This window comes from Gordionus sp. m RMFG-2023, chromosome 5 (assembly GCF_954871325.1).
Source record: "Gordionus sp. m RMFG-2023 chromosome 5, tfGorSpeb1-WG-v2, whole genome shotgun sequence".
NCBI lineage: Eukaryota > Metazoa > Nematomorpha > Gordioida > Chordodea > Parachordodidae > Gordionus > Gordionus sp. m RMFG-2023.
Genome location: NC_088779.1, coordinates 13,547,614 through 13,599,748, shown reverse-complemented (window position 1 = coordinate 13,599,748; position 52,135 = coordinate 13,547,614). Strand labels below are relative to the sequence as shown.

Sequence of the window (52,135 nt, the reverse complement as noted above, 5' to 3'; positions counted from 1 at the left end):
GGCTATTCTTCCAAGAAGATATATATTTAGCAGACCAAATTCAAATAATTTAAAATTATATGACTAAATTATTAAAATTTATATTTTAAACATTTTTTTATACATAGAATATAAAGTATCTAATAAAGTTCCCTTACTTATCATTTGTTTTTCTTAAGACACAATATAATTGTTTTTAATCTAATAAGGTAGATATATTTAAATCATTGCTTAAATTTATGTTTATCTTAATATGAGACTTTACTTGCCCTTTTAATATTTCGAATCATACAAGGTGATAAACTAAATCATCAGGATTTTTATTATAAATATTCATATTGTTAGTGACAATTGTCATAATCGTTATTTTTTAACTTTTTGGAATTTTTTTAAATTAAATAGATAAAAATATATATTGTAAAGATGTTAAAATAAAATTTCAGTGAAGATGTACCATAGAAAAGTGGCAATTGTCATAATCGTTATTTTTTAACTTTTTAATTTTTTTTAAAGTAAATAGGTAAAAATATATATTGTAAAGATGTTAAAACAAAATTTAAGTGAAGATGTACCATAGAAAAATGACAACTGTCATAATCGTTATTTTTAACTTTTTTGAATTTTTTTAAAGTAAATAGTTAAAAATATATATTTTAAAGATGTTAAAATAAAATTTCAGTGAAGATGTACCATATAAAAGTGACAATTGCCATAATCGTTATTTTTTAACTTTTTTAAATTTTTTTAAAGTAAATAGGTAAAAAAATATATTGTAAAAAGATGTTAAAATAAAATTTCAGTGAAGATGTACCATAGAAAAGTGACAATTGTCATAATCGTTATATTTTTAACTTTTTTGAAATTTTTTAAAGTAAATAAGAAAAAATATATATTGTAAAAATGTTAAATTAAAATTCAGTGAAGATGTACCATAGAAGAGTGACAATTGTCATAATCGTTATTTTTTAACCTTTTTGATTATTAAAACAAATAGGTAAAAATATGTATTGTATAAAATAAATCCTCAGAAAAGATGTATCATAGAAAAATGACAATTGTCATAATATTTATTTTTCAACTTTTTTGCTGAAACGAGCTGACTTTAGCCTCCGCCCGTTATCATTAACTGCCATAATTGACGTGTATGGTTTCGCAAACCTCGCTAGCTCTAGATTGACAAATCAAGATTGAAATAATATCTAGATATCATAAATACTCATAAAACTTATTCAATTTATAGAAGAGTTTATAAACTTTTCAATAAAATTTAAAATATATAAATTATTATATATTTAAATAAAAATTAAAATTCTGTCATGTAAAAATCTTTTAAAAATTTCACAAAATTTTATTTCTAAATAAAAATTTTAGCAATCATTTATTAATGAAAACTATATTAGGATAAAATTTTAACCTTCTGGTTTATTTAATTTTAAAATGAGATTAAATGGTTTTATAAGCCCCGGGGTTTACCTAACCCTAGTCACCCCTATACTATTATATAATTATGTAATTTAACTTCTAATATTTTGCAATTATATTGACTTCAATATAATTGCTATAAGAAGGTTATAATATTGTATAACAAAATATTCAAATAATAGCTTTGAATTAGTGATCTGCATCGGGCCTAATTTTTCAGGCCTGGCCCGACCCGAAATATTAAAAAGTTTACCCCGTGGAACGAAATTTTTTTTAAAAAAATTTACCGGCCCGGCTCGAATTAATTTAAATACAGAAATTGATTTATATAATTTCTCTAATTAAACGATATTTATTATATGGTATCTAGTTTCTATAAATAAAATAAAATATTTATATTTTACATAAAAAAATTAATCATAAAATTGATAAATTTATATAAAAAAATTTCTAAGGCCCACCCCACCCGGCCCGAATTTTCTTAAAAAATATTCGGCCCCACCCAGCACAAATCCAATTTTTTTTTTAAAAAAACCCGGCAGAACCTTGCAAATGGTACCTCAAAGGTCTCTGATTTAAATCATGATTTAAAATTTTACAATTACAATACTATTCTTAAAATTAATCTTTTTATTATATTAGTATATTCTAAAAATTAATATCTTTTCTTAAATTAAAATAAAAATACCCCCCCCCCCCCCCCCGCTTATAAAAATTATTTAAAAAACAATGAATTTTATATCCAAAAAATAAAATTATTACCCCCCCCCCCCCCTTTGGTGCTAGCTAGACGATAATTATAAGAATAAAAATATTTTAAGTTATTTATTTTTTTTATCTTAAGAAAGATTATTATTAAAAATATAAACAATTAAATTATTATTAAAAAAATAAAAATTATAAAAAAAGAACAAAATAAATAAAATATAAAATTATCCCGCCGAAACTATTTTTTTTATAAACACTTTTCCTTATGATCATTTTTAACTTATTTCTTCATTGTTTATTTTATTTTCTATCAAATTTACCTTTCTTATATTAAAGTTTCGAAAATGACTTGTGAAATCTTTATTTAATGTATATTTTATTTACATAATAAAAGATCAAAAAATATTTATTTTTCTATTTGTATTGCACATAATATAACGAAAAAATATATCTATATTATATAATAATCTAGTGAAATAATTTATTAAATTAATTGTTCAAAGGAATAGATCGGATTCCCTTTTCGATATATCGTATCGTATGTGAATAGAAGGCTGTGAAATTGAAATTAGTGAAATTAAGTAATAGGCTAGTAATTGCCTCAATTATATAAATTCTGTTATTGGGTTTGGGATATATAGAACGATACTGATTTTTCAAAACACCAAAAAAATTCTCAAGGGGTTTAATTGAGGGGAATAGGGTGGAAGATATATTATATTTTGATAGTTTTCTCTTATTATATGAGCTCGGTCAGTGGCGTAGCTACGGGGGGGGTTTTCGGGTTTGGACCCCCCCAGAGCAATTAATTTTTTTTTTTTTAGAATATTCTATTAAAAGACTCAAAAGTGACTTTATATCAAATAAATACCATGAATATTTATATTTTTCTGGTTTTGATGTTTGTGGAAGGATATTATTACTTTTAATTTTAAATATATATATAAATTATTCTGTATATTATTTTAAAGTCATTGATAATAATCTATTAATTTTAATAATATATTATTGATGCATTTTTAAAAAAATATTTATTATAAATTATCCAAGATATGGTTCGATAATAATAATATGAAATAAAAAAGTGCATAATCTACCCCCCCCCCCCCTCAGAGCAATTTTTTTTAGATTATTCGTTCAAAAGACTCAAAAGTGACTTTATATCAAATAAATACCATGAATATTTATATTTTTCTGGTTTTGATGTTTGTGGAAGGATATTATTACTTTTATATATATATAAATTATTCTGTATATTATTTTAAAGTCATTGATAATAATCTAATAAATTATAATAATTTTATGCATATTTAAAAAAATATTTATTATAAATTATCCAAGATATGGTTCGAAAATAATAATATGAAATAAAAAAGTGCATAATCTACCCCCCCCCCCCCCCCCTCAGAGCAATTTTTTTAGATTATTCGTTCAAAAGACTCAAAAGTGACTTTATATCAAATAAATACCATGAATATTTATATTTTTCTGGTTTTGATGTTTGTGGAAGGATATTATTACTTATATATATATATAAATTATTCTGTATATTATTTTAAAGTCATTGATAATAATCTAATAAAATATAATAATATATTATTTATGCATATTTAAAAAAATATTTATTATAATTTATCGAAGATATGGTTCGAAAATAATAATATGAAAATAGTGCATAATCTACTTTCTCTGCTTTTATTTCTAATAATATATATTTGGTTTATATTTTGTAGCATTTTTATAAATGAAATTATTAAAGAGATTAAATTTATGACTAAAAAGTAAAGATTGTTATTTCCTATTTACGAACTTTAAGATTGAAGGAAATGGACATTAGAAAATATTTACTAAGTAACAAAAAAAATTTACCAGCTAATATCTCATGCAATTTATGCCCTGTTGAAAATGATAAGCATGATATAAATACACGAGGTTAAAAAATATTTAATCCAGTGTACTAATTAATATCTTATGCATTATAGGCTCTATTGAAAATAATAAGGATGATGTAAATACACCAGGTCAAAATAACATTTAATATAAAAGATATTTAAAATTAATAGCTAACTATTTTTATTTTAGAATTTAAAATTAAACACCTAGTCATAGTTTTAACTAAATTAAAATTGCCAGTACAAACCACTTTGGGTAATTTATTATTTTAAATAATTTTGGCTAACCAAAATATTTTGACATTTATAAGATATACCCAAACGTAGGAGGGAAGAAAATGATCTTGATACACTCATTTATATACCCAAAGACCATATAAAATCACTACCTAGTACAAGTAATATAATCTATTAAGATTTAAATATTTTTTATTATAGATTTAGATATATCAAGTATTACATTTAATAAAAATGATGATAGTCAACAAAATGAACATACCAAATCACTAATTAATATAGAAAATCAAAATTTTAATGATGAACTTGATATCATAAGCAACAATTTACCACCCACATCAGGTATTTTATAATGACCTTATTTAAATGAATCACTAATTAATATAGAAAATCAAAATTTTAATGATGAACTTGATATAACAATTTACCACCCACATCAGGTATTTTATAATGACCTTATTTAAATGAATCACCAATTAATATAGAAAATCAGAATTTTAATGATGAACTTGATACCATAAGCAACAATTTACCACTCACCTCAGGTATTTTATGAACTTATATGACCTTATTTAAATATATTCATTTAAATTTTAGAAATACCTAGATACTCTATAAAAAATTATGATAAAAATAAGCTAAATACACTTGATCACTTCAAATCTCTACCTAGTAAAAGTAATGTTAACTATTACCTTTAAATATTTATATCATAATTTTAGGTATATCAAGTATCACATTGAAGAAGAATGATAGTAGTCAACAAAATATTATAGGCTGTATCAATTTAGAATTTAAAGGTTATCTAATATGTTGTTTTATTTTAATTTATTTTTATAGGAATATCTCAATTAATATTCACACCAAGGGGTAAAAAAAATAGTGATAACAAACAAAAAAATACACTAAGTCACAACAAATCACTATCTAATAAATGTAATGTAATCAATTACTTATTAATATTTACATTAAAATTTTAGATATATCTAAAAAATCTAGGGAGAATTTAAATTGAAATGATGTTCCACTCATGTCAGGTATTAGTCTATCACCTACTACAAGTGATATAGTCTATTACTTTATACTTATAATAATCAAAAGTTGGTTCCAAAGCTAACATGTCATCTATGATTATTAGCCTAGGTTTCTCAATATTAATTTTAAACATCTATCATATATTGGTAAAAAAATATTGCCAACACAATTTTGATTTTTTCACTTTGAAGGATATCGACTTAAATTTACAGTTTAAAAAAAACATTTATTTTTTAATCTATAGTTTTAATGTGTTTACTAATTATAAAATATATCATTTATAATTAAGGCAATATAATATTTATAATTAAAGCAATTTATATGTGTAATACTAATATTTATAATTAAGGCAATATAATATTTATAATTAAAGCAATATAATATTTATAATTAAAGCAATATAATATTTATAATTAAAGCAATATAATATTTATAATTAAATCAATATAATATTTATATTTTAAATAATCGCTTTTTATTTGTAAATAACTTCTAAAAGTATAATAAAATGAAACGTATATCAATAAAATTGTGTCAATGTGTTATTTTAATTAAAATTAGTGGCTCAATTTTAGCCGATATGGCTAACTCAATATATTAGCCAGAAAATTTTGCTCATGGAGATACAAGTTTTATATTATTCGAGAAATCTCTAGGCTTGAACAATATTTTTTGGCAAAAATATTGAGTTAGCTGTTTATAAAAATCAGCTCAAGTCGAGCCGTTTAACAACACTAATTAAAATAATTAATAATTCTAGGACTTTTATATTATAAGAAAAACCAATATGATTTTTAAGATAAACCCGGCCGAAGGCCGGGCAAAAGGGCCGAAGGCCCGTAAAAGAGGGGTCTGAGGGGCGAAGCCCCCAGGCTTTTATATATGGACCCCCTCTAAGGAAAATTCCTAGCTACGCCACTGAGCTCGGTAAATGGGCGCATTATCCATTATTATTAGCGTTCAACGGTAAAATGTATAATAATTCATCCAGGTAAGTTTTGAATTTTATTGATGTAAATGCCCTGTCTATAATCATGTATTTTTTGAAACCATTAATTCCTATGGAGCATAAAACCGATACGTTTTTCCCCTTTGAAGGAGGGAGTTTTACGGATGGCTTCTTACCCAGAGGTGCCCATCTATAGTATGAAATGACGTGGGAATTAAGCCTGTTTCATCTAAATAGAATATATTTTGAAATGGCACGTTCATCATATTTAGGCAATATTCATAGCGAATATTTATACCTGGGGAATTCCGTCTATTGGGTTCTTTTTCAACCCTTTTCCTGCTCCATCCCATTGATTTAAGGCAACTAGATATTCCCGAATAACTCATTTTAAGATGAGGTGGCAAATTTTCCACTATATTTGTTTTCGTCAATGCATTATTATATTCTAGTAGCTGTATAATTTTAGATTTTAATTCTGAATCATCCTTTTTTTTCCTACTTCTTTGATGGATTATGTAATCTGCCAAGGGGGCACCGTAGTATTCGGGGAATGGTACATCTTCACTGAAATTTTGTTTTAATATCTTTACAATATATATTTTTGCCTATTTACTTTAAAAAAATTCAAAAAAGTTAAAAAATAACGATTATGACAATTGTCACTTTTCTATGGTACATCTTCACTAAATTCTTTTTTTAACAACTTTACAATATATATTTTTACCTATTTACTTTAAAAAGATTCAAAAGTTAAAAAATAACGATTATGATAATTGTCACTTTTCTATGGTACATCTTCACTGAAATTTTATTTTAACATCTTTACAATATATATTTTTACCTATTTACTTTAAAAAATTTTAAAAAGTTAAAAAATAACGATTATGACAATTGTCACTTTTCTATGGTACATCTTAACTGAAATTTTATTTTAACATCTTTGCAATATATATTTTTACCTATTTACCAGGGATGTGAACCCTTCGACAAAAAAAAGGGTCCGGGTTCGGTAATAAATTTAAAAAGGACCCGGGTCCAGGGTTCAGAGGAAACATAAAAATAATGACTCAAAATAAGACTTTTTTTCATTCATTTTTTATTATACTTCAATATATAACATTTATAATTCGAAATGAGATAATTTATATTTTAAATATTTTATTCAATCGCACAATCATGATACCTTCTAAAATATCATTCTTCAGATTTCCACGTAAATTAGTCAACGATGAAAATCCACGTTCAACGCTTACCTAAAATAGATAGTCATTTTTATAATACATAAATTATTGTACTTGTGTCGCCGGTACAGTCATGACAATTCTAGAAAAGGTATATAATTCTGAATATATTGAAGAATTTTCCTCCCAGAATTTTAAAATGTTTGCATCTCTATTTATTCTCATAACTTCCGAGAACTTTTCTATTAAAGATACAATAGATATTTTTTGCTCCTTTTTATCAGATGATAATTTAATTTTTTTTCTCTATCTAATAGTAAAATTTCCAGATCATCAATATCGTTATCATTATCATTGTTATCGCTACAACCAGTAGATATTGTTGTAACCACTAATGTATTGTAAATAATAGTTTTGGGTATGACATAAATCTTCAAGATGGTCTATAGCCATTTGTTTTTGCTCACTACTTAATAAAACCTGATATCGCGGGTCTAAATATATCGAAGCATATACAACACTATTTTGTAAATATTGTTGCTCTCTTATTTTCTAATACTTCATTAGAAAAAGAACTTGTTAATCTTCCTAACTCTAATCGACATTTTAACCATATGCCATAAATATCCGATAAACATAATTGTTCAGCTTGCACTCTTAATGTTGTTATTTTTAAAGGAATCAGCACACTAGTAAGCTCTTTTACTTGATTCCAATCATCTTCTGACAAAATGATTTCACATGCTCCTATGATAAAATCATTACAGAAATCTTTCAAACTTAATAATCGCTCTAGCATCATACACATAGAGGACCAACGTGTTGTGCAATCTAAAATTGTCATTTACCTTTTCATGGATTTTAATATTCTAACAATTGTGGGAGTTCTTAAATATTTTACAACATCCCTTGCTTTATCAATTATAGTTTTAAAGTGACTATTTTTTAGGGAGATTCCACGAAAAAAATTAATAAAATTATAAAAATTTTATATTATTTTTTAAATTATATTTTTACATTAATTTTTAAAAAAAAATTTTAAGTTAAAAATTTTTAACACCCTGAACCCTTGGACCCTCCATTTTTTAAAAGGGTCCGGGTTCAGCCAAAATACGTAGGTCCAGGGTCCGGGTTCACATCCCTGCTATTTACTTTAAAAAAAGTTAAAAAATAACGATTATGACAACTGTCACTCTTCTATGGTACATCTTCACTGAAATTTTATTTTAACACATTTACAATATATATATTTTTACCTATTTACTTTTCAAAAATAACGATTTTGATAATTAATATTTTTCTATGATGGTACATCTTCACTCAAATTTTATTTTTACATCTTTACAACATATTTTTACCTAAAAAATTTAAAAAAAGTTCAAAAATAACGATTATGACTTAATTTAGTCGATTTAATTAGTTCTTTTAGTCGACTAAATTAGTCGTTTAGTTGCTAAAGTTTTTAGTCGAATTTTTCGACTAAAACAATTAGTTAGTCGACTAAATTAAGAATTAACAACACTAGTCTATAGTATTAATGTCACTGTATAAATTTAAATCAGGTATCACCTTTAAAATTATTTAGCATATTTATTGTTTCAAAATAGTGTATATTCATTTTGTTAATATCAAAGATAATTATCGATATCGCTTAATTTATACTAGATTTCTAGTGGAGACTTTTAAAACATATGTTGTCTCAATAAGCCAACAGATCAAAATGGATTTTTTAACATATAAACATATTGAACCAGTTATTGATAAATTTACTCGATTTGCAATCCCATTGTATATCGAAATGCTAGAAAAACACAAATATAATTTGCATAAATACATACAATATCACGAATACTTTAAAATTAATAAGGAATTAATTAATTCCAGAACTACTGTATTGCAATTAAAGTTTGAATTAAATGAATTAGAAAATTTGAGAAGAAATATTTTAATGGACGATATAGTAAGTTTTGATAATAGAGTCAAAATAACAAAAGAAAATGCCATTCTTTCTTTACAATCATTTGAAGAATTTATAAAAATAGTAAGTTTAAAAAATAAAATATCTGACTTAACAAAGAATGAAATATTAGATGATAATAAAGTTATATCTTCAATTCCAAATGATACAATGTTCTTACTCTCTCAATCAATGACTCAGGAAGTTCATAATTACAAAGACATCCTTGAAGAAAATAATAAAAACTTACAAACACTTCAAAAAGATTTAAAAGAAGTTAATCAAATTTTTATTGTATTGTCCTCTATTGTTGATCAAAGTAAAGAAAAATTAAATTCGACAGAAACCAAAATACTCGAATCAAACTTTTCAACTGAAAAAGGCATTAAAAATTTAACACAAGCACTTAAATATAAAGGAACGATATACCCAATAATGGGTGCTGCATTAGGAAGTTGTATAGGTGGACCTGTAGGTTTCTTTTGTGGAATAAAAATTGGAGGTATAGCTGCATTAAGTGGAGCAATAATTGGTATTCAAGGTGGGCAATTGATTAAGAAAATAAAGAAAAATAATATGGAGATCAATGATAATGTTTTAAGCAATAATATTGTGACCTCTAAAAATAATGAAGAAACTACTCAGATTCTCAAAGATAATGATTATAACTGGCGCAAATATATAAGATTAACACCTAAAAAGTCAAAAGAACATCATCTTTAAAAAAAATATAATTTTTAAATATATTAAATTTTTAACACTTTTTATAATTTTTAAATATATTAAATTTTTAACACTTTTTAAAACTGACATATTTTTAGATATTATAATATTTATATCTTGAAGATAAATAAAATTGCATAGACCCTTGAAATATAAAAATAAGCCTGAAAAGGAAGTAATTTTAATAAATTAATCAATTGTATTTACAATATTATATTCAAGTATTCTTAATCAATGTCAAAAGTTATAATCATAATCATACATCATTTAAAATTTTTGAATTATTCAAATTTGTATAAAATTTTTCGTAAAATGTTAGAGTTTCATATTGAGTAGGTGTAATATAACTGTTCTTATCAAGGCTGTCATTTTTTATTCCAAATAATCCTATAGCTGAAGAAGCCTTATTTTTTTCAATCATAGAACCTAGCACTCCTATGGTACAGGTTGCATCCATGGCCACATCTATATCAGCTTCAATGATGGATAAAATCTCCTCTAAAAATTGCTCTTTACCCTTTTCCTCATCATTGTTTACAAGGGAGTCCTCACTACAGAGTTTTATATCTTCGTTCAAACATGTAACACATATTGTTGCAACATCTAATAAAACACTATTAAATCTTGGGTCCTGTAGAAACTTAAGAAGGAAGGCCTTAAAATTTTTCATTATTCTTTGACTTTCTAAAGCTCCCACTTCGCCTTTGTCCTTTTGGTTGTTGTTATCATAAGTCCATTTTCTTCCTGCCAAAACTGTCTTGAGTTTATTTTGTCTGATTAGTTCGCGCAAAAAACTAATCGTCACCTGATTTTGTTTCATCGAAGAAAAATTTATATATATAAAATTTAAATATGGTTTAACTTATTGTATTATATAATTTTGGTATAATCAGAGTTGGGAAGGTCCTCTTGATTTTTTATAATAATATAATTTTTAAATACAAGTACCTTACTAGAAATATCAAAAATAATATAAGATTTTCTGATGAATAAGAGTATCCTCAATACAATCTGATCTTTATTTATTAAATTAGAATTGTCAAAGATATCAATATTATATATTTATTTCCAAAACATACATTTATAATTAGAAAGAATATTAATAGTCTTGGTATTGAACACAAATATATATTTATTGATAATGCTTATTTTAGTCATGATTAGTGTGTTAACCAAAACATGAATAGATACTTTTATTTCAAAAGAATCTTGTATTTTTTTCATTTTCTTGGCAAAGATACATCCAATACTTTTTTATTTTTGTCAGAGTTGTTAAACGCTATTTTTAAAAGTAGCGCGCTACCGCTATAGCTATTTGTCAAAAAAAATTTTAGAAACAAATTTTTTTTTATTTATTTTTTGCTTGTAATGTAAATGTATAATAAATAATATATAAAAATCAACATTTATAAATATAAAAATATAGTTAGTTTAGATTATAAAAAAATAAGCAATATAAATAAATATTTATTTTAATTTGTTGCATTTTAATAATAATATCATTTCAATATTATCATCCCCAAGTCTAGAGCGACGATCAGAAAGTATAAGCTTTGCTTTGCTAAATAATCTCTCGACACTAGCACTTGAGGGCAAGGAAGCTCTAAAAATATTTAATCAGATCAATTTATAAATATAAATAAGTTTTTACCTTCTGTTATGTGTCCAACTATCTGCCGGTGTACATACATAAGATATATCTGATAACTCTACTATTAGAGCATCTTTCATCACTTTGAAGTTGTCGGCTATTTTATTCATAAGTGTCTGGAGACATAAAACTGTTGTGCCCGGGGATAAAGTTTTAATCATCATAGTAAATGATGGATTATCAACCAAGGACAATCTGAACTGTGTCAATAATAAAATTAACAATTACTTTATCAGCCAATTTTTGTGAAATATTGGCATGTTTATTATCAGTTAATTTGGTTTGGATAGTATTTGTCTTTTTGAATGAAGATTCTCTTATACCAAAATTTTTTATATGTTTCTCTATTTCCTAATAGCAATTGGCGTGAACAGTCTAATAAAATAAATAATATTATAATGTAAAAATAACAATTTACCTTTAGGTGTTTCTTTGGATTATAGCTACTCGATTGATTTGATGATATATTTTTTTTATATTTTAAGCACAGGAATTTGAATCCAGATTTTGTTTTAATATTTATTTTAAAAATTCAAATCTAGGGATTTGGAAATCGTTATTAGAGCTATTAAGTACATTTTCTTCCATTGAATCTTCCATGTCTGAATCACTTTCAAGGATTTGGATATCCATGGGCGATGCCATTTTAGATTATTAACACAGATTGAAAATATAAATTAAAAATATATTTAAATTTCAAAATTAAATAATAAATTATAATTAATTATGATATTATATTTAAATTTTCATGTTTATACTTACATTCATTATATTTTTTAAAAAAAGTAGCGGCTATTAGCTATAGCTACTAAAAACGCGCTACTTTAACAACTCTGATTTTTGTTTAAAAAATTCAATATTCCTTTTTAACTTTTTTTCTCGTAAATTTTTGCATTAATTCTGTTGTTTTTTCTACTATCCTTGAATTAATATTTTATTATTTTGTAGTAAATTAGAAATTTTTTTATTATTTATTGTCCATATTTATTTTAATAATTTTATGTAATAAAATAATCATCTTATTTTTATTGTGGAAAAAATAATTATTTATATATCACAGTGCGAAATTTTGGATTGCCTGCCTTTTGGACACAGTATACTTGCTAATAGCGTCACTAAGAGGAATCGCAGGGGCTCAAGTCCCCTGAAAAATTTGAAAAGTCCTTTCAAAATTTTTAAATTTTTTATACCACTAAAAAAAAGGTAAGTTAGCTTAAAAAAAAGAAGGTAATCTTGAACATAATTTAATCTTTTATGCCCCCTGAGTTGTAAAAGCTAGTGATGCCCTTGGTAAAAATAGTAATATATTATGTTTTTGATTTGTTTATTATAGTTGCATAAAAAAGATTTTTTTATAATGATGCTTCTTTTGGTTTTTATATTTTAAATGATATTGTAAAAATATTTTATTATAATCGTCGAAATAATATAAAAAAAATTCTAAACAATTAGAAAAATTTTAAGCAGTTCGTTTCGAAAAATAAACCATATAATTTGATGTCCTTTCTTTGAAATCTATATTTCAGCTCTAGCAGCTGGGTTGAAAAGCAATTCTGATTTTTTGCAAACAACGCAATTCTCGCTTATAGCTTAAAAAATCGTGAAAGAATAACTGCAATGTATGCGGCAGACAGAATAGATAAAAATTTTCATAAAAAGTACTAAGATATCTTATTTAGAAAAATATAAAAGTATCTTTTATATATTTAATAAGATACTTGTATCAGTAATTATTTGATAAAGAATATGTATAGGTTCTTTTTTTAATGACCAGCCCAACTCTGAATATAAGCTATATAGTCGATAAGATTTGTAGAGATGTATAAATCAACAAACAGATAATATGTTAATGTTTTAACAATTAAACTATCCAAAATAAATTTCTAATAATATATTACGATATCAATTATACAGGGTTTGCCGTTGTTTTAAACAACATTCCTTATATTTAGTTTTCATTCAATTCGAACATATTTTTACCATTCTTTCAAACAAATTCTCATTGAAACGAGCATTGTTTAAAAATAATAATTTTTTATATTTAACATAATTTATACATTAAAACTCAGGAGAATATCTATAAAATTATTTTAAAAAATTCTAAATAAATTAATTTCGTTAAAATAATTTTGTGCATCAAAAAGCATATTATAAAATAACCGAGGAAAAATATTTATAGGTAAATATATAATATTTAATACATAAGAAATTTTTTAACATATTGTTTTAATAAATCAAGTATTTATATATTCCTTTACATAGAAAAATTATCCTTCACTTCTTGTACTTATATCTATAGATTTAAAAGGGAAAAAAGAATGAAATCTAATAAATAAATTCATCCATTCAATTGCGTTACTTGGATTAATAAAATATGTTTTTTCCAAGTTCTAACTAATTATGCACATGAGATTTACATTTTTTTAATTTATACTTTTTATAACAATGAATATATTTGGTTTTAGTGTTTTAAAGATGACACAATGATGATCTTTTTAGAAAATTCTTTCAAACTTCCTCCCTTAAAAAAATTTTAAAATATATCACTTTCAAAATTTATATGGCAAATTATCCTCGTAAAAAAAGATATCTTTAGTATTTTTTTCTATAAAAAATAATAACTTTCTTTTTATTCAAAAATAAGATAGATATTCTTTTTGTATTTTTTAAAATAAATATATTTAAAATTTTAAAAATAATTTTATAGATATCCTGCTGATTTTTAATGTATAACTTATAAGTTTGGCGTAAAAAATTATTTTATTTAAATAAATGCCCGTTTTAAAAGAGAATTTGTTGAAAAGAACGGTAAAAATAAGGGTAATGATATTTGTTTTAATATGATGTTCGAATTTAAGAACAAAATATGTATTTTGCCAAAATAGATATAATTAATTATTATATTTACATAATGTTTTTACACAAAAAAATCAACAAATATAAATAATATTATTATTTAAATAGATAACTGAGTAGCGACTAGTATGTATGCTGTGCCCAAAGAAAATAGTCCAAAAGGTAGGATAGTGAAATATAAATACTCCCCCCCCCCCCATATGATTATTTTATTTTCATATATACAATGATAATTAGTAAAATATTTCAAATTATAAAAGTTGTAGTATAGGTTCCTTGAAGTTAGAGCTGTGCCGATAGTAAATATCGGATTAAATCGGCACCGATATTAAGCGTTTTCAAAAAAAATAGGATCAGGCCGATACCTGTAAAAACCCGAGTCGATTTTTAAACTTTTTTTGTTATTTTATTTTATATATGTATATTTATATAGTTTATTTTACATTTTTGTAATATTTCAAAAGTTTTTTTATTTAATTTTAAAAAAATTTAAAGATTCTTAATCTTTTTTTAAAAAAATAATTTTTTATTATTAAATTGAAAATAAAAGAGAAACTAGTAATAAATATTATATTTGAAATTGATAATGTAGATGACCTGTCATACTTGAAAGAAATCAAGGAATATTTAAAAGAATCTAGACGATATAATAACATATTTTATCTAATAGTGCTTGGTTGGGTTATGATTGACCCATTTGTTATGGTGGTATCTGATTATTTAGATAACTCTAATAACATTGATATTATCATCTGGATCCACTTAATTATTGGAGAATTAATGCTGAAAAGGTATCCTCTGTAAAAACGCATGTAAATTTTTGGCGCCTCCTGAAACATGTGTCACATCTGAGTCTATCAAGACAGGAAATATAGATAGTCCACATCGTAGAAGCTTATTGCCAGAAAGTCTAGAGGCTCTCATATTTATTTTAAAAAATCTAATATATTATATATTACAATTTTTATAATTCATACTAACATAATAAATTATTCAAAATAAAATGGATATATTAATAAATATATAAATTTTTTTTTATCTATTATAATATAAATATTTTTAAATTATAGTCTTAATTATAGAAATACAAATATTAAAATAAAATTCATAATTCGATATTTTGCATAGAAAATATGCATTTACATTTGGTTCAAAGGGGGGTGGTAAAAAATCAATATAAATATTGATCGGTTTTGAATCAATATCGGATCGGTGAAAAATATGTGGATCGGCACAGCTCTACTTGAGGCAAAATACTTTATCAAATCAACTTAAACATTTTAATATTAATAACAGCCTATATTCATTATAAGAAATACAGGTAGTTTACTACTTTTTCTTAGATATATATATAAGTATCCTTTTAAAAATGTCAAAAATTTGTTACAAGAATTCGCAGTACTACTCAACTCTGATCATAACATATCTGCAAAAATAAGATCAATTATTTTGGCAGATAAGGTAAATTAGTTTATAGTCCAAAATAATATTACATGAGGATATTTTATATTTCTTTCATATTTTTCAAAGGTTTTGTCAAAAGCCAAATTATAATCGTAATTCTTGAGACATTTGTCAAAGGAACGCAGCTGATTTTTTGTAGGTTTGGGCAATATAACATTTTCCTTAATTTTTTTTAACATCAAAGGTAAAAAATAATATATCATAAATTTTAAATATTTTTATAAAGATACTTTAATATAACAAAAAACTTAATTAAATAACTGAAACTTCAAAATTTTTGTGTTTTTAAAAGCAAATTCTATCTTTAAAAATATGTAAAGAAAATGAGTTAATTTACATCCAGAGCTAAGATGTTAGTTTCTTCCTTAAACATTGGATCTTCCTCAAAATCAACCATTAAGTGATCATTTTCATCAACTATATTTTCGTCCGAAAAATATCTGGCTGAAGATAACTTAGGTATCATGTGAGTTTTGAAAGCCCTAACCCTTTTAACGATTTCTTCATTACTGCGCCTGTGTCTTATGGACAAAAGACCGTTTGTCATTCCTACACAAAGGATGTCATCTTTAGGCTAAGATTTATTAATATTTTTATTATAAATCACAAAGAATCGAGAATTATATCCAAATTTATAAAATCTTTACTGTATTTATATTTTAAAAAAATCTATCATAATTTTGACCTTATAATTCTGCCCTGCTGATAAATTTGAAATGTTAACAGCGAAATGATAAAAATTACCGTTAGCGAGAGGCTTAGAATTTCCTCGGGGTAGGCTAAAGAATGTATGTTTTCGTAGTTTGATATATCGTGGATCCTTAATTGTCTTTTTTAAGATAAAAAAACAAATAAATAATTTTTTCTAAATGGGAGTCACTATTAGATACCGGATATTGGATATAGTATCGGATCTTAAATATTGGTGCCTGACCAATTATATGAAAATAACCAGTTCCTACACTTCATATCATTTAAACATCCATCAAATTTTATAAAAAAATATTCTGTGTAAAATTGAAATTAAAAAACATCATGACTTTTTAGAGTAAACACAAAAAAGTGTATTTTAAAAAAGGGCCAAAGATAAAAAGTAAGCTCGAATATATAAATAATTTTAATGATAAAGAACTTATTTTTTACTTTGATTATTGTAATTCATTATTTTATAAAAATAGTTTATTCAACCAAATACCATTATTTAAATTTTTTAGATCGAATTTGATTAGCACTGATAAAAATACGGATAAATCTTAGTACCAATGAAAATTCTGGATCTGATAATCTCTTACAATTTATAAAATGAGGCCTTTACTAATATACATAAATTGAATGTATACTATTATAATCAATTTATAATTAATCCACTTAAACATCATGAAAAAGGCCTCAGTTGTGTCACTAGGTGGGGGACGCACAAGAGCTCAAACCTCCTGAAAACTTTTTTTATACCTAAAAAAGATTATTTTAAAAATGTTAGCTAAAAAAATGCCATTTTGTTGAAAATCATTTTGAAAATTTAAAAAAATATTTTTTGAGCTCCCTGTAATTGTAAAGGCTAGCCATGCTATTGTCTCAAATATTTATAATATTTGTGCTTTATGCAGTCATCTCTAACATTGCACGGATTTTTTTTAATAGAAACAAACATGTTATTATAATTTTATAAAGATTCCTGCAAAAAAGATAAATCATAAATTTTAATGTAATTATTAGGCAAAATATGGGATACTGAAAATTAGTCAAATTATGGAAATGAAACTTTATGCTTTTTATTGATATCGCTAATTTATGTTTATTTGGACAATCGTTTAATATATTGAAAGATTATTATTGCTAATTATAAATTAGATTAATATGAAACCTGGCGATTTTTTATGGACAATAAACGTTTAATATTGGAATTACCGAATTGGCTATATTCATAACCATTTCGCAATCATGGTATAACTATAAAATTTCCGTATAATTATCAAATATGATATTAATCTCAATATTACCAATATATACTAAAATCCGTATTTATTAAGATTTGTTACACAAAAAAAATACTGACTTACAGTTTGGTCATGGTAACACTGTTATATTGTCCAAAAAGCGAGAATACATTTCATAATATTAAGTTTCACTTCCATAATTCAAATAATTTTTACTATCCCAACATTATGAAAATTTATCATAAATCTTTTCTACATCCATAACCTAAATTTAATTCCTTTGTTTACGATATTTATTATCACTAACAAATATATTATAAAGCAAACCTGTTAACTAAACACCTGCTTTAATAAAATGTGACCTCAAAAATTTAATCTCAATAAATACTAACCTACTTCGCGACTGACATTTATAATTCCCTATTAATCACGTGCATGATTATTGATATTTACCATTAACTAATTAGTTAATATTTAAGAATTTATTTGTCATTATTAATTAAACATGGTCTTAGATACATTACATGCAATTAATAATGTGAAATATGGAAACGAACAGCATCCTACAAATAATTTTAACGCTTACCAATTACGGTGTTAATAAATAAAGTTAAAAAATATTAATAAAATTTTTTAATTATTATGAAACCATTTTTTTAAAAAAAATATATATAACAGAGATCTGCAGTGATACCATTTACACACTGCCAGGCCCTAATTTTTTTTAAAATTTTTTGGCCCGGCCTGGGTTTTATGTTTTCAGGTTTGTCCCGTATTTTTTAAAAAAAATTTTTATTATTAATAATGGTGATTTAAAATATTTGGTTTTAAAATATACTATCTGAAAAAAAAAAATTAGGCATAGGTATATTTTAAAAAAAATACGGCCCGGCCCGTGCAGGTCTCTGATATATATCTCAAAATATGTAAGTTTTAAAAAATTGATAATAAAATAACTTGTCGAGAGAAACAGATATCAATCTATCATTGAGTGGGCCACCAAGAGCCAACGATGTTATCGATTTTGAATGCGGAGCAAATGTATGTAATTGCCTACCATTTTGAGATATATCCCACGCTTTTATGATATTATCACCTTATTCGTTTTTATATATAAAATATGCTTAATTAACAAAAAATTCGTTTTGCTAAAATAAATCAATTTCAAGATGCAAGCGATGAGTCTAATCAAAATAAAGTAGTAAAATAATATCACGACTCTAAATTAGACAAACATCAAAATATTCCTTACATATTGAAGTATAAAAATCTTTAAAGAACTGATTTAAGGACCCCCAAAACAAAACAAAAACAGAAAAAAATAAAAATCCCACCATAAAAAATATTATATCGGAATTACGAAAATATAATTCAGGGCCCATGCTTAGTCAATTTGAAATATTATATTTTAAAGATTTAATGGTTGGGTCATGTTGAACCAAAAAATTGATGATGACTGAAGAGTCGCATAAATATCGAATTATACCGAAAATAAAACTAGAGGGAGACCGAAAAATAAATAGTAAGGTGGCTTTGATGTGAAGTTACTTAACCTTAAATTGGGAGAAACTCAAGAGCAAAATAATAGGACACAGTGTCTAAAGAGAGGGGAAAAAATTATTGAAGGCAAAACGCCAAGATTTACCACAATGTTCTCTAAAATATTTTTTTTACTCCCTACTGTAAAAATTCATGAAAAAGAAAACGATTGTAAACTCCATCGAAAAAACGGAATGAGATGATATCCCTTATACAAAATCATTTAAATTTTATTTATTTTTAATATATAAAAATATCAAACATTTTTTTATTTTAAATTTAAAATATCGACGTTGATGGCGATACCCTATAATTAATTTTCAATGATGTTCTTTTCCGCTTCTTTCAATTCTTTACAAAAAGTTAAACAAAAAAATCCATGAATCGGATAATAATGATCATTACAATTTCAAATGCATTATTGCCTGTTAAAAAATATTTTATCAAAATATAAGTAAATAAAACAAATATGTAAAAAAGATTGTAAATACAACACCTAATCCGAATGTGTAACTCAGAGAACTTTAAAAATTCGCATCGGCCAACAATAAAAAATGTGATATATAAAAAATTTAATTATCTAACAATCAAAAACGCACCAGCAGTAAATAAAATTCGATCGTTCGGAAGCAGAAGGAGGCTTTGTATGGGAGAACCGTGATCAAAACTCATGCCATTATTCGAAACGCAATTTTGTTCTGTTCTGAAATCAAATATTCTCGCGGTGTGATCATAAGAGCCGGAAACAAATAAATTGGAAGATTCTGAGTGGAATACTGACCCACACCTAATATAATCCTAAATGGGGAAAAAGAAGCTTTAATTGCTAGGCATAAAATAAGTGATTAGTAATATCTTTCGACAGTATAATAGAAAAATAAGGTAGAAAAGAAAAAATTATCAACTTTCAGCAAACAAATTAGATTTTTTAAATTGTAGAATTTGCCATTTATACTTTTCTAGCTATTTATTAAACCACTTGACTTTTTTAGTTTCACTATGCTTGAATTTTTTTAAAAAAGAGTTGAAAGTTTTTTAGTATGTAATAACATGAATAATTAATATCTTTTACAAAATAAATATTGAAATTAATTTATGGAAATAATGGTACTTCGTGTATATGACGACTAGATAACATGTTGCCTGTAGCTATGTCCCAATGTTTTACTGATTTATCGTCAGAACAAGATATCACGTGATAATTATCATTTGTAAATTTAGTTACATGAACTTGGCTTTAAAATAAAAAATAGATTATAATCGAATGAAACCTAGAAATAGGTGCATCGTGCATTATATGCAAAATCCACCAATTATTTGGGGAAATGCCTAAGATATTTTTTAAAATTTTCATATATAAAAATAACTAGTTTCAACCTATTTTTTTTAAAGTAACTTGTAACCAGGGGAATTGTCAATACCAAGGCTGATTCTTTATAAAGTTAAAGGTCTCAAAACCAGAAATCAAAATAATTTATTAATAAAAAATTTATATAAAATCATTTTTTTGATTCTTATAACTTATATTATAAATCTTTTTATTGTTTAAATAATTTATTTTTATTAACTCTTTATATATAAAATTGGCCAGTTGGCGGATTTAAACTATAAAGCTATAAGTAGACCTGTCCGCCGACAGCTCGGGGGCGGCGTCAAATACTTTTCTAAATTAAATTTTTTAATTAAAATTAATTCATTGGAAACCCTTTTAAAATAAAATTTATGTTTATAACTATAATTTAACGATTTTATCAAGTTATAATTATCATGTATAAATATTATTTTATTAAGATTTATAGAACATAATGATGATCATTTAGAGTTCAGAGTGAGCCCAGCTATGAAAAATACACGCTCGCTGGGTGTGCTCGTAGCTGGAACGCACAGGACCTTTCTAGCTAATATTAAAAGTTTAGGAAGATCCAATACTCTTATCTTCAAAAAAATCTAAGACATCTTTTATCTCTAAATTCTGAGGCGAAAAACACTCCTTTTCTAGACTAGTTAAATAGCCTTGTTGTTCCAGGTTATATATGAATATTTGGTAGTCTCTTTATGATAAAAAAATAAATTTTAAGTGATGAGTTTTAGATTGTATAGAAAATATTCTATTACTCCTTATAGAATAATTGATGGTCTTATACAAAAGATTTGAAATATCAAAAATTAAAAGAATAAAATATATAATATTTCAATACCTTTTCTGTAAATTACTAGCCTAATAATAACACATCATCTTATTACAAATCAAATGTTTTTATTTTTTATAGCAAATAATATTTAATAATTTTAAAAATAAAATCGCATTTTTAATATTATTTTTCTTCTAATTACAATTCATAAATAATAAAAAATAAATACGCCGCCACGCCGCCGAATTTTTGCATCGATGGCGACGTGTTGAGCACCGACACATTTTGGCGGTGGCGTCGGCGTAATCAAATATCTCCGGAGGCGCACAGGTCTAGTTATAAGTCATTAAATAATAATAATTGAAAAAATATATTTAATATAATTTTGAATTTGTTGTAAACAAAATTTCTTAACAATCATAAATTGTTTTTACTAGCCAATGAATAGTAAGGGCAAAAAGGTTGAGAGTAGCTTAGTTATTTTTTCTAAAAAAAGTAAGTAGTCGATTATTGGATCAAACCTTTAAAACCCGGTTCAAACTTTTTCGCATATAAGCATATAAAATCATATAAAGAAAAACACATTTATTATAAAACAACTAATTTTTACAAATTATCAAGATAAATAATAATAAGTAAGTCTATCAAACGACCAAATAATATTTCTTCATGATATTAATGCTGGAAAATCTTATTATTTATGCTTAAAAATGGAAAAAAGTTTAAAAAAATAATAATCTTAACAAAACGCGTTATTTTATAAAGGAGCGCCTTCTATTTTTGAAAAATATAAATTTTTTGATTTTTTTAATTCGCAATAACTAAAAAACCCATGGCTGTCCCAAGTTTAAATTTTTTTATAAATAGAGATGTTAGTAAATAAGAAAATATTAAATTCAAAAAAATTTGGAAAGCGAAACACCTGGAATTTTCATAAACCGCAACAATATTTTTTTTTAAAAATCCTTAATATTTAATAAAAGGCCTTTAATAGAGTTACAAAATGATATATAACTTACATTTTTAAAATCTTTATTTTTTAACTTATCTCAATTTTAAAAAATCGTAATTTACGAAAAAATGTTTTTGGCATTTTGACCATTGATATCTCAGGAACTATGAGTACTAGGAGGCTAAAATTTAGGATTCAATGCTTTCTAATAATATCCTCTCAGTATGCAAAATTTTATCATGTATTATTTTAAATCTAGTTTTCAATTGCTTTATGATTTCACATTCATTATTAATATTAAAATTATCATCTAGAGAAATTTTCAAAACATCTTTCTTAATTTTTTTTATTGGATTTTCATTTTTCCTCAATATGAAATCTTTTTTGGCTTAAGCGTTTTTTCCTTAATTGATGTCTTGCTCATTAATGATGGTAAGAAATTATTTGATGACGAGGGGCAGCATCATAAATATATTCCTCATAAAATATAAATGTGGAAGGAAATGTGATACTGGTTCAAGCTTAATTTTTTATGGCAGATACTGCAAATTTTATTGTTAGTTGTTAAAGATTGATTAATCATGTTTACCCAAATTGAAAAGATTGCCATATACTTAAAAATAAGAAATTTTTTTTAGGAATGTAGTAAATATATTATATAAAATAACAAGAGCCTCCCCCCCCCCTTCACTTCCAATCTTTTATTTAAATACTTAACATATTTAAAAGCTTTTAACTTAAATATATTACAATGAATGATTTATCAAATATTTATTATAAAAAAATTTACAATCGGCTAATGATTAAAATGTCATATGCCATAAACCTGTTAAAAATTTTGCATTATTAATTAATCCTATAGCCATAAATGAAAAATAATTCTGATTTGATATTATGATTATTTTGGGTTTTTTACATTTAAATTTTTAAACAATATTTAACATCATATAAATTTAAAAAGGCCTAACGTTAGGCTATATAAAGTTAAAGAGAGTGCATTAAAAAATCCCGATTTTTTCGATTTTCAGAGGCCCATATCTCAGCTGCTGTTAGGAGTTGGAGGCTACAATTTTATTTTTTCTTAATTATAATATATTTAATAGTGACAATGTGTTATTTTTTCATTAAATCATTTTTTGATGTTTCTTAAAATTTAAAAATCTGATTTTAGGGGAAAAGTATTCCTGCATATTTAGAATACCTATCTTATAAATTGTAGACAATTTTGACATGAACATTTGAGTCATTTATAATCTATGGAAAAAAATCTATGGAAAAACTTAAATTATATTAAGTTCAAAAGTTCATCGCAAAATTGTTTGAAATTCATAGTGTAGGTATTCCAAACATGGTGAAATATATTTCCAGTAAAATCAGATTAATTTTAAAAAAACGTACTCAAAAAATGATTTAAAGTTGAGAAAAAAGACATTGCTGGAAAAAATTATCACTAACATATGCAAATATAGTAAAAATTTCAAAAAAATCTGAGGGGGTAAGGTTGACTTGTCATGAACTTCACCATATATAACAGAACTTGCAGAAGGTACCATTTGCATGGCCGATGCAGATTTTTTTTGTAAAATTTTTAATTCAGCACTTTTATAGCTAATAATAGTGATTTTTAATATTTGGTTTTTGTTAAAGATGAAAAAAAAAGTTTTTTTATCCCCCTCTTATATTATGGTTAAGATGAAAAAGTTTTTTTAATCCACCTCTTTTGTTCATGTTAAAGTTAAATAAAGTTTTTTAATACCCCTCCTTTGTTTACAATAAAATGAAAGTTAAAAAAAAGTTTCTCTTTTTGGTCCCTCCCTTGTTTTAAGTTAAACACAGTGAAAGTAAAATATATGGCTTTTGTGTTTTCTCTCACTTTACTGGATTTCTTACTTTAGGATACTCAGTAAGGTGATCCGAAAATATGAGTTAGACCGTTGGGTCCGGGAGACCACCCTGCATCCCAAGGTATATTTTGAGTTTCGGGAAGTATAGGGGGGTAGGTTTTATACGCAATTATGCACGATAAAACTAACACAACTCGTTTCCACAAAAACGCTCTTTTTTTCACTTTGCTCCAATAATTTATAATTTGCGCCTTTTATTTTCCCTATAAAAGGGACGAATTTTTTATAGTTTGAATATACTTTATTTTTTCTGTAAAATAATTTTGAAAATCTTTATTAATACACATTTTTTATGTTTTTATTAATATTTTTTAGTTTTGTAAAATTTTGATAAAAATTATTTTAGTTATTTTGTTAAACAATAAATTTTGATAATAAATTATTATGACTACGACCCGATCTCAAAATCATTTAAACGAAGTGTCTCAAAATTCTTCACTAGCGCTCTGGTTGGGGCTCGAACCCAAGACCGTTAGGCTGTTTTTGTGGAAACGAGTTGTGTTAGTTTTAGCGTACATAATTGGGGATAAAACCTACCCCCCTATACTTCCCGAAACTCAAAATATACCTTGGGATGCAAGGTGGTCTCCCAGACCCAACGGTCTAAATCATATTTTCGGATCACCTTACTGAGGACTCCTAAAGTAAGAAATCCAGTAAAGTGAGAGAAAACACAAAAGCCATATGTTTTACTTTCACTGTGTTTAACTTAAAACAAGAGAGGGACCAAAAAGAGAAACCTTTTTTTAACTTTCATTTTATTGTAAACAAAGGAGGGGTATTAAAAAACTTTATTTAACTTTAACATAAACAAAAGAGGGGGATTAAAAAAACTTTTTCATCTTAACCATAATAAAAGAGGGGGATAAAAAAAACTTTTTTTTTCATCTTTAACACTCCTCCCCCCTAAACAGGCCACGGGGAGGGAGGGGGATGATCCTAGTCTCGACTAAGCTTCAAAATCCTAGGTTTATTACGAGTTCCCGAAAACGTCTCCCCCCCCCCCAAACACAATCAATTCCCTAGAAAAGTATAACTAAATTATCATTGCAAAACTAATTCACACCCCCCCCCCCCCCACCTTTAATAGGCAACGGGGAAGGGGGAATGGTATATATTGATTGGGAAAAAAAAATTTAAAAAAAAAATATTTATAGTTAATAAATTGAATATTCGGGAAAAACGTTTATATTTATAAAAAGAGGAGGGGGGGGGAATATTGGTAATTAATTGTTCGATTTATCGGGGGATCGTCGTTTTCTAATTTGCTTATCATGATAAATCTGCATTCCTTGTTTTGTTCTGACTTGATACATGCGATTTCCTAATGTTTTCTTCGTAAGTCCCAGTTTCCATCGGGGGGATTTCTTATAGGTGGGTACCCACACCCTTGATCCTTTTTGTATTCGACTTGTCTTGGGGGTGGTTGTGGCTGTTTTCGACGTATGTTGTTCGTGCAGTCGATCTAAGGGATTTCGAAGTCGGCGGCCTAAGAATATTATTGCCGGGACCATTTTCGTTGTCGTGTGTTGGGTGTTGTTGTAGTTATGTAGGAAGTTGGTTATTTGTTCCTGTATGGTTAGAGAGTTTATGCCTTGTATTGCATTTTTGAAGGTTCAAACGAATCTTTCGGCCATTCCATTGCTTTGGGGCATGTAAGGCGCGGTAGTCAGGTGTTTTATGTGATTTTTATCGCAGAATTCTTGGAAACTTTCGCTGGTAAATTGAGTTCCGTTGTCAGATACTAGGGTAGCTGGGAACCCCGTATATTTAAAGGCATTTGTTAAGGCTTTAATTACATTGGTGGACGAGATTGATGGAAGGTTGATGACGTCGGCCCATCTAGAATAGGTGTCAATTATGATTAGCTATGATTTATCGAATACGGGTCCTGCAATGTCTATGTGTATTTTTTCCGTGACTTTGTTTGTACTGGGCCAAGGGGAGTCTTTTATACGAGGTGTGTTTTCTTTGTACATATTGCAGTGTCTGCATAATTCATACACGGAATGAATATCTTTATTAATCGAGGGCCACCATACGTAGGTACGAGCTGATTCTTTCATTTGAATTATGCTAGCGTGTCCCAGGTGCAATTCTGTGAGAGTCTGACTTTGTAATGCTTGAGGTATTATAATGCGGGTATTCTTTAACAAAATGGAATTCTCTATCGTAATTTCATGCTTTAGACGTTGATAAGGTAGCAAATTAATATTGGTTATTTTATTAGGCCATTCCGTGGTTAAATATTTTAAGATTTGGGATAGGATCGGTTTGAGTTTCCTGTGACAAGTTTTTGGAATTAAAGGGTAATTGGTGTATTTGTTTGATTATTAAGAGTTTTAAAATGTTGTCGTCTTTATTGATGGGATTAGTTTCAGGTAAGGGTAAACGAGAGAGCGCATCTGCATTTTTATTTTTTAGTCCTTCTATGTATTGGATTTTATAATGATAACTGGATAGGATTATTCCCCATCTTTGTAAACGGAATGAGGCTATAGTGGGAATACCTTTTTGGGGGCTAAATAATGAGATTAAAGCTTTATGATCTGTTTTCAATGTGAATTGTCTTCCTAATAAAAATTGACGAAATCGTTTTACTGCAAAAAATATGGCTAAGGCTTCTTTGTCTATTTGGGAATAATTTTTTCGGCGGTATTTAGGGTGCGTGAAGCATAGGCTAGTGGATGTTCGCTATTGTCTGAAAATATATGGGATAAGACTGCTCCAACTCCTTAAGGTGATGCATCGCAGGCTAAGGTCAGAGGAAGACTGGGATTATAATGGCATAGGGTTAAGGGTGATGTTAGAATAGTTTTTATTTGTTTACTACTTATTTCACAATTATTATCCCAAGAAAATTCAATGCCGTGTTTCAATAAATTGTAAATAGGTTGAGCGATGGTGGATAAATTGGGGATGAATTTGGCATAATTAGTAATTTATCCGATATAGGATTGTACTTCTTTAACCGTTTTGGGAGTAGGACAGTTTAAAATGGCTTCGGTGTTTTTGTTGTTTGATGATAGACCGTTACTATTTATTACATGTCCTAGATATTCAACGGACGGTTGCGCGAATTTGCATTTTGGTAGGTTTATTTTCAGGTTGTATTTGTGCAGTCGTTGAAATAGTTTATGGAGGTTGTCCCAATGCTCATCTTCTGTTTTCCCAGTAACTATTATGTCGTCCAAGTAGGTGGTAGTTTTGTCTAAGCCTTGAAATATCATGGGAGCGGCGGAGACCCCAAACGGTAGTCTATTTACACGGTAGGGACCAAGATGTATACTTATGGTTAGGATTTCACTTGTTTCCTGGGTAACTGGAATTTGCATATAGGCATCCTTAAGATCGATTGTTGTAAATAAAGTACCTCCTTCTAATTGGCCAAAGATATCCTCTATTCTGGGAAGTGGATAACAGTCGTTTTTGACCCATGGATTGATGGTTACTTTATAATCTATACATAGTCGGAGGGTCTCTGTTTTGGTTACTGGGACAATTGGGGATCCCCATAGACTATATCCACACTTTTCAATTATTTTGGCTTGCTCCCATCGGTTTAATTCCACTTCGACTTGGGTTTTATAGGCGTAGGGTACTTGTCTTGGTTTGATAAATCTGGGCTGAGCTTCTGGTTTTAGATGTACGTCTATGGGAGTTGGAAATTCCCCTAGAATATCGTCGGCAATATTGGGAAATTTGGCTATTAGTTTGGTAGCGTTTGTTCCGGCCGATATATTGGACATAATTGAGGGGAAAATTCCTATAGTGTCTCGGCCTATAATGAGTTTATTATCATTGTCGGTGATTAATACTGACATGAAAGCAGATTGTTGATCATATTTTAACCAGGTTTTAATTTCGCCCAATATAGGAATGGAGTGACCGGAATATGAAGTTAATTGTATTATAGATTTAGTTATTGGAAGGTTTTTAAAATGGGTGTTGTGTATATTTTTTCCTATGATAGTTATTGGCGATCCCGTATCAATTTCCATTTTTATTGGAATCTCATTGATTGTTAGGGAGATGTGGTAAGCCTTGGGTATGGGGTTTAGAATAACATGGTTGATGTTTAGGGATGAGAGGTTGGGAAGGGGGTCCTTTGGAGGATTATCGTCTATAATTAACGAATTTAGTGATTGAGCTTTCCAGCTGTTCTATTGCATTTACTACATTGTTTGTTATAGCTTTTTTTGTTTCGGGTTGTATGGTGGGTCTTAGACAATTTCGCTCTAGGTGACCTATTCGTCCACAATTAAGGCATTTGGGGATTTGATATTGTTGTCGGTTATATGGGGGCCATTGAGATGAATTGTTTGTGGGATATTGGTATTGTGGGGTTTGGTGATACGGGGGCACATAAGATGAATTGTTGGAGTGATTTGCGTATTGTTGTTGTTGGTTATATTGCGTCCAATGCGATGAATTTTTGGGTTGGAAAATTGTCTCTATTGGTAGGTTGAGCGTTTGACTTGAATGTTAGGTGTGTATGAGTATCCTGACGTGGCGCAATATTATAATTTCCTCCATCTGATGTTGACCAGGATTCGATAAGCTCCTCGGTTTTTGTTATTTCCACATACTCTTGGAACTGAGTAAAGGGTAGCGATAGTAACTTGCGTTTTATTACTGTTGAATAAACGCCAGACATAAATTGGGTAGCCATAAATAAATCGTGGCTCTCCTTTAAATCGCAATTGTGGGCGATTTCGACTAGGGCTTCCCTGCACTGGGTTATCGATTCGTGAAGATGTTGAATTCGATTCCTTAGTCGGTAGCGGGCTTGATTGGGCGGTTCAGCGAATTTGTCGATTGATTGATTAATCTTTAGAAACCCTTGGGTCTCTATTGCCTCTGGATAGAACGTATTTTTTAATTTAGCAAATAATGTTGGTCCACAGTAAGTTAGAAATAGTATACCTTTCTCTCCCCATCCCAACCTCTCATTCCTAAACATCAACCATGTTATTCTAAACCCCATACCCAAGGCTTACCACATCTCCCTAACAATTAATGAGATTCCAATAAAAATGGAAATTGATACGGGATCGCCAATAACTATCATAGGAAAAAATATATACAACACCCATTTTAAAAATCTTCCAATAACTAAATCTATAATACAATTAACTTCATATTCCGGTCACTCCATTCCTATATTGGGCGAAATTAAAACCTGGTTAAAATATGATCAACAATCTGCTTTCATGTCAGTATTAATCACCGACAATGATAATAAACTCATTATAGGCCGAGACACTATAGGAATTTTCCCCTCAATTATGTCCAATATATCGGCCGGAACAAACGCTACCAAACTAATAGCCAAATTTCCCAATATTGCCGACGATATTCTAGGGGAATTTCCAACTCCCATAGACGTACATCTAAAACCAGAAGCTCAGCCCAGATTTATCAAACCAAGACAAGTACCCTACGCCTATAAAACCCAAGTCGAAGTGGAATTAAACCGATGGGAGCAAGCCAAAATAATTGAAAAGTGTGGATATAGTCTATGGGGATCCCCAATTGTCCCAGTAACCAAAACAGAGACCCTCCGACTATGTATAGATTATAAAGTAACCATCAATCCATGGGTCAAAAACAACTGTTATCCACTTCCCAGAATAGAGGATATCTTTGGCCAATTAGAAGGAGGTACTTTATTTACAACAATCGATCTTAAGGATGCCTATATGCAAATTCCAGTTACCCAGGAAACAAGTGAAATCCTAACCATAAGTATACATCTTGGTCCCTACCGTGTAAATAGACTACCGTTTGGGGTCTCCGCCGCTCCCATGATATTTCAAGGCTTAGACAAAACTACCACCTACTTGGACGACATAATAGTTACTGGGAAAACAGAAGATGAGCATTGGGACAACCTCCATAAACTATTTCAACGACTGCACAAATACAACCTGAAAATAAACCTACCAAAATGCAAATTCGCGCAACCGTCCGTTGAATATCTAGGACATGTAATAAATAGTAACGGTCTATCATCAAACAACAAAAACACCGAAGCCATTTTAAACTGTCCTACTCCCAAAACGGTTAAAGAAGTACAATCCTATATCGGATAAATTACTAATTATGCCAAATTCATCCCCAATTTATCCACCATCGCTCAACCTATTTACAATTTATTGAAACACGGCATTGAATTTTCTTGGGATAATAATTGTGAAATAAGTAGTAAACAAATAAAAACTATTCTAACATCACCCTTAACCCTATGCCATTATAATCCCAGTCTTCCTCTGACCTTAGCCTGCGATGCATCACCTTAAGGAGTTGGAGCAGTCTTATCCCATATATTTTCAGACAATAGCGAACATCCACTAGCCTATGCTTCACGCACCCTAAATACCGCCGAAAAAATTATTCCCAAATAGACAAAGAAGCCTTAGCCATATTTTTTGCAGTAAAACGATTTCGTCAATTTTTATTAGGAAGACAATTCACATTGAAAACAGATCATAAAGCTTTAATCTCATTATTTAGCCCCCAAAAAGGTATTCCCACTATAGCCTCATTCCGTTTACAAAGATGGGGAATAATCCTATCCAGTTATCATTATAAAATCCAATACATAGAAGGACTAAAAAATAAAAATGCAGATGCGCTCTCTCGTTTACCCTTACCTGAAACTAATCCCATCAATAAAGACGACAACATTTTAAAACTCTTAATAATCAAACAAATACACCAATTACCCTTTAATTCCAAAAACTTGTCACAGGAAACTCAAACCGATCCTATCCTAAATCTTAAAATATTTAACCACGGAATGGCCTAATAAAATAACCAATATTAATTTGCTACCTTATCAACGTCTAAAGCATGAAATTACGATAGAGAATTCCATTTTGTTAAAGAATACCCGCATTATAATACCTCAAGCATTACAAAGTCAGACTCTCACAGAATTGCACCTGGGACACGCTAGCATAATTCAAATGAAAGAATCAGCTCGTACCTACGTATGGTGGCCCTCGATTAATAAAGATATTCATTCCGTGTATGAATTATGCAGACACTGCAATATGTACAAAGAAAACACACCTCGTATAAAAGACTCCCCTTGGCCAAGTACAAACAAAGTCGCGGAAAAAATACAAATAGACATTGCAGGACCCGTATTCGATAAATCATGGCTAATCATAATTGACACCTATTCTAGATGGGCCGACGTCATCAACCTTCCATCAATCTCGTCCACCAATGTAATTAAAGCCTTAACAAATGCTTTTAAATATACGGGGTTCCCAGCTACCCTAGTATCTGACAACGGAACTCAATTTACCAGAGAAAGTTTCCAAGAATTCTGCGATAAAAATCACATAAAACACCTGACTACCGCGCCTTACATGCCCCAAAGCAATGGAATGGCCGAAAGATTCGTTTGAACCTTCAAAAATGCAATACAAGGCATAAACTCTCTAACCATACAGGAACAAATAACCAACTTCCTACATAACTACAACAACACCCAACACACGACAACGAAAATGGTCCCGGCAATAATATTCTTAGGCCGCCGACTTCGAAATCCCTTAGATCGACTGCACGAACAACATACGTCGAAAACAGCCACAACCACCCCCAAGACAAGTCGAATACAAAAAGGATCAAGGGTGTGGGTACCCACCTATAAGAAATCCCCCCGATGGAAACTGGGACTTACGAAGAAAACATTAGGAAATCGCATGTATCAAGTCAGAACAAAACAAGGAATGCAGATTTATCATGATAAGCAAATTAGAAAACGACGATCCCCCGATAAATCGAACAATTAATTACCAATATTCCCCCCCCCTCCTCTTTTTATAAATATAAACGTTTTTCCCGAATATTCAATTTATTAACTATAAATATTTTTTTTTTAAATTTTTTTTTCCCAATCAATATATACCATTCCCCCTTCCCCGTTGCCTATTAAAGGTGGGGGGGGGGGGGGTGTGAATTAGTTTTGCAATGATAATTTAGTTATACTTTTCTAGGGAATTGATTGTGTTTGGGGGGGGGGGAGACGTTTTCAGGAACTCGTAATAAACCTAGGATTTTGAAGCTTAGTCGAGACTAGGATCATCCCCCTCCCTCCCCGTGGCCTGTTTAGGGGGGAGGAGTGTTATAGATGAAAAAAAAAGTTTTTTTTATCCCCCTCTTTTATTATGGTTAAGATGAAAAAGTTTTTTTAATCCACCTCTTTTGTTTATGTTAAAGTTAAATAAAGTTTTTTAATACCTCTCCTTTGTTTACAATAAAATGAAAATTAAAAAAAGGTTTCTCTTTTTGGTCCCTCTCTTGTTTTAGGTAAAACATATGGCTTTTGTGTTTTCTCTCACTTTACTGGATTTCTTACTTTAGGAGTCCTATCAGAAAATATGAATTAGACCGTTGGGTCCGGGAGACCACCCTGCATCCCAAGGTATATTTTGAGTTTCGGGAAATATAGGGGGGTAGGTTTTATCCACAATTATGTACGATAAAACTAACACAACTCGTTTCCACAAAAACGTCCTTTTTTTCACTTTGCGCCATAATTTTAATTTATAATTGCGCCTTTTATTTTCCCTATAAAAGGGACGAATTTTTTATAGTTTGGATATACTTTATTTTTTCTGTAAAATAATTTTGAAAATCTTTATTAATACACACTTTTTTATGTTTTTATTAATATAAACTTTTTTAGTTTTGTAAAATTTTGATAATAATTATTTTAGTTATTTTGTTAAACAATAAATTTTGATAATAAATTATTATGACTACGACCCAATCTCAAAATCATTTAAACGAAGTGTCTCAAAATTCTTCAGTTTTAAAATATACAGCCCGCCCTGGGTATATTTAAAGAATTAAAATATGACCAGGCCCATGTATCGACCAGACTTAGGGCCAGGTCTGCAATCTCTGATGTCTAATATTGACAATGATTTTTCTGTAATTTAAATATAAAGACAGTTATTAAAATATAATATTTTCGACACCCATATCTAAGGAAAGAATATAATATGCATTAAATAAATATCAATTTTAATATAGATGAATGAAACCAAATATAAATCCAAGAAATAGGCTTTTTTAATAAAATATATCAGGTTGAAGAAAGTTATAAGCAAGTATAATCACCTTTTAAGGATTTTAATCCACTAGACTGGTGGGAATTACATCAAAAAATATTCCCAAATTAACAAAAATTTCCAGATAATCAGACAATTCCAGCCAATTCAACTTGCTATGAAAGGGAATTTTCAAAAGGATGTTATGTTAAAATGGGTCAATGTTTCACTAATATTATCCAAGCTTCCATATGCTTAAAAAGATAGGCATGTGGGATCTTGAAGATGTATAATTATTTTTATAAAAATTCCTATCAATCTGTTGCACTGTATTTTAAATGCAGTTTAATATTTTATAGCTTTTTCATTTTGCTAAATTTTTGTGTTAAATAAAAAGTTTCAAAATCATTATTTATTTTATTGGTTTAAAATCAGTTTGTTGATACAAAATATTTATGATTAAATCAAAATTTTTAATCTTCACTTTTTTTCATGATCTTGAATCCTTATTTTAAAAAAGAATTCCAATTCTGTAAGCTACATGTTTTTTACCCATGTTTATTCAAAAATAAAATTATGGTTTTTTTTTAAATATCTTCTTTCATTTTTTACATTTATTAACAATTTTAGTTTAAACCAATAACATAAAATATAAAAATGTTTATTCACAACCTTTCAGCATGGGCTTGAAATTTGCAGACCTCTAAAAGCAATTAATGGTTTTAATTTCATTTAATTTCATCAAAATGTGATAAATTAATATCTTTAATTAAAAAATTTGGGTTGATCCAGGCTTGTTCTATAATAAATTTGGACTGGAATCAGGCCAATAAAATCAAATTTGCAAGACTAGAGCCCACATTCTATAAAAAATTTAAAGAGTGGGTCAAGCCAAAAAATATGTATTTATTAATGTGCTATGATGAAACAGACTCAATTATAGATTCAATTTATTATATTACCTTGTATGTCCTTTAAATTCCCTTAATTGTGATTTAGTTGCAAGTGAGAGCAATTTAACCCCTGTATCATCACACCCAGCAATCAATAATTCACCATCCTTTCGAAATGATGCACCATAAGCACTTTTCTTAAAATTGGTAAATGCTACAATAGGTTTATCATTATTTAAATCATAAATTTGAACCTGAACATAGAATAAATATAAATCAAATGATAATATAACTAACTTTGGTGGAAGATGTTATAGCTAACTTATAGGGGTAAACTTTGGTTAAATCAAGATGTTTAATGGCAGATGATTCCTTTAGTGTAATTGGAATCTAGAAATTGTAGGAAAACACAAATACATAATATTACAAAGGATATTATATATTAAAAGAATCAGCTAATATAATATATGGGTCATATATAGCAAATTAATAAAAAATAAGTTTTATAAGCTTGCTCATGGTTAAAGATAGACCAAATTTAAATAATATATTGATATTCATGTTAATTGTAAGAACGTTTTAATATCATTAAAACATTGATAACCCAAATAAAAATATTACTTTATATTCATCCCAATATTGAGATTGAGCTGATAAATGTTTTTCCTGTACTGGAAAGTCATGAACAAATGTAGGTTTGTAAAAATGTGACATTTCCTAGATTTTTTTAAAATCTGAATTGAGATAAATATGGCATTACATCGAATGTCTGATATGTCGCATAACTAAAGGAAGAAAAAATTTTATTAGGCAACTTTAACTTTATTATTTTGGAATATGAACACGTAAAACTGATAAATTTGTATATTTTGATGCTAAATTTATATTTATTTTTGTTTTGAGGTCAATAAGATACTTTATTTATTTTTATTCATCTATCAAAGTTCTACAAAATATATTCATATAAGCATATCTTTTTTTTCTTTTAACAAAAATTCCTTTTCTTTTAACAAAAAAAATGTTCTTCATATATCCTAAAAAATAAAATGTTGTCTCCTCCTCATCAATTAATTCAAACCCTCTTACTTGTGGGGAAAATAAAAAAATTAATAAATATTCAAAATAAAATTAAATAACTTTATATTTCAGCCAATAGTCATATCAACTAACGGCAATTTTTTATAGTCTACATTTTTTTTTTAAATTTTATCATGAAAAATTTTTAACATAACAAACGAAAATCGCGAATCAAATTTTTAAACACAATTATACTTGTTTTTTAGGTATATATTCATTATTAAATACTTTTTAGAGACTTAGATATTTATAATATATATCTATATTTATTTCTATTTAGTAATTTTACATATTTTTATACTTGTTTTAATATTTTAGTGTTTTAATATTTTAGTGTTTTATCATTTTTTAGAATAAAAAGTAAATCTCCCCGGAAGGTATAAAATAAAAATTTTAAATTGACATATCTAAAAAAACATATCAAATATATTGTAACGGATCCCTATGTAGTATAACTGGTCAGAAATTTTAAATGTCAATATGTTCAATTGTCTTCTATACCTATTTCTATAGCCACAGGCCCCATAATGTCTAATTTTATAGATGATGAGTTAAGATTGGTATCAGTGGCGTAGCTAGGAATTTTCCTTAGAGGGGGTCCACATATAAAAGCCTGGGGGGCTTCGCCCCCCTAGACCCTATTTTACGGGCCTTTGGCCCTTTGCCCGGTCTTCGGCCGGGTTTATCTTAAAAATCATATTGGTTTTTCTTATAATATAAAAGTCCTATAATTATTAATTATTTTAATTAGTGTTGTTAAACGGCTCGACTTGAGCTGATTTTTATAAACAGCTAACTCAATATTTTTGCCAAAAAATATTGTTCAAGCCTAGAGATTTCTCGAATAATATAAAACTTGTATCTCCATGAGCAAAATTTTCTGGCTAATATATTGAGTTAGCCATATCGGCTAAAATTGAGCCATTAACTACTAATTTTAATTAAAATAACACATTGACATAATTTTAATTAAAATAACACATTGACACAATTTTATTGATATACGTTTCATTTTATTATACTTTTAGAAGTTATTTACAAATAAAAAGCGATTATTTAAAATATAAATATTATATTGATTTAATTATAAATATTATATTGCTATAATTATAAATATTATATTGCTTTAATTATAAATATTATATTGCTTTAATTATAAATATTATATTGCCTTAATTATAAATATTAGTATTACACATATAAATTGCTTTAATTATAAATATTATATTGCCTTAATTATAAATGATATATTTTATAATTAGTAAACACATTAAAAATATAGATTAAAAAATAAATGTTTTTTTTAAACTGTAAATTTAAGTCGATATCCTTCAAAGTGAAAAAATCAAAATTATGTTGGCAATATTTTTTTACCAATATATGATAGATGTTTAAAATTAATATTGAGAAACCTAGGCTAATAATCATAGATGACATGTTAGCTTTGGAACCAACTTTTGATTATTATAAGTATAAAGTAATAGACTATATCACTTGTAGTAGGTGATGGTTCTAAATGATCTAGTATAATTGGTTGTCTGTTAACCCTTAGGTTTCTGGAGTATGTGGGAATTGCTAAGATTTTAAATAAATATAATTTAAATAAGACTAATACCTGACATGAGTGGAACTTCATTTCCATTTAAATTCTCCCTAGATTTTTTAGATATATCTAAAATTTTAATGTAAATATTAATAAGTAATTGATTACATTACATTTATTAGATAGTGATTTGTTGTGACTTAGTGTATTTTTTTGTTTGTTATCACTATTTTTTACCCCTTGGTGTGAATATTAATTGAGATATTCCTATAAAAATGAATTAAAATAAAACAACATATTAGATAACCTTTAAATTCTAAATTGATACATCCTATAATATTTTGTTGACTACTATCATTCTTCTTCAATATGATACTTGATATACCTAAAATTATGATATAAATATTTAAAGGTAATAGTTAACATTACTTTTACTAGGTAGAGATTTGAAGTGATCAAGTGTATTTAGCTTATTTTTATCATAATTTTTTATAGAGTTTCTAGGTATTTCTAAAATTTAAATGAATACATTTAAATAAGGTCATATAAGTTCATAAAATACCTGAGGTGAGTGGTAAATTGTTGCTTATGGTATCAAGTTCATCATTAAAATTCTGATTTTCTATATTAATTGGTGATTCATTTAAATAAGGTCATTATAAAATACCTGATGTGGGTGGTAAATTGTTGCTTATGGTATCAAGTTCATCATTAAAATTTTGATTTTCTATATTAATTAGTGATTCATTTAAATAAGGTCATTATAAAATACCTGATGTGGGTGGTAAATTGTTGCTTATGGTATCAAGTTCATCATTAAAATTTTGATTTTCTATATTAATTAGTGATTTGGTGTGTTCATTTTGTTGACTATCATCATTTTTATTAAATGTAATACTTGATATATCTAAATCTATAATAAAAAATATTTAAATCTTAATAGATTATATTACTTGTACTAGGTAGTGATTTTATATGGTCTTTGGGTATATAAATGAGTGTATCAAGATCATTTTCTTCCCTCCTACGTTTGGGTATATCTTGTAAATGTCAAAATATTTTGGTTAGCCAAAATTATTTAAAATAATAAATTACCCAAAGTGGTTTGTACTGGCAATTTTAATTTAGTTAAAACTATGACTAGGTGTTTAATTTTAAATTCTAAAATAAAAATAGTTAGCTATTAATTTTAAATATTTTTTATATTAAATGTTATTTTGACCTGGTGTATTTACATCATCCTTATTATTTTCAATAGAGCCTATAATGCATAAGATATTAATTATTACACTGGATTAAATATTTTTTAGCCTCAAAAGCATGAGAAAGTAGATTATGCACTATTTTATTTCATATTATTATTTTCGAACCATATCTTCGATAAATTATAATAAATTTTTTTTAAATATGCATAAATAATATATTATTATAATTTATTAGATTATTATCAATGACTTTAAAATAATATACAGAATAATTTATATATATATATAAGTAATAATATCTTTCCACAAACATCAAAACCAGAAAAATATAAATATTCATGGTATTTATTTGATATAAAGTCACTTTTGAGTCTTTTGAACGAATAATCTAAAAAAATTGCTCTGAAAGGGGTGGGGGGGGGGGTAGATTATGCACTTTTTTATTTCATATTATTATTTTCGAACCATATCTTGGATAATTTATAATAAATATTTTTTTAAATATGCATATATTATTATAATTTATTAGATTATTATCAATGACTTTAAAATAATATACAGAATAATTTGATATATATATATAAAAGTAATAATATCCTTCCACAAACATCAAAACCAGAAAAATATAAATATTCATGGTATTTATTTGATATAAAGTCACTTTTGAATCTTTTGAACGAATAATCTAAAAAAAATTTCTCTGAGGGGGGTAGGGTAGTTTATGCACTTTTTTATTTCATATTATTATTTTCGAACCATATCTTGGATAATTTATAATAAATATTTTTTTAAAAATGCATCAATAATATATTATTAAAATTAATAGATTATTATCAATGACTTTAAAATAATATACAGAATAATTTGTATATATATATTTAAAATTAAAAGTAATAATATCCTTCCACAAACATCAAAACCAGAAAAATATAAATATTCATGGTATTTATTTGATATAAAGTCACTTTTGAGTCTTTTAAACGAATATTCTAAAAAAAAAAAATTAATTGCTCGTAGCTACGCCACTGATTGGTATGATTAGATTATAATAGATTTTTCGGATTTTTAATGACAAACATCAATATTAATTGCAAATGATCTAAAAAGGTAAATAATATTAAAAAAAGGAGGCAGTGAAAATGAATTGATCTGAATGGTTTCAGATTGATATCGGGGAATGTTTTGTTTGATATACAATATACGGAATAGAAACTGGTGCGATTAGGTCATTACTGTAGGCAGTATATCGGAGGGGAGGGGCCTTCGATTGCTTTTTTAATTAATTTTTTTGGATATTAGTTGGATTGGATTATATTTAAAAAAATATCATTTTAATTTCCATTATAATAATTATTTTAAAAATTATTTATTTATCAGTGGCGAAGTGTCTATAGAAGTAAGGTCACCATTGTTTCCCTTATAATTTTTCTTAAAAAATATTTAAATAAAATTTATATAATCTTTATATTTTAAAAATTAATACAATTCTTACTTTACTATGTTAAAAAAATTATCACTATTTTTACTACACTATTATTTTACTATTTAAACGTTAACATTATTTTTATTACATTAATAAATATACATTTTGTAAGCATATTTTTATCGATTGTTTTATAAAATATATAAAAGAAAAATATTATGCTTATACGATATATTCTTGATAAAAAATTTTAATTGCATAAAAAAAAATAAACAACGGAAAAGCAAATGAATTTGCTTATTTCTTAACAAAAGCAAATGAATTAGCCTATTCTTTAATACAAAAGAGAAAATCAAACGAATATATTGTGTAATTTTATATTTAAAAAATAAAGCACTGGGAAAGCAAAATAAAATATGCTAGTTTCTTTTTAATAATTAAAAGATAAAAACAATAATTAATTTAAAAATATCTTTTAGCGCAAAAATGTTGATATAAGAAATTGATTTTAGTAAATGGACAAACACCAACTTCACAAAACTTGAAAAAGATAATCGAGATTTTTCAAACTAATTTTGGCTTCAACGACCGTGTTCAGAGCCGGGATTTTAATTTTTAAAAAGAAGATTTTTTTATCAATTATCTAATCTATCGCAATTGAAAAAAATTTATTATAAAGTTTCAAATCTAACAAATCTAACTCTTGAAAATTTTACTCAAAAACGAATTCCGCTCATGTATGAATTTTAATTTGCATGGTTTGGTTACTAAAAAGTCAATTGCTTTCTTGGGAATAAACTTCACGCTTCTTCATTAAGTTATACATTTATTTTTTTAAAACAATATTGGTTATATTTCATATTTTAATTCTTATCGTAGTTGGTAGAAAATTTGTTTATGATTATTGGATATATATTAGTTGATTAGCGTTAATATTATTTGTTTTTTTTACGTATTGCTATGTTGATTAAAAAAAATTGGTAATTATATTTTTTTGTTTATATATTATTTATTTTTTTTCAAGTATATATAATCAAAGAAAAATAAAAATAAAGCATTCATTTTCGTTTATTAATTTTCGTTTATTTTTTTTCGTTTGATTTTTTTTCATGATTTTATTGCTTTTGTTGAAAAAAGAAAAATTGTTTGAAATAAAAGAAAGTTGTTTGAACTTGAAAAACGGTTGTTTGATAGAAGGTGAATATCAAGTAAAAAAAAATAATAATAAATAATTTTTTATTTAAAAAATTAAATTAGTTAACTTAGAAAATTTAGAAAATTTAGAAAGTATAGTTAACTTAGAAAATTGGTGGCCAAAATACTCACGACTTTCTGCGTGAACAAGCGATTAAGAGTGTATATACCCATTTGTTGGGTGTTTATAGCAAGTAAGAGTCAAGTAAGAGTGTATATACCCATTTGTTAGGGGGTTATAGTCAGCAAGAGTTCAATTAAGAGTGTAGTTACCCATTTGTTGGGCGGTTATGGTCAGTAAGAGTTAGTACCCTTTTGTTGGGTAGGTAAGGACAACTTATACGGAAGTGCTGCCCAAATTTTGGCCAGTAAAAACCTGTTACACGGAAATACTGCCCAAATTTTTCCAAATATAAATCTATTAGAAATTCGCGCAAATTTTTACTAAATAAGCCTAGTACACGGAAGTGCTGCCCAAATTTTTCCAAATATAAATCTATTAGACAAATTTACCCAGCCAGATACACGGAGGTGCTACCCATATTTTTGCAATTATAAATCTGTTTGACAAATTTACCCAAAAATTTAGAAATTAAGCCAGATACTCGGAAGTGCTGCCCAAATTTTTGCAATTATAAAAGTGTTAGACGAATTTTACCAAAAATTGTAGGAAGTGCTACCCAAATATTTTTAAACGTAAATCTGTTACAAGAAATTTACAAGAATTTTGTCATCCATTGACCTATTAAGTGTGCATGTATATGTGCATCATTGGCTTATTTACGCTGCTTATAATATCTTATTTGTTGACATTACAGATAACCCAGATTTTTATTTTGAAATTAATCATATATTTTTTATAACGCCGTGATGAAAAGTTTAAAATTTTTTAAATACTGAGAGGTTCAATATAATATTTTTGGAGCTTTGGTTATACTATTAATATGGATATGTAGTTTAGTTTGGGGCAGGAGAATGAGAAGGAGTCGCAGCGTAAGATTTAAAGGACAAACTTTAACCATTGAGGCACATAATGTAAAGGAGAATATGATGGGTATAGTTACTTGGTTACCGGTTAGGGAGTTAATTAAAGGGTGGACGGATAGCGATATAAACAGTAATATATATGGCTCTGATAAACGAAATTTTGGAAATAATCAAGTGTTGCGACGGTATAGAGAGCCCAGAGAAAATTCTCGGGGAAGGAGGATATAAATAAGAAAAAATTTTGAATCTCGGGGAAGAGGGGTAATTAGTTGTTATAATTGCGGTAAACCAGGCCATATGCTAAGAGATTGCCGGGAGGCGAAATGTTTTGGATGCGGAAAATTAGGACATTTAGCCCCTTATTGTCCGGGGAAACAAGAGAGATTAAGATGTAAGGGATGTGGTAGGTTTGGGCATAATAAGGAGGAATGTATTGCGAACAATTACAATAATAAAAGTGAGGAATGAGTCCGAATGCTTTATATGTGAGGACTATTGAGCGGGAGAGAATGAAGAGGGGCTGACAGTTAATGTCAAAAAGTTGGAGGAGAAAAATAGGGAATGTTTTCGATGCCGAAAGGGTGAGCATGTGGCGAGGAATTATGAGAATTTGTGACTATATGATAGTGAAAAAATTGCAGTACAGATCTAGCGAGACGGTTAGGAGGGACGGAGGACGGATTTAATCAGCGAAAAACAAATAAAGGGGGGTGTGTAAATATGTTACACGAGGGGATAGTAAATATGCTACAAGAGGAAATAGTACATGATCCTAATGGAGTAATGATAAATTTGAGGGGAAGAATGGTTCCCATGTTATTTGATACAGGAGATACCATTTCGGTAATTAGATATAATGGATATCAAAGTATTTGGCCTGGGGAAAGGATAGAGAATGAAGGATTGAGAATAAGGCAATTTAATGGAACCTTGTTGGCAGCCATGGGTAGGGTAGAGATAGTGGCGACATCGGAGGAAAGGGTTGAAATATTAGATTTATGGATTATTAATCGGAATATAGAAGCGGTGTTGGGTTGGGATTGGATCACTAGAATTGGTCCGTGGTATAGCTTTTGGGGAGTATTCTCATGGTGGGGAATATTTGTACCAATAACGGGTGAGGAATATGCCGTTATGACCTTGAGAGACAATGTGTTGCCTGGAATTGAGACCATGTTTAATGAGGGAACCTTTGGAAATCTTCCTAGGAGCGAAACAAGGAGCGATATTGTAAGGAGCGAAATAAGGAGAAATAACTCTAGGAGCGAAACAAGGAGCGATAATTCAAGAGGCGAAACAAGGAAAAACAATTCCAAGAGCGAAACAAGGAACGTTAATTTAAGGAGCGGAACAATTCAAAATAATTCAAGGAGCGATAATTTAAGGAGCGAACTAAGGAAAAATAATTCCAGGCGCGTAACAAGGAGTGAAAATTCAAGGAGCGGAATAAGTGAAAATAATTAGAGGAGCAAAAGAAATGGAGGTAATGATAGAACGGAGATAAAAGAGAATAACTCTAAGGGCGAAATAGGGAAAAGGAGTCCAAAAGGTAGAATAGGGAAAGAAATTCTAGGGGAGAAGCAGCAAATAATGAATCAAGAGAAGAAGTAGGTAGGAGTTACCCTGGGCACGTTGGAGCCGTTGAGAGGGGTCGTGATATTACGAGGAGGGAGGAGGAAGGAAAGGTGAAGGAAAGGTGAAGAAAAGCAAAGAGGAATAACAGCAAGAAAATCGAGAAGTGATGAATACCACCACGCAGGAAAATCAAGAAATGATGAATGCAAAGACGAAAGGAAATCGGGAGGTAATGAAGGAAGGAATGCCCAGGGGAGAAGAGTTGATAACTAAAGAAGACGAGGGAAGAAAATTGGCTATGACCCGAGTGCAAAGAGGAGTAAGGAGATTAGTACAAAGTTATCGAGAAATTTTCAACGAAGACTTGGGAGCCTCAGAGATTATGAAGTAGACATTAAATTAAAGAATTGTTGCGTTCCGAAGTTTTGTGCGTTACAGAGGATACCGTTTGAGTGGAGAAAGGAGGTGGGGAGTTGGATCAATGGGTACGAAAAGGTATTGTATGTCTGGTGGAATACAGTGAATGGGCTACTCCGTTAGTGCCTGTGAAGAAAGCCAATGGGAAACTTCGTTTATGCGCAGATTTTCGAGTTACGGTAAATCCGTGGGTAGTGGAGGTTAAATATCCCTTGCCGAGAATTGAAAAAATACTGGCTAGTTTAAAAGGAAGTGTTTATTTTTCAAAAGGGGATTTCTCTAATGCATATCTGCAACTATGGGTCAAGCCGGAGGTAAGGAAGTTATTAACGACTACTACGCCGAAAGAGTTGTTTGCGTTTTGTAGATTACCATTCGGGCTAAGTGTTTCAGCTCCTATTTTTCAACGTACGATGGCTGCGGGTTTCTAGGGAATGGATGGAGTTTTCTACTATATGGATGATGTCTTGGTGACGGGAAGAAATCCCGAACAACATGAACAGAGATTGGAGGAAGTATTTCGAAGAATCAAGGAGAAAGGATTGAGAGCCAGCGGAGAGAAAAGCATGTTGGGGGTGACCTAAGTGACTTATCTGGGGCATAAGATCACAGGAAAGGAGGTGCGGCCTGTGGACAGAAATATGACTGGAATTAATAATATAATAAGACCCAGTGATAAAGCAGAGGTACAGGCATTTTTGGGGATGGTAAATTATTATCAACGGTTCATGGAAGGATTTGCTCAGATAGCAGCGCCCTTATATCAATTAATAAAGAAAGGAAGAAAATTTGATTGGACAAATGAACAAGAGGAGTATTTCATAGAATTAAAAGGTCGAATAAGAAAGGAATCCATTTTAGTGTGTTTTAACAATGAATTGGAGGTGATATTGGCTGTAGATGCATCTAATAAAGGTGTAGGAGGAACGCTGTTGCATTCTATTGATGGGGGAGAGAGGCCGGTGTTATTTTTCTCAAGAATTTTTAGAGCGGCAGAGACCAGGTATTCAGTGATTGAACAAGAAGCATTGGCCGTTATTTTCGGGTTAACGAAGTGCCGTGAATATCTGATTGGGCGGAGATTTATTATTTACACCGAACATAAGCCGTTGGTGCATCTATTCAGGAAGGACAACAAAAAACTAATGCTATCGCCCAGGCTGCAGAGATGGTTATTGCTCGTGGGCAGTTTTGATGACCAAGTGAAATATCGACGAGGGAGGAAAAACTGTTTACCGGACATTTTATCCAGATGCGGAGCTGGGGAAGATTTAGGGGAGAAAGAAGAAGAGGAACGGGGGGAAGAAATTGAACAAGGACGGATTCGGACTATGGAGGGAGTATCTAGAGGCGGGCCAGTAACTTGGGAAGAGATTAAAAGGGTGACTTTGAAAGATAAGGAATTGAGTCAGATCAAAGCGTGCCTTAAGGGACAGAAAACGTGGCGGGATGGAGACAAGACCTATAGATATGTACAGAAGGAGTTAGCGATAACAGATGAATGTTTAGTGAGAGGAAATAGGAGTGTTATACCGTCCAAGCTAAGAGAAGCAGTAATGGCGATGATTCATGCTGGACATCAAGGAATGGAGAGAATGAAACAGTGGGGACAGGAATTTAAGAAAGAGTGTGGCCGAGGGCAGCGCAGCCTTGGGAGCGCATCCATTTGGATTTCTTTGACTTTGAAAATAAAAAATATATATTAGTGGTAGATGCTTTTTATGGGTAGAGTATGAGGAAGTGAAAGGATTAACCACTCAGATCGTGATAAAAGTATTAAATAATTTATGGGCTAAATTTGGGGTTGCTGTGACAGTGGTAACGGATCGGGGCCCAATACGGACTTCAATTCCGCATCGTGTCAGACATGGGAACAATCCGTCTGGAAGAATGAGTTAGCGGAAGACAGCCTGCCATCGACGGGGGAGACCGCAATACGTGTGGGGGAGATCAAGTGGCCCAAAAACGAGCGAAGCGTGGGGGAATTGGATGATGGAGCAAGTCCATGAAGATGTTGGGGAACGAATTCGAGGGGGCAACGAACCCGGAGAGGAAGAAGATGATGCAACGCCGGAGGCAAATCAAGAGGAATCAAGAATGTTGGAAGAGTATTTGACACCAGAGTTCCAGAATTGGCTCCAGTGCAGTGTGAGTGATGCGGAATTGGAGTCCGTATTGGGCCCCGATCCGGAGGGAGCGGTAGAATGAAACTTGAGGGATGGCGTATCGTAGTTGGTAGAAAATTTGATTATGATTATTGGATATATATTAGTTGATTAGCGTTAATATTATTTGTTTTTTTTCACGTATTGCTATGTTGATTAAAAAAAAATCGATAATTGTATTTTTTTGTTTATATATATTTTTTTTTCTTCAAGTATATATAATCAAAGAAAAAGAAAAATAAAGCATTCATTTTCGTTTATTAATTTTCGTTTATTTTTTTTTCGTTTATTTTTTTTCGTTTGATTTTTTTTTTTCGTGATTTTATTACTTTTGTTGAAAAAAGAAAAATTGTTTGAGCCTGAAAAAAATAAAATAAAAGAAAGTTGTTTGAGCTTGAAAAACGGTTGTTTGATAAAAGGTGAATATCAAGTAAAAAAAAAATAATAATAAATAATTTTATATTTAAAAAATTAAATTAGTTAACTTATAAAATTTAGCTAACTTAGAAAAATAATATAAATTAAGATAGATATTCTAAACATGAAATTATTAATGACTCGAAAGTTAATGGTAAAATTATCTACAATTCCTAATATAGGTGTTCTAAACATGCTGGAATACATTTTCGGTAAAATTATATTTTTAAATTTAAAAAATGCGCTTAAAAAATAATTTAAAGTTGAAAAAATAACACATTGCCTGACATATTAATAATAATATTTCAAATATCTAGATTAAATTATAATACTGATTTAAATAAATATATCATATTTTTAACTCTTACCCCCTCACACTAATTTGTATTCTTAACCTCGTAATCATTATTTTTCATGTTCAATAAAATTGTATATATATGTAGGATTGCCAACTCAAGATTTTTAAATTAGGGAGAACTTTGACAAAAATTTATATTTTGCGGGTGATATATGGAAAATTTTTAGGGGCCTTCGACTCGATTTGTGAAATGAATTATTAGATAACCCGCCCCCCCCCCACCCATTATTTTTATAATTACTTTATACAGATATTAACAAACCAGTGAGATTATTACTAAATAAATTATACCCATTTCTCATTTACCTTTAGACCATTTATTTTGAGTATTCTGGAATAACAATCTCCTCAAACATTTAGACCATTTATTTTGAGTATTCTGGAATAACAATCTCCTCAAACATGATATCAATATTTAAACAAATCCATCAATTGATGATTTTTGCTGCAATATCATAACATTTATACATTTGTAAATAAATCAAATTTTGATTACTAATATTCTAAATAAAATTGCTTTAATAAAAATATCTGCTTTATTTAAAAAGCCATTAATTAGGGCAATATCTAAACAATTGAAAATGACATTTTTAATAATAGAGCCGTCAAATTTATAATTAATTTTTAGCTGTAACATGATTTTGTAAATATGTTAAGATTCTTACAATTGCAATTGCCTATTAACAGCATGTAGATTTCCTAAATATAAAAATATGTCTAAATAGGCTTTCGCCACTTTATTTTCGAAAATTTCTATAAAAATATTTGGACAATTTTTATAATTTCCATTTAAAAAATCTCTTTAAAGAGGTTTATGATATTTCAAAATTCTATCAATGGTGATAAATAAAATAATTAACTTATAGAAAAAGCCCGATATATGTATTTAAATAAGTATAATGATAATTTAATTAAGATGAAAGAGATTCAACTTCAAGGAAATATAGTCCATTTCAAATATATATTCCTAGATTATTATGTTATTGCATTATTATTGGATAAAACTTATTGGGAAAATAAAATATATAAAATATTCAATTACTGTATCTCAAAATTAAAAAATTTTGGGAGTGGCTGATGGTGGGATACCGGCAACCGCTATATAAATATGTAGCGTTAATGTAATTCAAAGGAAATTATGTAGAAAAAGGATATAATTTCAAAATAGTTAAAGTTAATATATAATATAAAAAACAACTTATCTTATTTTATAAAAATAGGCCCACATATTATATTAAATTCCAATTTAAATAATTTCTTTTATTCCAATATATTTCATGATTTAACGATAATTCTTGTAAATTATTTTATAAATTTTCTTACATCACAAAAAATGTATTTTTATTTTATCAAACAAATTTATTAATATTTCTGAAAGTATTTAATAAAAACAAAATAGTTTATATCGAAAAACATATTGCATAACATTTCTCTTACATAAAGTAGATAATCATTTATTCGTTTACAAAAATAAAATTCTTATGTGACAACACCACAATACCTCGTCCATTTATAAATCTCCATAATCCCCAATTTTAGACTATCGACCTTGCCCTATTCTTAGACATGTGCGCCGAAACCTAATTGACGGCGAGGGTTTTTTGGAATTTGTAGGCATTCGGCAACGGCCCTCTTAGTTCTAACATTGTTAATATATTTTAATTCATTTCTTAAATTATTTTCTGTCTCATTTTCTCATTCTCAGAAATAGACAAAGGAATCGAATTTCTAATCACATCCACATAAACAACAGATTTTATTAATATTCTATTGATTTTTAAAAACAAATTATAATATAAATTTGGATTGCATACAAAATATAAAGTCAGAAATATAATAAATTAGAAATCAGATTTCATAAAATTATAATTTTAATGAATAAATAGTATTTAATCAAGATTCGTGGGGCATAAATAAGTATTTTAGCATTGAGTATTCAGCGATGGAAAAAATTATTCACGTGGGTGTACTGGTTGGAGGTATACAAAGAACCTTCCTAGCTAAATTAGCAATCCTAGGAACACTTTTTTCCAAATAAATAGTGCATCCTTTTCTGGTATATTATATTGGCTGCTCAAAATATGGCATTATTGCTCTATGTTGAATGTTGTTATAATTGTAAAGGGAATGTTTACGAGCTATTTTAGCTATAAATATACATATATCAAATGGATGTTTGCCCATTATCTTCAACTTGACTCAATATGTGCATTTCTATAATGCTCTAAAAGTTTTAAATGTCTAATTAAAAATTGCAATGATTTGGAATTCGAATTTATATATTCTGAAGCAATTTTAAGATTTTGAAATCTCGGATCAAGTATCGCTAATATCTAATGTTTAAAATATAATTTTATTAATAAAAATATAATATAAAACTTGAAGTTCGGTAATTGGAAACCTATAAGCTTTTCTGAATGGATTCAATAATGTGTAAAGTTTGTTAAATGTTTTAAGGATTGTTCTCCTTTTTTATTTCGAACATTATTAATATGAATCTTGAACACTGCGGATACTTTCTAGTAATTAATATGCTGAACCAAGGGATAGGGCAATTATATTTTAGGCTTATCGTATTAATTTGATCTGTTGGTGAAATGCAATATATTATCAGCCACGAGATATCAAATGTTCATCAAGGTATGGATCAGAATCAGCAATATCCAAAATATGGCCTGTCTCATACATCGAATGCAGGCATTTACAATGCTCATTCCATTTTCGCATTCCAAATCAACTATATCTGATAGCTGAAATGATTTCTCTAATTATTTTAACATGAATATTAATTCTGCCAACTTTTTTTATTCCATCAACTGTAACTAAATTATTAAGTCCATGCCCTAAGCATAAATGATGCTCATAATCCCCCTATCTGACGCTGCTTATAAGCCTTGCCAACAGTAAGCCTGTGCCGATTTACATATTTTTCACCGATCCGATATTGATTCAAAACCGATCCGATATTTATATTGATTTTTCACCACTCCTCTTTGAACCAAATGTAATTAAGAAATCAATATTTTTTATGCAAAAGAATTATGCATTATCGTATTTTTTTTATTTCAACAATAATTTTAAAAAATTATATTATAATAGATAAAATAAATAAAATAATATATCCATTTTATGTTGGTATGAATTATAAAATTGTAATATTTAATATATAAAATTATAATATATTAGATTTTTAAAATAAATATAAGAGCCTCTAGATTTTCAGGCAATAGGCTTCTACGATGAGGACTATCAGTATCCCCTGCCGTACTGAAGGCAGACTTAGGTGGGACAGTTGTTGCTGGAGGCACCAAAAATTTACATGCAAGTTTTGATAAAGTTGGATATTTTACAGCATTAACTCTCCAATATTCAAGTGGATTCACTGGGGATATAATATCAATATCATCAATGTTATTCGAGTTGTCTAAATAAAGAACACAAATATGAAATTAGCATTTATAAAATAGTGGGTTTCATACAACTCAATCTTTTATTGATTTTGAAAAATAAATCAGATATCACCCAAACAAATGGGTCAATCATAACCCAACCAAGCAATATTTGATTATATATGAAAAATATGTTATTATACTCTCTAGATATAAAGATTCTTTTAAATATTCCTTCATTTCTATCAAGTATGGCAGGTCATCATCTACATTACTATCGATTTCATTTATTTTATTTGTTACTAGTTTTTCCTTGATTTTCAATTTATAAGCATCCCTTAAATTAAATTTGCATTTTTTAATGTTATGTGGAACATTTTTCTCATTGTCATTACTAAAGTTAACAATAAAATCTAAATTTATTTTATAAAATATAAAACTTGGCGAATCTTTATTAGGAGTTGGAAGTTGAACATTATCTCACCTTTAAAAAAGACTCACATGCAGTCCTGAGCTTTCAATATATGAAATGTTTTTTGGTAAAAAGAAACCCTTATAAAGAGGATCAAGTAATGTTGCGATATGATAATTGTCATCATCATAAATATCAAAAAACAGAGTTGTTAATTGATTATTAATGGTATCCTTCATGGTTTGCACACCTCTATCTGTGTCCCCATTAATCGTTAATTCACTTTTCAGAATTTCAACAAAGGGTATAACATTGCTAATTGAACATGATTCGGTACTTATTTCTTTTGTTACTCTCTGAATTGGTTCCAGAACATCAATTACCTTTTCTGCTAATTCCCAATAGGTAGAATCCCAACGGGTCCACACGTCCTGGATTAATTTGTGCTTAGTTAAACTTAATCGAATTTGGATTTCTTTTAGACTATTTTTGTCCAATAGAAGAATGTTTAAAGTGGCCTACTATTTTTCTAACCCGGGCAAGCAATGCAAAAATGGATCTTTGTGATAAATTTGCTGCCTACGAAACGCTTTGAAATTTCCCGTTTTTTATGGCCAAAGCTATATTGGGTGCATTATCTCTGATGATTAGGTGTATTTTATTTTTTTATACCCCTATATTTAATAATTTCATCTAAAATTTGAGCAATATTTATTGCTGTATGCGACTCATTAAATGTTTTAACATTTAGAACTCTATTAATTTGTTTAAAGTTTTGGTTTATATAGTGGCATGTTAATGAGATATGAGAATCGCCACCTTCTAGTCCATATATCTAGAGTAAAGGAAAAATAAGAATCGTCAACCAAAATTTCTTTACGAATTTTTTCGAAGAGTTTTTCATATATATCCGGAATAACTCCTTGCGAAAAATACTTACTATTGGGAATTTTATAATTTGGACATAAATAATGTAAAAGCCTTTTAAAGCCGATATCCTCCAAGATAGAAATCGGCTGGTGGTCACACGCTATCATTTCCACTATAAATTTAGAAATTATTATGGATTTAGGATCATAATATTTCCAAATATTAGTTTTATTAAGAAGACTGATATTGCTGGCTGACTTTCAGGACTCTTTTTTTTAAATTGATTTGTTTTTTCTAATATTTCTCGTTCTCTTTGTATTAGCTCTTCGAATTCCGTTTGATGGAATCGCTTTAAATGTTTACGGATATTGGTAGTATTAAATGAATTTTTCAGTATTCCTTCCCGTAAAATTAGAATTCCCAGATAACGCATTTTGCAAAATTATCTTTGTCTTTTTTTAAATATTTCCATAATTTAGAAACCATATTTAAAATATAACTTTTATTTAAAGTATAAATAATAAAATTGGTGTTATTTTTTAAAAAAAATATAAAATAAATAAAACTTTGGGTGTTCCTTTCTATTTTTATAAAAAAACTTTTAAAATACTATAA

The 52,135-nt window shown here is 28.2% G+C and overlaps 4 protein-coding genes and 1 long non-coding RNA gene across 5 annotated transcripts; 2 read left to right on the top strand and 3 right to left on the bottom strand.

Moving 5' to 3' along the window:
* Window positions 1-3,935: 3,935 nt before the first annotated feature.
* Window positions 3,936-5,253, top strand: LOC135930186 (homeobox protein 3-like). The gene is made up of 10 exons (XM_065466967.1): window positions 3,936-4,041; window positions 4,092-4,130; window positions 4,192-4,257; window positions 4,313-4,399; window positions 4,440-4,580; window positions 4,724-4,783; window positions 4,836-4,916; window positions 4,961-5,038; window positions 5,079-5,174; window positions 5,219-5,253. The coding sequence occupies exons 1-10, from the start codon at window positions 3,936-3,938 to the stop codon at window positions 5,251-5,253; spliced, it is 789 nt and encodes a 262-aa protein (XP_065323039.1).
* A 3,841-nt stretch (window positions 5,254-9,094) lies between these two features.
* LOC135929291 (syntaxin-17-like) lies at window positions 9,095-10,253 on the top strand. Its single transcript, XM_065465802.1, has one exon. It carries the CDS (start codon window positions 9,127-9,129, stop codon window positions 10,084-10,086), a length of 960 nt encoding a protein of 319 aa, XP_065321874.1. The 5' UTR covers window positions 9,095-9,126; the 3' UTR covers window positions 10,087-10,253.
* A 21-nt stretch (window positions 10,254-10,274) lies between these two features.
* Window positions 10,275-35,227, bottom strand: LOC135929290 (U3 small nucleolar RNA-associated protein 15 homolog). The gene is made up of 10 exons (XM_065465801.1): window positions 35,110-35,227; window positions 34,786-34,878; window positions 34,558-34,742; window positions 20,645-20,768; window positions 20,133-20,331; window positions 18,952-19,090; window positions 16,802-16,886; window positions 16,395-16,631; window positions 16,087-16,218; window positions 10,275-10,891 (listed from the first exon to the last, which is right to left on the bottom strand). Exons 1-10 carry the CDS (start codon window positions 35,200-35,202, stop codon window positions 10,343-10,345), a joined length of 1,836 nt encoding a protein of 611 aa, XP_065321873.1. The 5' UTR covers window positions 35,203-35,227; the 3' UTR covers window positions 10,275-10,342.
* Window positions 35,228-36,909: 1,682 nt separating this feature from the next.
* Window positions 36,910-37,343, bottom strand: LOC135930414 (uncharacterized). The gene is made up of 3 exons (XR_010572761.1): window positions 37,282-37,343; window positions 37,181-37,237; window positions 36,910-37,140 (listed from the first exon to the last, which is right to left on the bottom strand). It is a non-coding gene; the product is annotated as an uncharacterized LOC135930414 (long non-coding RNA).
* A 171-nt stretch (window positions 37,344-37,514) lies between these two features.
* LOC135930185 (myb-like protein D) lies at window positions 37,515-41,472 on the bottom strand. The gene is made up of 8 exons (XM_065466966.1): window positions 41,444-41,472; window positions 38,331-38,398; window positions 38,204-38,269; window positions 38,062-38,148; window positions 37,881-38,021; window positions 37,776-37,835; window positions 37,671-37,730; window positions 37,515-37,618 (listed from the first exon to the last, which is right to left on the bottom strand). Exons 1-8 carry the CDS (start codon window positions 41,470-41,472, stop codon window positions 37,515-37,517), a joined length of 615 nt encoding a protein of 204 aa, XP_065323038.1.
* Window positions 41,473-52,135: the final 10,663 nt, after the last annotated feature.

What these genes read in the sequence shown, in the direction of transcription:
- LOC135930186 (XM_065466967.1), top strand. Translation starts at nt 3,936, where the DNA reads ATGGACATTAGAAAATATTTACTAAGTAACAAAAAAAATTTACCAGCT. An exon ending in GCCAGTACAAACCACTTTGG is followed by an intron (nt 4,258 to 4,312) that starts GTAATTTATTAT and finishes GACATTTATAAG; the next exon opens with ATATACCCAAACGTAGGAGG. An exon ending in CAATTTACCACTCACCTCAG is followed by an intron (nt 4,784 to 4,835) that starts GTATTTTATGAA and finishes TTTAAATTTTAG; the next exon opens with AAATACCTAGATACTCTATA.
- LOC135929291 (XM_065465802.1), top strand. Translation starts at nt 9,127, where the DNA reads ATGGATTTTTTAACATATAAACATATTGAACCAGTTATTGATAAATTT.
- LOC135929290 (XM_065465801.1), bottom strand. Translation starts at nt 35,202, where the DNA reads ATGTCACATTTTTACAAACCTACATTTGTTCATGACTTTCCAGTACAG. An exon ending in ATATCTGTTTCTCTCGACAA is followed by an intron (nt 16,887 to 18,951) that starts GTTATTTTATTA and finishes ATCTTAAAAAAG; the next exon opens with ACAATTAAGGATCCACGATA. An exon ending in TTCTAAGCCTCTCGCTAACG is followed by an intron (nt 16,632 to 16,801) that starts GTAATTTTTATC and finishes AATAAATCTTAG; the next exon opens with CCTAAAGATGACATCCTTTG.
- LOC135930185 (XM_065466966.1), bottom strand. Translation starts at nt 41,472, where the DNA reads ATGGGTAGCACCTCCGTGTATCTGGCTGG. An exon ending in ACCTCCGTGTATCTGGCTGG is followed by an intron (nt 38,399 to 41,443) that starts GTAAATTTGTCT and finishes TATTTAATCCAG; the next exon opens with TGTAATAATTAATATCTTAT. An exon ending in CAATTTACCACTCACCTCAG is followed by an intron (nt 37,619 to 37,670) that starts GTATTTTATGAA and finishes TTTAAATTTTAG; the next exon opens with AAATACCTAGAAACTCTATA.